The following is a 72089-nucleotide window of genomic DNA, read 5'->3' on the forward strand; positions in this document are numbered from 1 at the left end:
GATGCCATAAACAAGAGTGTCAATTTGTTAAGTCAACAACAGGAGTCACTGTGCACTTTCTCCTCATGTAGGATCTTTGTCCTTAGTGTGCTGTACATTGAGATTTAATGCTATAACTAGTACTCAAACAGTACTTTTCACTTTATGTTTCTGTGTGGGTGCAAACTGTTGAAATATTTACTTAATGTATGCTAAACTGATCTTCTGTATATAAAGAGAATCAAAAATGAATCTTGATGTGAATGGAAGGGGAGAGGGAGTGGATAAGGGGAGGGTTGCAGGGTGGAGGGACATTATGGGGGGGGGGAAGCCATTGTAATCCATGTTCTGTACTTTGGAAATTTATATTCATTAAATAAAAGTTAAAAAAAATGTGAATATGGTTTACTGCCCTTGTTTATACTCTTGAAGAACAGTGGTTTTCTTACTTGATACCTATTGAATTCTTTATTTAGTGGAGTTTTAAAAGTATGTCATAGTAAAAATTGAAAGAAAGATTAAGAAAAGGAAGAGGGAAGAAGGGAGCAAGAGCGAGAGAGAGGGTTGGTGGGAAGTATTACTATGCTCCTAAATCAGTACATATGAAATGCATGGAATTTGTTGACCTTATGTAAATAAAAAGTTAAAAAAGAATTCTATTTAGAACTTCAATTGCTTTATAGTTCATGGTTATATGTGATTCTTTATTAAATGGCTCAGAAATAGAATTACTTTTTTTTTAATTTGGAAGGCATAGAGACAAAGAGATAGGAATGTAATGAAAGAGTTAAACTCTTCATGTCCACTCCATGAGTGCCTATACACTTGGGGTTAGGTCAGCAGAAAAGGCACTCAATCAAGGTCTCCTAGGTGGGTAGCAAGAGTAGTTATCTGTCTCCCAGGGTCTGGATTATCAGGAAGCTTGAGTCAGGTTCTAGAGCCAGAAATGAAACCCAGGTACTCTAGCATGGGATGCAGGCATCTTAATTGCTAGGTTACATACCTGCTCCACAAATGAAATATTCTATAACTGAACACTGAAATGCTGAACTGAAAGTTGACCTATCATAAATTTATTTGATAATAAACAGAAACACTAAGGACATGCTGAATATAATTTAGCCAGTTCTTTCCCTCCCTAGGACTCCTGGAGAAGGATGACATGAGGCAGCTGTGGGAATCTCTTAGGAGTAGACAGTTGAGAATTAACTTTTTTTATTTTTTATTTTTTTGAAAAGACAATACTGGGTTATGCTGCAAATTTGGACTTTAGGTTTTGTAATTCACTTTCATGAAATTAATTTTATTTTCCATTTAGAGTTCTGATGGTTTCTTGTAGTAATAATCATTACTTTTTATGCAGAAGTGTACATTTGCCTACTTAGAGCTTTGAATGTAGTAAATTATTCAAAGGAAATAGCTGCTGTTGAGAGCAGTGCATTTCCAGTAATAATGTCTATTACTGTATGAGTGTCTTCAGAACAGTTGCCACAGACTTAGTGTTCTCATCCTTTTGAGAATTACCCTAACAGTTGCCTTGGAAACCCCAGGAGGCCAATGAAGTGATCCTAACCACCCCCAAACTTAGAGAAAGCAAATGATGACATTGATTTCATCCTGGAAGGTCTTTACTTGTGGTGAAGAAATGAGCAGAACTCATCATACACTTTGGTTATTAACATCTGTTTTGTTTAGATAATTCTGATCTCACAAACTGGGAGTTTGTACAACTGTTATGTGTGCATGTATATTTTGCTGCATCAAAGTAGCTGCTATATGTTATTCAGATTTGATTTTTTTATATTCTTATACTGTAGGATTTGTGTCAAGTAAAATCTAATTCTTGCCTCATGTACATTTGGGATTGTCTTTTAATAAAGAAATAAGAATTTTAATTACTGTTTTCTGAAGGCCAACTTCATATGTATTTAAATTTCATAGTAGTTCTCAAAGTCGGTGTTTTATCTCTGCAGATGAGGAGACAGATGCTGAGGAGCAAGATAATTGGCTCAAAGTCTTGTTACAGACTAACATGTTGCAGGACCTGTATTGGAACCAGGACTGGTTAGTTAAGCACATGTTGTCTCTACTACTCAAACCTGAATTACACACTTCTCCATATTTCTTTTTATTGTGCCTTGTCTTCACTCGAGTTTGGCTTACCAGTCTCTCTAGTCCATCCAGCTACTGAAGCTGGGGATGTTGAAGTAGGGCTTGGGGATAGGCTTCAATGCTGCTGAACAGGGTAGAGGCCAGCCGATGAATGATGATGGCTACAGTTCAGCTAAGGGGGAAGTATGCCATCTGTTTGATGGCTGACATTACCAAGAGGGCACCAGACCCTGGACAGATGCTTCATGAGGTGCAGAACATACTTCAAGCATCATGCTGAAAAATATGTTTCTCTTCTTGTCTCATTGGAGTCAGCCTAACTGGATTCTCTAGCTGTCTTTTCTTCCTGGGCATCTCAGTTTCTGGGAAGCTTGTTTCTGAAATTTGGAAAGCAAGAACTTTTGGTGTGGACCATCACTCTTCAGGTAGGATTGGCTTTTGCTGGTTCAGAGCTTGCACTCTTGTCCAAACTCTTTTCTTCCTCAAACTGCCAGCTGCCTCCATGAAAAAAGGAAAAAATAGCAGCACCCTAGGTTCATTTTCTTATTCGTTCCATGATGCTATGTTATCTCTTTGTCCTAATGTAGTAAGTAGCTGATCTAATAATCTAATAAATTTTAATTGGCTAACACAAATGTGTTAGAGGAAGACCTTTTTTTTTTTTTAAATAGGGAACTCTATGCTGTCTGTCTTGATTTAACTCCTTGGTGACCATGAGAATTTTAATCTACAGGCTCTGGGAAGACACAAAACCCATGAAGTGTGGGATTGCTCTTGTCTTTTTTTTTTTTTTTTAATGCCTGTTTGTTGAAGGAGGTAACAGTAACCTTTGAATGACAGAGTGGCGGTTTTTGGAGGTAGAAGCACACAAGTGTCCAAGAAGCAGCATCTAAACAGGAGATGAAGTGATTTGCTCTTCACATTAGTTGGCAGGTGCATTCTTTTTCAGAAAGTGAAGATGATACAGAATCCAAGTTAGAGAGGGCTGTTTGTAGGGAGGGAGGTGTGGACAAAAAAATGAACTAAGGGTGAAGCCTTTCTAATAGTGTTCTCACAAGCATGCATCCAATAAAAGCAATTTGAAAGATGAAATTTAGCCATTCCTTAGCATTATATGTATGACAGTGTCATTAACCCTGTTATCATAAATGGCTATGATTTTTCAGGGTGCTGTATAATAGTTGTTTATACTCTAGGGAAAATGAGAAGACTTGGTATATGTACTTTAGAAAATAAAATATTGGCAATCTATTACAGATGATCATTTTTATTATAAAATTTTAAAATTTAAAAGCCAGGTTTCTGTCCACTGTGACTATTATGGACATGCATTGGTTGTTCAATAAGTATTTATTGAACTCAATAATAAACAATTGGACAGATGAGTAAAAGCCTATTGATGAATTTCTTGAGAAAGAATAAACCAAGGATTAGATTAAGATGGAGGAATAGAGGGAGCTTACTGTTGTAGAAGATAGTATGAAAAAAGTGGAGAGAGTACAGTCTCAAGGAAGAGTTAAGGAAAAAATGGCAGAGGAAACTCCACACGAATGAGGGACACTGTGGACCATGTGCAGAATGTGGACATGCACAACTCAGAAACCCAGCAGCCAAGAACCTCAGCAGCAGCTCAGGAAGTGAGACCAGACTGGAGCAACCCAAGCCACTGGTGATAAAGTTGCAGAAAGATCCTGGTGGGAATCCAGCTAGGAGCCCTAGGTAGGACAGTGTACCTGCTGTGTTTCTCTCTCCCTGACCACCCTGAAACTGGCATTTTGTAACAAGCTGATAGAGAGCAGGCATCATTTTGGACATATGTAATAGACGCACCAGTGTCTGTACACCCAGCAAACAGCAGAGCAGAGAAACTTGAATTTGGTGGGAAGAACTAATGGGGGGCTGGGTGCTCATCACTGTGGGAGGCTTGTGTGCTGGGACTGTGAGAACACTGATGCTGCATGGAGGGCTCAGGGTATGGCTGGGACTTTGGGCAGTCACTGTGGGAAGTTACATGTACTCAGGGCTCGCTGATTACCTGGTGAGGATCACTGCATATTGGTCTCCTACATAAGTGCCAGGGGTTAGAATATGTGTGGAATCCACTGCTGCTTTCCCAGGAGCATTAGCATAACTGGTTTGGAAGTAGAGCAGCCAGAATTCAAATCAGCACTCATATAGAATCCCAGTATTATAGGAGATGGCTCAACCCATTATTAAACAACAGCTCCCTCTCCTGTCTTCTGTGGTGAACTATTTCTAACATGCTCACTATTTTAGAGTTAAGGGTTGTTTTGGTGGCATCTTATGTATTGCATTATAAAATTTAATTTATCAGGTATATTTTTCCTTTTTCTTTTTTTTTTTTTGTTTTTGTTTTTGACAGGCAGAGTGGACAGTGAGAGAGAGAGACAGAGAGAAAGGTCTTCCTTTGCCGTTGGTTCACCCTCCAATGGCCGCCGCGGCCGGCGCGCTGTGGCAGGCGCACCGCGCTGATCCAATGGCAGGAGCCAAGAGCCAGGAGCCAGGTGCTTTTCCTGGTCTCCCATGGGGTGCAGGGCCCAAGCACCTGGGCCATCCTCCACTGCACTCCCTGGCCACAGCAGAGGGCTGGCCTGGAAGAGGGGCAACCGGGACAGAATCCGGCGCCCTGACCGGGACTAGAACCTGGTGTGCCGGCGCCGCTAGGCGGAGGATTAGCCTAGTGAGCCGTGGTGCCGGCCCCTTTTTCTTTTTTTAAAAAAGATTTATTTATTTACTTGAAAGTCAGAGTTACACAGAGCGAGGAGAGGCAGAGAAAGATAGGTCTTCCAACTGCTAATTCACTCCCCAGTTGGCTGCAATGGCCAGAACTGTGCCTATCCAAAGCCAGGAGCCAAGCATTTCCTCCGGATCTCCCATGAGGGTGCAGGGGCCCAAGGGTTTGGGCCATCTATTACTGTTTTCCCAGGCTATAGCAGAGAGCTGAATCAGAAGTTGAGTAACTGGTACTCAAACGGGTGCACATATGGGATGCTGGTACTCTAAGCAGTAGCTTTACCCACTATGCCACAGAGCTGGTCTCATAGTATATTTTTCAAGGATTTTTTTTTTTTTTTTGCTTTGACTTTCATTCTTTAAACAGCATTTTGAAAAGAAGTTTTTGGGGCCATGCTATGGCATAGTGGGTAAAGCTGTTGCCTGCAGTGCCAGCATTCCATATGGGTATGACTTTGAGTCCTGGCTGCTCCACTTCTGATCAAGCTCACTGTTATAGCCAGGGAAAGCAGTAGAAGATGGCCCACGTGCTTGGGTTCCTGCACCCACATGGGAAATCCAGAAGAATCTGTTGGCTCCTGACTTCAGATCAGCCCAACTCTGGTCATTGTGGCCATCTGGGGAGTGAACCAGCAGATGGACAATCTCTCTCTCTCTCTGCATCTGCCACTCTGTAATTCTGCCTTTCAAATAAATAAATAAGTCTTGAAGAAAAGAAGTTTTAGACTTTGATTAAGTGTAAATTATCCCTGTACTCAATTATAGATTTTAATTTTTTCTTGTATCTAGGAAATCTTTGCCTAACTTAAAGTAAAAAAAAAAATTCTTCTATGATTTTTTTTTCTGGAAGTATTGTAGTTTTCAGTACTACAGTTAGATCTGTGGCATATTTTCTTTTCAATTTTGTAAATAGAAGCTATTTTATTGGAAATTAGTATCTCATTGTGCTAATACCATGTGTTGAAAAGGCTACACTTTCTCCCCTGCACTGTGATAGTGCCTCTGTAGAAAACCTGCTCACCGTTTGTGTTTGGATCTTCTATGGAACCTCTTTTGTGTTCCATTCATCTGTCTGGCTTTCTGTATGACAACAGCACACTTTAGATTAGTATAAATTTATAACACTTAAAAATCATCCCTTTGATTTTATTATTTTTTCAGAGTTATTTTGGCTATCCTAGATTCTTTGCATTTTCATATGCACTTATATCAGCTTGTTACTTTAAAATTAACCAGGTTGCTAAATGAAAGATCTCTGTGAGTGAGATCCAAGCGGAAAGAACGGGCCATCAAAGGAGATACCTTTCTCTGAAGGGAGGAAAGAACTTCCACTTTGATTATGGCCTTATCCGAATAAAGTTGGAATTTGTGAACTCAAGAGGCTTCCATAGCCTCGGCAGCTTGAGATAAGAGCCTTGGGTGATTACTGACATCATAAATAAGACTGTCAATTGTTAAATCAACAATGGGAATCACTGTGCACCTGCTTTCCATGTAGGATCTCTGTCCTCAATGTGTTGTACTATGTGAATTAATGGTAAAACTACTACTCAAGCTGGCGCCATGGCTCACTGGGCTGATCCTCTGCCTGTGGCACCAGCACACTGGGTTCTAGTCCCAGTTGGGGTGCCAGTTCTGTCCCGGTTGCTCCTCTTCCAGTCCAGCTCTCTGCTGTGGCCTGGGAAGGCAGTGGAGGATGGCCCAAGTTCTTGGGCCCTGCACCCGCATGGGAGACCAGGAGGAAGCACCTGGCTCCTTGCTTTGGATTGGAGCAGTGCACTGGCTGTAATGCTCATTTGGGGGATGAACCAATGGAAGGAAGTCTTTTCTGTCTCTCTCACTGTCTAACTGCCTGGAAAACACAAGAAAAACCTTTGCCCATCATTATGAGGGGATCAGACCCCTTCCATTGTTGGGTGGTTGGGTCCCTCCATCAAACCAGAGGCAATTGGGTTGCACCTGTGAGAGGCCTCCAGTGTCTCACTGCTGGTGGCTCTCCATGGGGTGAGACCTGTAAGAATTTTACAGTGAAAGGAGCAAAGTTAATACACTCATAGTGGGGGTACCGTACTCTCCCCTCTGTTTTTTAAGCATAGTCTTAAGGTCCTGCATGGGAAGTTAGTGCAAAGTAACTCTGATGGTTAATTTAAGAATTCACACTTTTTTGTGTGCTATCAGTGATCACCCAAGGCTCTTGACATGAGCTGTCTAGGCTATGGAAGCCTTCTGAATCCACAAGCTCCATCAATATTTAGAGAAGGCTGTAAGCAAAGTGAAAGTTCTCCCTTTGAAGAGAGTACATCCTTCTTTGATGACCACTTCTTTCCACAGGACTCTCACCCAGGGAGACTCTCCATGTAGGCACACCTTTTTGCATAAGTGTCCTAACTTTCCATGCCTGAAATGCTCTTGTGGGCTTTTTAGCCAGACCAGAATGCCTTTAGGGATGACTCTGAGGTCATTGAGTGTTACTTAGAGCAATTGCCATTCTATGAGTCTGCTGTATGGACTGCTTCCCATGTTGAAGCATTTACTTCTCTTTAATTCTGGTAATTCTATCGATATGATCACTTTAACAATTGGTGCCTTCTATATGACCAACTTAAAACTTAATGCAATCAAATACAGTCACTTTTAACCTTAATCATATATATATATATATATATATGTTAAAACTTAAGATGTCACTTTCACCATCTAGCCCAAGGGGATGAGAGACATTTCTGGAGAATCTGAACTTATACTGAGGACTACACAGATCCTTTGTGTGGTTCTTTGGACAGAGCAGACAAATATTATACCCACTGGGGCTAGTACTCAGGCGCTGGTCTCCATTGAGGAGAAGAGCCCAACTGAGCAGAAGATGCTTCCCTTCTGATCAAAAAAAGGAGAAATAAGACATGCCAAAATTGGGTGTGTCACCTGAGGCACACCCTTAACCCTGGAGACTGAACAGAGCTCTCTGGCCACATCCACTACTAGCCTCCAGAGATTCAGAGAAAGCAGAAAGTCCACTTATCTACAGTCATAGTACAAAGATAAAATCTGCCACAGTGGAAAAAAAAATAAAAAAGAAAAAATCTTGCTGGTCTGGACAAGTGGTGGCAAATTCTTTCAATTTCTGTTTGTTATGAAAGGTCTTTATTTCACCTTCATTCACAAATGAGAGCTTTGCAGGGTATAATAATCTGGGATGACAGCTTTATTCTCTTCAGACTTGGACTAGATTTTGCCATTTTCTCTTAGTCTGCAGGGTTTCTGATGAGAAGTCTGCTGTGAGTCTAATTGGAGATCCTCTGAGAGTAATCTGATGTTTCTCTCTTACGCGTTTTAGAATCTTGTCTTTTTGTTTCACTGTGGCAGTTTGATTACAATGTGTCATGGCAAGGATGTTTTCTGACCATGTCTATTCAAAGTTCTGTGTGCTTCCTGTACTTGGATGTCTCTTTCTTTTTCCAAACCCAGGAAGTTTTCTGCTAGTATTTCACTAAAAATGCCTTCTAATCCTTTCTCTCTCACCATGCCTGCAGGAACTCCTAGAACCAGAATGTTGGTCTTATTTTTTTTTTTATAGTATCCTGTAGATTCCCAACAGTCTTTTTTAGATTTCTAATCTCCTGGTCTTGTGTTTGGTTTGACTGTATACTTTCCTGTATAACATATGATTTCCATATAACATATGATTTATAAAGGCTTTTCCACACTCATTAGATTCATAAGGTTTCTGCCCTGTGTGAATTGTTTTGATATGAGGTATAACTTATAGAAAAAGGCTTTTCCACAGTCATTACATTTATAAGGTTATTTCCCTGTGTGAATCCTCTGATGCATTTGGAGTTGGAACTTAAAATCAAGTTTTTCCGCAGTCATTACACTCATGAAGTTTCAACACTGTGTGTATTCTCTGGTGCATTATGAGGTTTGACTTTTGTCCAAAGGCTTTTCCAGTCATTACATTCATAAGGTTTCTGCCCTGTGTGAATTCTCTGATGCATGATGAAGGTTGACTTATGGCTAAATGCTTTTCACAGTTATTACGATCATGAGTTTTCTACCCTGTGTGAATTCTCTGCTGTGATATGAGGTTTGCCTTTTGGCCAAAGGCTTTTCCAAAATCATTACATTCATGAGGCTTCTTCCCTGTGGGAATTCTCTGATGTTTCCAAAGGATTGACTTTTATCCAGAGGCTTTCCCTTGGTCATTACATTCATGGGGTTTCTCCCCTGTGTGAATTTGCTGATGTTTCCTGAGATCTGACTTTCGTCCAAAGGCTTTTCCACAGTCATTACATTTATGAGGTTTCTCCCCTGTGTGAATTCTCTGGTGCATTATGAGGCTTGACTTTTGTCCAAAGGCTTTTCCACAGTAATTACATTCATGAGGTTTCTCCCCTGTGTGAATTCGCTGGTGTATTTTGAGGTCTGACTTTTGTCCAAAGGCTTTTCCACAGTCATTACATTTATGAGGTTTCTCCCCTGTGTGAATCCGTTGGTGCACGATGAGGTGTGACTTTTGTCCAAAGGCTTTTCCACAGTCATTACATTCATGAGGTTTCTGCCCTGTGTGAATTCGCTGGTGTATTTTGAGGCATAACTTTCGTCCAAAGGCTTTTCCACAGTCATTACATTTATGAGGTTTCTCCCCTGTGTGATTTTGCTGGTGCACGATGAGGTCTGACTTTTGTCCAAAGGCTTTTCCACAGTCATTACATTTATAAGGTTTCTCCCCTGTGTGAATTCGCTGGTGTAGGATGAGGACTGACTTTTGTCCAAAGGCTTTTCCACAGTCATTACATTTATAAGGTTTCTCCCCTGTGTGAATTCGCTGGTGTATGATGAGGTCTGCCTTTCGTCCAAAGGCTTTTCCACAGTCATTACATTCATGAGGTTTCTCCCCTGTGTGAATTCGCTGGTGTATTTTGAGGCATGACTTTCGTCCAAAGGCTTTTCCACAGTCATTACATTTATGAGGTTTCTCCCCTGTGTGAATCTGTTGGTGCACAATGAGGTGTGACTTTCGTCCAAAGGCTTTTCCACAGTCATTACATTCATGAGGTTTCTCCCCTGTGTGAATTCTCTGGTGTTTGATGAGGTCTGATTTCCATAGAAAGCCTTTTCCACAATGAAGGCATTTATAAAGTTTCTCTCCTGTGTGAATTCGCTGATGGTTTATGAGGTGTGACTTTCGTCCAAAGGCTTTTCCACAGTCACTACATTCATGAGGTTTCTCCCCGGTGTGAATTTGTTGGCATTTCCTGAGGACTGACTTTTGTCCAAAGGCTTTTTCACAGTCATTACATTCAGAAGGTGAATTAAAACTGAGTGATTTTCCACAAGGTTTACATGTGTAAAGTTTTTCCCTTGTATTTAGTCTCTGGTTTATTGTAAGATGTGACTGGTGAATGACAGGTTCAACATACATAATGTACTTATAAAATTTCTTTCTTGTGTGAGTTTGTTGATGCATATTGAGGCTAGAATTTCCATAGATAGCCTTTTCTATTTGAGTTGCTTTTCCAAAAGTGACAGTTGATTTATTACAGTTTTCTGCCATATGAACCCTCTCAGATTTACAGAACATCTTTCTTGTGAAGACTTTTGCTTGTCCAGTGGGTCCAAATGGCTGCTTCGTGATGTGAATCTTGTCATGCTGACCAAGAGGCTCACAGAACTGGAGAGGTTTTCCAGGTATCTTAGTGTTATCAAATTTCTCTTCACCCTGTAGTTGATCAGGCCCACTGGGGGGATACACAGTGTGACATTTATTGCATTCCTCAGGCTTCAATCCTGAATAGATTCCCTTTTGAATAATCAGTGTTGGAATATGGCTTGAATTTAAACTAAGTGTTTTTCTTAATTCAACTCTCTTGAGAGCTGATGTCTTCTTATTTTTCATAAAATCCTGATTCAGATTGTTGTCCTGACTTTCCTGGTTGATCCTAATCAGGTCATCCGTTTTCATGCCCACTGAAATGAGAAAAAAGCAATCATGTCACTGAATCACATGTAACTGTTTCTCCTGGCATACTCATGTAAAGGCAATGAAGTTACTTGTTATCCAAGTGGCATAAGATTTTCACAAAATCAGTATGAAGTACTTATTTGTGACCATTATATGGTTTTTCTCCTTAATACATTAATATACCATGAGGTTTCCCAATGTTCAAACATGATCCTTTTTACTATGGGAATTTGTCAAGGATGGTAGAATGACATTTGTGCTATGATGTGTGGGATGCCTGCATCTCAAAACAGTGTCAGTTTGAGCCCTGGCTACTCTGCTTTCAGTACAGCTCTCTGCCTATGTAAACTGGAAGGAAGCAGATAATGGTTCATGTGCCTGGGAACCTGTGAGAAACCAGGGAAGACTAGAGGGATTCTAGAGTTTTGGCTTCAGACTAGTTAGACCTAAGTGTTGCAGGCATCTGGGAAGTGAGCTAATAGAGGACCTCTTTCTCTCTCTTCTCTCACTATCACTCTGCCTTTCACAAAGATGAAATATCTATAAAATATTTTAAAGAATGGAAAAGTATTTAATAAAAATATTCACCCACTGCCTAGCAACCATTTTTTCCCTGTCCTTTTTCTCCAGTTTATTTTTATAAAAATTGTGTGCTTTTTGCTTCTCTGATATCTCCACCATAAACATGAAAAAGTTTTACTGATCATTTACTTGCAGGTGGAGAAGAGTGAAATGTGCCTGTACTTTAAGCAGGACAACATTTAAGGAGTAGGATTTGAATCTATGAGTGTCTCATGCTCAGTCTTCCTAGGTAAACATCATTTGTGGGATTTTTCAAATGAAAAACTACTTTGTCTCTACTCTATGACAGCTTCCCTAAATTCCTAAGGACACCCAACACCTTCAGCTTCTCAGAAGTACAACAGGTACAGAAAATTCCCAATATACCACTTTAGTTAAACACTCCCAATCAGTTTGAAGAATTTGTTTCTGAGCCGGCGCCGTGGCTCAATAGGCTAATCCTCCACCTTGCGGCGCCGGCACACCGGGTTCTAGTCCCGGTTGGGGCGCCGGATTCTGTCCCGGTTGCCCCTCTTCCAGGCCAGCTCTCTGCTATGGCCAGGGAGTGCAGTGGAGGATGGCCCAGGTGCTTGGGTCCTGCACCCCATGGGAGACCAGGAAAAGCACCTGGCTCCTGGCTCCTGCCAGGATCAGCGCGGTGCGCCGGCTGCAGCGGCGGCCATTGGAGGGTGAACCAGCGGCAAAGGAAGACCTTTCTCTCTGTCTCTCTCTCACTGTCCACTCTGCCTGTCAAAAAAAAAAAAAAAAAAAAAAAAGAATTTGTTTCTGCAAACTGGGATGTGCTCATCTTCTTTGAAAAGTGTTTTCTAGCTCATTCTGAAATCATCAGTGCTGGTTACCTCCTCTCAATTCTTTCTAGAAGCATTCCTGTGTGATAATTTGAATTTCTGGAGGCTTTTGATCAGTTGCCTCCTATTTTCACTGAAAGCTCCATTTCCTATGCTTTTCTTATCTTTTTATTTGCTTATTTTTCAATGATACTGAAAAATAAGAGAGAAATCATACTTCAAACTCCACCCTTAAAGAAATCTGAGCCACCCAACATAAACCCACAAGGCTACTTGACCTTGGGTCTCAAAATCTCATTACTTTCTTGGTGAGTCTAGGATCACTTCTTTTCATGTTTTTTATAAGTTCATGCTTAGTTTAGGATTTCTTTTTTTCAAAGAATTATTTTATTTATTTGAAAGCTAAAATTATATAGAGAGATAGAAACAGAGAGAAGTCTTCCATCTGCTGGTTCACTCCCCATATGGGCACAACCAGTGCTGGGCCAAGATGAAGTTAGGAGCCAGGAGTGTCTTTCTTGTCTCCCACATGGGTACAGGGGGCCAAAGACTTGGGCCAACCTCTGCTCTTTTCTCAGGTGCATTAGCAGAGAGCTGGATTAGAAGAGGACTAGCTGGGACTTGAACTGGCACCCATATGCAATGCTAGTGTTGCAGGCTGGAGCTTTAACACACTGCATCATAGTATCATTCCTAGCTTCATAATTTCTGATGTCACAGCACAGAGGCTTACTCATGACCATCTTTTATTTTTAAAGATTTATTTGAAATTCAGAGTTACACAGAGAGGAGAGGCAAAGAGAGAGTAAGGTCTTGATCCAATGGTTCACTCCCCAATTGGCCACAACGGCCAGAACTGTGCTGATCTGAAGCCAGGAGCCAAGAACTTCTTCTGGGTCTCCCTCGGGTGCAGGGGTCCAAGGACTTGGAACATCTTCTACTGCTTTCCCAGGCCATAGCTGAGAGCTGGATCAGAAGTGGAACAACTGGTGCCCATATGGGATGCTGGTGCTTCAGGCTAGGGTGTTAATTCACTATGCCACAGCACCAGAAACATGATCATCTTTTAGCATTTACTTATTTACTTACTTGAGAGTCAGAGAGACAGAATGAGAGATAAAGACAGACTGAAACAGAGGTTTGCCAACTGTAGGCTCACTTCTCAAATGTTTCCAACAGACTATAATTTTCTTATTTATTTGAGAGGCACAGAGTTAAAAAAAGAAAAAGACTAAGAGAGAGCTCACATTTATTGATGCAGTCCTGAGCAAGTTCTATGCCTGGGCAAAATCATGAGTGGGAACTCAATCTGAGCAATGAGTTACAAATAAGTTTCCAGGGGCCGGCATTGTGGTATAGCAGGTAAAGCCACCACCTGCAGTGCCAACACCACTTATGGGCACCAGTTTAAGTCCTAGCTGCTCCACTTCTGATCCAGCACTCTGCTATGGCCTGAGAAAGCAGTAGAAGATGGCCCAAGTCCTTGGACCCCTGTATCCATGTGGGAGACCTGGAAGAAGCTCCTGGCTCCTAGCTTCAGATCAGTACAGCTCCAGCCATGGCAGCCAATTGGGAAGTGAACCAGTGGATGGAAGATGGGAAGACCTCTCTCTCTTTCTCTCTCTGCCTCTCCTCCTTCTCACGCTCTGACTTTCAAATAAATAAATCTTAAAAAAAAAAAAATAACAGAAACAGGCCAGCGTGGCAGCTCAATAGGCTAATCCTCTGTCTGTGGCACCAGCACACCAGGTTCTAGTCCTGGTCGTGGTGCCGGATTTTGTCCAGGTTGCCCCTCTTCCAGGCCAGCTCTCTGCTGTGGCCCAGGAGTGCAGTGGAGGATGGCCCAGGTCCTTGGGCCCTACACCTGCATGGCAGACCAGGAGAAGCACCTGGCTCCTGGCTTTGGATCAGCGTGGTGTGCCAGCCACAGCACACCGGCCATGGTGGCCATTGAAGGGTGAACAAATGGCAAAAGGAAGACCTTTCTCTTTGTCTCTCTCTCTCACTGTCCACTCTGCCTGTCAAAAAAAAAAAAAAAAAACCAGAAAAATTAATCTTAAAAAAATAAGTTTCTTTATGTTGCCTAATTAACATGCATAGAAGGAACTAATAAGTGCATGAAGGAAAAGGTATGAAAGTATAGAGAAGGACAAGTTAGAATTTGGGGAATGTATCAAACCTAAATAAAAGCCTTAGTAACATCAGAAAATGACTGGATTTTTATTTTTAATCAAAGAACATCTTCACTAAGAACAAAAGTTAGAAAGATATTGGTATCTCTAAATGCCTGTGTCTGATGCACAAAACCAGCTGTCATCAGGAGTAAGGCTTGAGAAAAATTCATGGAAAGAACACCAGTCAACATCTGCACACTTTCTGCCTTGGCCTCCCTGTCTCTTATGTGCAGACTGACCTGGAAGGCTCTCATTCAAGCATTCATCCACCATCCATGGCTCTGCTCCTTGCTCCAACTTGAAGATTAAGTCAGGTTTGGTAATGCAGTGCCCTATTAATGGAAACAAAGTAAGACTTTGTGAAATCACTATCTTGGGTTATTTAAAGGACTACAGCTTGGTTCAGGAGCTATGCAACAAATGTTCCAATTTGAATCTTTTGTTAGGTGGTAGATGTTCAGATTATTCATGGACTCAAATTCTAATCCTGCCCAATATTAAACATTATAAACTGTTCCCTTATTTATCAAATAGCAAGAAAATGTTATCACTGGGCATGTGAAGGGTGTCACTCACCCAAGGAGAACAGACTGCTGTAGGTCTCCAGCATCACATCTCTGTACAGAATTTTCTGAGCATTGTTCATTTTCTGCCATTCCTCCCATGTAAAGTACACAGCCACATCTTCAAATGCTGTCATCACCTATAATAATACACTTCCAGTCAACATATTAACTCCATCACAAAATAAACACTGACAGTTGTGTATGGTTATGAAGGAAAAAAGGAAGGATATGGTGTCACATTAGACTTGTTGAGTGTTTAGAAAGCCACACAGAACATTCAACAGAGTCAAACCCATGATCTACTGGCTGTGAGAAATGCCCAAGCTAGAGGGAAACAGGAGGTTCAAATCACAAAGGCCACATCTGTCAAGGGGAATTGCACAGCAGGCTAGAAGAGGGGCAATACTGACTCTTGAATGAGCAATGTTAAGGAGAAGTATGTAGAAGCATCGAGAAAAAAAGACAAGAAACCATCAGTGAAATTACGATGGGAATGAACAGAAAACAATTTCCAGGAAAACACCATGCATATCATTTCCAATATGTCAGAGAAAAAATATATTAAAAGACAGGGCAGACATTTAGCTTAGTGTTGTTTATGATGCCACCTCAGAGTGTCTATGATTTCCAATGCCAGCTCTAGTTTCTAGCTCCCAGATAATGCAAACCTGGGGAAGCAATGGTGATGTCACCAATGAAGGAGGCATAGATTCCATTCCTCAATCCTGGCTTCAGTCCTACCCCACCTATTTGGTATGGTTATCTAGGAAGTGAATTAATGTGTCAAAGCTCTCTCTCAGTCCATCAACTTTTTTCTCTATCAAGCTAATAAATAATTTTAAGTAAGAAAATACAGGTAAGACAAAGAATACAAATTAGCTTTTGCCCTTGTCTATGATTATTCTACTGATAAACAATTGAAATAACATTATACCGGCTGGCGCCGCAGCTCAATAGGCTAATCCTCCACCTAGTGGTGTGGCACACTGGGTTCTAGTCCCGGTTGGGGCACCGGATTCTGTCCTGGTTGCCCCTCTTCCAGTCCAGCTCTCTGCTATGGCCCGGGAGTGCAGTGGAGGATGGCCCAAGTGCTTGGGCCCTGCACCCCCTGGGAGACCAAGAGAAGCACCTGGCTCCTGGCTTCAGATCAGCACAGTGCACCAGTCGCAGCGCGCCAGCCGTGGCGGCCATTGGAGGGTGAACCAATGGCAAAAAAAAAAAAAAAAAAAAGGAAAACCTTTCTCTCTGTCTCTCTCACTGTCCACTCTGCCTGTAAAAAAAAAAAAAAAATAAAGAAATAAAGAAATAACATTATATCTAATTAAAGTGAAAGCAATGGAAATACTTGCCCAAAACATTCAAATGATAAACATTTGAAATAACATTATACATAATTAAAGTGAAAGCAATAGAATTATTTGCCCAAAAAGAGAACCTGGGAATGTCTGCAGTACAATCTGCATTTGTGACTCACTGAGAAAAATGCTTAGAGATTTATTTCAGAACCTGCAATAGTCACCAGAATTGTGATCCAGCAGGCTAAGCCTCCACCATCAATGCTGGCATCCCATGTAAACAGAGGACTTGAGTCCTTGCTGCTCCACTTCCAATCTAGTTCCCTGCTAATCTGATTGAAAGAGCAGTGAAAATGGCTTGAGTATTTGGATCCTTCCACCAGTGTGGGAGACCCATGGAGTCCCAGGCTCCTGGCTTTGGCCTGGCCCAGTCCCAGCCATTGTGGGCATTTGGGGAATGAAACAGTAGATAGAAGATATCTCCTTTTGTCTCCCTGTCTCTCCCAATCTCTGCAAGTCCACTTTTCAAATAAATAAAGATTTATTTATTTATTTGAAAGTCAGAGTTACACAGAGAGAGGAGAGGCAGAGAGAGAGAGGTCTTCCATCTGCTGGTTCAGTCCCCAATTGGCTGCAATGGCTGGAACTGCACCAATCTGAAGCCAGGAACCAGGAGCTTCTTCTGGGTCTCCCACATGGGTTCAGGGGCCCAAGGACCTGGGCCATCTTCCACTGCTTTCCCAGGCCATAGTAGAGAGCTGGAGCAGAAGTGGAGCAGCTGGGTCTCAAACTGGTGCCCATATGGAATGTCAATGCTTTAGACCAGGGCATTAACACACTGAGCCACAGAGCTGACCCCATATTTTCCATTTTAATTAACTAGTATACTGGGACCGGCACTGTGGCATAGCAGGTAAAGCCACTGCCTTCAGTGCTGGCATCCCATATTGGTGCCAGTTCAAGTCCCAGTGGCTTCACTTCCAATCCAGCTCTCTGCTATGGCCTGGGAATTCAGTAGAAGAGGGCCTAAGTCCTTGGGCCCCTGAACCCATGTGGGAGACCCAGAAGAAGCTCTTCACTTCTAGCTTTGGATCAGTGTAACTCCGGCCATTGTGGCCAACTGGGGAGTGAACCAGCAGATGGAAGACTCTCTCTCTCCCTCTGCCTCTCTGAAACTCTGACTTTCAAGTAAATAAAAAAAAATCTAAAAAAATAAATAAATAAACTAGCATTAAACACCTAAAATGAGTACTGACAAGCTGGGGAATAATTTAAAAAAAAAAAAAAACACTTACAGGTGATATATTAATTTTCTTTCCTCTTAGAAACATGTGGAGGACCCAGAATCATACCTGGGAGAGAAGGTGAATGGCAGGAGTTCAAAGAAAACTCTGGAGGCCAACGCTGTGGCATAATGGGTAAAGCTGCTGCCTGCAGTGCCAACATTCCATATGGGTTCTGGTTCGAGTCCTGCCTGCTCAACTTACAATCTAGCTTTCTGCTATGTCCTGAGAAAGCAGTGAAACATGGTCCAAGTCCTTGGGCCACTGCACCTGCATGGGAGACCCTGAAGCTCTTGGGTCTTGGCTTTGGATCGGCTGAGCTCCAGCCTTTGCAGTAATTTGGAGGGTGAGCCAGCAGATAGAAGACTTTCTCTCTCTGCAACTCTTTCAATAAATAAATGAAATCTTAAAAAAAAAAAAAAAACCCTCTGGTTTCCTTCTGCACTGAACAGTGGGAAAAAAAGGATATAATAGAATGAATAAAGAATAATAAATACATTAACCAAGAAAACATCAGCTTCACTGTAGAGGAATAAACCTGTAAAAATAGAAATACATAGGAAAATGCACCCACCTATATTAAGTGGCAGAGATTAAACAGAAGTTATCATTGGTTTAACGAAAGCATTATCTACGAATTTTGTAAAATAATAATGTAAAAGTAAAAAGAAATGTTGAGTGTTCAAATGAATGAGGTTATCAGAGGAAAACATTATGTTGTTATTAAAGTTTATACTAAAGAAAGTTAACAAATGCACATAATGTATATTTAATGCAGTGCACTTTACCAGTAATGATTCCAAGTAGCACCTTTCCCTGTATTCATCCCTTCACAAAACCCTGGATTGGGGCTGGCACTGTGGCCTAGCGGGTAAAACTGCCACCTGCAGACTGGCATCCCATATAGGCACTGGTTTGATTCCCAGCTGCTCCACTCTGATCCAGCTGTCTGCTATGGCCTGGGAAAGCAGTAGAAGATGGCCTAAGTCCTTGGGCCCCTGTACCCATGTGGGAAACCCAGAAGAAGCTCCTGCATCCTGGCTTTGGACTGGCACAGCTCTGGCCATTGCAGCCAACTGGGGAGTGAACCAGCAGATGGAAGAGCTCTCTCTCTCTCTCTGCCTCTCCCTCTCTCTGTGTGTAACTCTTTCAAATAAATAAATAAATCTTTTTAAAAAAAAGACCCTGAATTTCACCATTTCACTTGATTTACCCAATGAGATACCAGTAAATGTGATAGAAATAGACAATTTGTTAAAATATTTATTTGTATGAAAGAGTTACATAAAGAGAGGAGAGGCAGAGAAGAGAGAGAGAGGGAGGGAGGGAGGGAGAGAAGGAGAGAAGGAGGAGAAAGAGAGGTCTTTGAACTGCAGGTTCACTCTCCAGATGGCTGCAATGGCTGGAGCTGTGTAGATCCAAAGATATGAACCAGGAGCTTCTTTCAGGTCTCCCACAAGGGAGCAGGGGCCAAAGGACTTGGGCCATCTTCTACTGTTTTCCCAGGCTGTAGCAAAGAGCTGGATCAGAGGTGGAGCAGCCGAGTCACAAACTGACACCCATATGGGATGCTGGCACGACAGGTGGTGTCACAGAACCAGCCCCAGAAATAGACAATTTGTAAAGTATTTGCCTTCTCAGATTTCTTTTTCTGACAGTTATCTTCTGAAAAACCCTGGGGCCTGCCTGTTGAAGAGATAGTATGTAGGCTGGCGCTGTGGCTCACTAGGCTAATCCTCTGCCCACAGCACTGGTACTCCAGGTGCTAGTCCCAGTTTGGGTGCCGGTTCTGACCCAGTTGCTCCTATTCCAGTCTATCTCTCGGCTGTGGCCTGGGAAGGCAGTGGAGGATTGCCCAAGTTCTGGGGCCCTGCACCCACATGGGAGATCAGGAGGAAGTGCCTGTCTCCTAGCTTTGGATCAGCACAACATGCTGGCCATAGTGGCCATTTGGGGGGTGAACCAATGGAAGGAAAACATTTGTCTCTGTCTCTCTCTCTCACTAACTCTGCCTGTCAAAAAAAGAAAAAAAGAGATAATATGTAGCCAAGATTCACCACAAACCCCAGACACTTAAGTGAAGCCTCAATCAGTTCCCCAAATGGCTAAACTCTCATTTCTGCTCCTGGACTGATCATAGGAACTGCCCAGCTGACTACAGCCCATAACACAGAGTCAGAACTGCAAATCAAATGGCTATTTGTTAAGCCATTGTGTTTTCTGATTTGTCCTACATCAAATGCTGATATATATCAGTAAGTATGGAAGAAAGTTGAATTACATGCAAACTATAATGCATACAACTTCAAAATTTCATTTAGCAGTTCCTATAAAGCAGGGCCAGCATTGTAAACAAGTAAACCTGCTGTCTGCAATACAAGCATCCCATATGAGCACTGGTTCATGTTCTGGCTGTTCTGCTTTTGACCCAGCTTCCTGCTGATGGCCTGAGAAAAGCAATGGAAGATGATCCAAATACTTGGGCAAATGCTACCAATGTGGGAGACCCAGATGAAGATCTTGGTTCCTGGCCTCATTCTTTCCTGGCCCTGCTCAAGGCAGCCATCTGTGATGTGAACAAGCAGAAGGAAGATCTCTCTGGGTCTCTCCTCTATATACAATATTTTCAAATAATTTTTTTAAAAAACTTAGAAAAAAGCTCCTATAAACAAAATCTTTGCCTATCAATTAGACCTTAGAAAAGCTGCTGATACTAAAAAAAAATAAAAAAAAAAAAAAAAAAAGAGTCCTGGGATTCATAAAAATAAATTATCTGGAGACCATAAGGTTGTTCTTCACATTTTGGCTTATATATATGCTCATTGTGTTCTTTTGGTTTATATTTTAAGAAGCTTATTATCATATGAAATCTAATTTAATATAATTTTACTATCTCAGAAGGCAGGATAAAGGTTCACAGTAATTTTCTGTAGCTGCATGTATACTGCATATTGTTCAAGAAGAAATTACTGAAATGGGAAAATTTTTATGATATGCTTTTTGTTTTTTTTAAAGATGTATTTATTTATGTGAAAGTCAAATTTATGCAGAGAGAGAGAGAGAGAGAGAGAGAGATCGATCTTCCATCTGATGGCTCACTCTGCAAATGGCTGCAATGGCCGGAGCAGCACCAACCAAAGCCAGGACGCAGGAGCTTCTTCCAGATCTCCCACAGGGGTGCAGGGACCCAAGGACTTGAGCCATCTTCTACTGCTTTCCCAGGCCATAGCAGAGAGCTGGATCAGAAGTGGAGCAGCCAAGTCTTGAACCCATGCCAATATGAGATGTGGGCACTTCAGGCCAGGGCATTAACCCACTGTGCCACAGCACCAGCCTCATGATATGTTTTTTGAAGTCATACACTCAAAACACAGCATTAGTAGCAAAAGGGAAGACATGCTCATGAAAGTTTTCTAAAGCAGTATTATTTGAACTGGTGACAATTTCTGAAATGGATCTAAAAATAAATGTTTTTTAATTAAGTGTGGCAAGATAGAGAACATTAGACAGAAGTTAAGGTGCTGGGTATTTACAAATCATGTGAAACTACACAAAGCACTTTTCTCCTGAAATACAATTTGTTTCATCTTTTTTACAGAGATCCTGGCAAAACTTCCTTGAGCTACCAGGAAGGACTATTAGAATACAGGGGGCAGGAGTCCTCCAAGATGGTGGAATAGGGAGGGAGCACACTGATAGTCCAGGAAAAAATAGTTTAATAAAAGTGGAGATACTATAGTTTCAGGGAAGTTAGGGGGAAAAACTGCAGAAGAAACTCTTCCAGAACTAGTGGGACATGGTGGACCTATGTGGAGGGCATGGGTGCCCATGGCTCGGGATCCCAGCTGCTGAGTCTACACACCAGCACTGGAAAGGGAGGTGAGGCAAAACCTCAGTAGCCCAAGACATTTGCAGGGAAGTCACAGGAAGAGCCTAGAGGGAATGAGACTTGAAACCCTGTGGGGGAAAGTCTACCAGGCTAACTAAAAGAGAGAAATAAAATAAATAAAATAAAATAGAATAAAATAAAAGGGACCAGTATGGACATGATTCTCTGTCTCCACTCACCTTACATAGGTGAGCAAGACAAAGAGCAGGCACCATTTTGGACATATGTAAAAGCTGTGCTTACTCTGGTGGGGAGAAATAAAAGGAGGTTAGGACCTAGTGAATGTGTGGGAGCTTATGAACTGTGACTGTAAAAAAAAAAAAAACTGAGGGTGTGTGAGAGAACTCATGGAGTTTCTGAGATGTGAGTACTCTTGGGAGACGCCGAAAACTTGGTAACCTTGGCAACCCGGTGGAAGACTGCAGGGGAATCTGAGCTTACACTGAGGACTGAACAGATCCTTTGTGTGGTCCTTGGGACAGAGCAGATGAATATTACACCCACAGGGGCCAGAGCTCAGACATTGACTGCGTTCAGTTCCACTCAGCTGTGTGGAATTACTTCCCTTCTTAATAAAAAAAAAAAAAAGAGAGAGAGAGAGAGAGAAAGAGAAAAAATTTAATACACCTAACCTGGGTATGTCACCCTTAACCCTGAAGAATCAAACAGAGCTCTCTGGCCACACCCATCACAAGCCTCTAAGGATCCGTCAAAAGCAGACAGTCCACTTAATCGAGTCATAGTATAACAAGAAAAACCACGACAGCAAAAAAAAAAAAAAAAAAAGAAGCAACCAAAGTGTGGGGAGCAACTCAGACTATACTGTTACTGGAATTAAGACTTATTCTATACATCTGCTCTCCCACAATATGGCACTGGGAGAGGAGCAAACAGCTTCTACCCAGCTGCCTCTCACCAACTTGACAAGCTGCAGGAGCTGCTCCTGATTGGAGGAGAGCAGCGTACTCGGCATGTGGGTAGCAGAGTTGGGATTGGTGGAAGAGGACTATAAAGGAGGAGAGAGACAACATGCACCAGGAACATCTATCTGAAGGAACACCTGTGCAGACCCCGAGAGAGCCGGCCGACGGTGTGCCACTCCCCTGCGGAAGTGGGGAAAGTGGCAGGGGGAGCCGCCCTTCCACGGAGGTGGAAGGTACGGTAGCCAACCCGGGAAGAACCAGCAGCAAACCCGGGGAGGGCCGAGCAGACGAAACCCTGCAAGATATAGCACAGGCAAGGACTTCTTGGAACATACCCCGGAGGCACAGACAGTCAAAGCCAAAATTAACAATTGGGATTGCATCAAATTAAGAAGTTTCTGTACTGCAAAAGAAACAGTCAGGAAAGTGAAGAGGCAACGGACAGAATGGGAAAAAATATTAGCAAACTATGCAACAGATAATGGGTTAATAACCAGAATCTACAAAGAAATCAAGAAACTCCACAACATCAAAACAAATATCCCACTTAAGAGATGGGCCAAGGACCTCAATAGACATTTTTCAAAAGAGGAAATCCAAATGGCCAACAGGCACATGAAAAAATGTTCAAGATCACTAGCAATCAGGGAAATGCACATCAAAACCACAATGAGGTTTCACCTCACCCCGGTTAGAATGGCTCACATTCAGAAATCTACCAACAACAGATGCTGGCCAGGATGTGGGGAAAAAGGGACACTAACCCACTGTTGGTGGGAATGCAAACGGGTAAAGCCACTATGGAAGTCAGTCTGGTGATTCCTCAGAAACCTGAAGATAACCCTACCATACAACCCAGCCATCCCACTCCTTGGAATTTACCCAAAGGAAAGTAAATTGGCAAATAATAAAGATGTCCACACCATAATGTTTATTGCAGATCACTTCATAATAGCTAAGACCTGGAACCAACACAAATGCCCATCAACAGTAGACTGGATAAAGAAATTATGGGACATGTACTCTATAGAATACTATACAGCAGTCAATACCAATGAAATCTGGTCATTTGCAACAAAATGGAGGAATCTGGAACACATCATGCTGAGTGAAATAAGCCAGTCCCAAAGGGACAAATACCATAGGTTCTCCCTGATCGGTGACAACTAACCAAGCACCTAAAAGGAAGCCAGTTGAAGTGAAATGGACACTTTGAGAAACAGTGACTTGATCACCCCTTTTCCTGACTATTGATGTACAACTTAGTACTTTATCCCTTTTAGTGTTTTTTTTTTTTTTGGTTGTTCTACTTAATACTTTGGTTGAATTCTGTAATTAACACACAGTTATTCTTAAGTGTTGAACTTTAACTGAAAAGTGGTCCTTGTTAAATATGAGTGGGAATAAGAGAGGGAGGAGATGTACAATTTGGAACATGCTCAATCGGACTTGCCCCAAATGGTAGATTTAGAAATGTGCCAGGGGATTCCAATTCAATCCCATCAAGGTGGCATGTACCAATGCCATCTCACTAGTCAAACTAATCAGCTTCAGTTCAGAATTGATCATAGTGATAGGATTAAGAGTCAAAGGGATCACATAAGCAAGACTAGTATCTGCTAACATTAACTGATAGAATTAAAAAGGAGAGAATGATCCAACATGGGAAGCCGGATACACAGCAGACTCATAGAATGGCAGATGCCCTAAACAGCACTCTGGCCTCATAATCAGCCCTTAAGGCATTCGGATCTGGCTGAAGAATCCATGAGAGTATTTTAGGCATGGAAAGCTAAGACACACTGGATAAAAAAATAAAAAAATTAAAAAAATAAAAACCTAAATGAAAGATCCCTGCGAGTGATATCTCAATGGATAGAACAGGCCTTCAAAGAAGGAGGTACCTTTCTCTGAAGGCAGGAGAGAACTTCTACTTTGACTATGACCTTGTCTAAATAAGATCAGAGTCAGTGAACTCAAAAGGCTTCCACAGCCTTGGCAACACATGACAAGAGCCTAGGGTGATTACTGACACCATAAACAAGACTGTCAATAGTTAAATCAACAACAGGAGTCACTGTGCACTTACTCCCCATGTAGGATTTCTGTACTTAATATGTTATTCAATGTGAATTAATGCTATAACTAGTACTCAAACAGTACTTTACACTTTGTGTTTCTGTGTGGGTGCAAACTGTTGAACTCTTTACTTAATATATGCTAAACTGATCTTCTGTATATAAAGATAATTGAAAATGAATCTTGATGTGAATGGAATGGGAGAGGGAGCCGGAGGTGGGAGGGTTGCAGGTGGGAGGGAAAAAGCCATTGTAATCCAGAAGCTGTACTTTGGAAATTTATATTTATTAAATAAAAGTTAAAGAGAAAAAAAAATACAGGGGGCAGAAGCATAGCCCAGGTACCAAGTATATAACAGACTAGATTTTACAGACCTCCATTTCTAGAGATGCTGATAGTGGAATGAGGTAATGGGCATGTGGTAGGAAGCAATGCAAATAGTGACTCTCAGATTGGAGAGGTCATCCCTCCACCCCAGGCTGCACCCTTAAGACCACTGTCTTTCTAATCCACTCACAACTCTCTTTTGAATGCTGGTCCAGAACTTCTGTTACCACCAAGTTTTGAAAACTAATGGATGAGGTAAGGTAATATCAAGTATATCTTGTTCACTCTGGTCAGTATGATCCATAACTGCTTGGACCATGCAACTAGGTTCTTTACTTTTTAATGACTCTTGTCTCTGCTCTGAGCCTGAAGGTGTTATCTCAGAGAGCATTAAGTTGTATTCTGTTAGAAAAGATTCCTATTTATTGAGCTCCCTTCTTCAAATGCCATAAAAACTTCTCACTTCCAAAGGATATGGGACTGTCCCCCAGTACCCAAACTTCCATGTTCCCAGAAACTATGTATTCTATAAGTTCTGTAACCTTGAATGAGTAGCACTGGGCAGGCTATACAGTGCAGGAATTGAGAAACTTCATTTAAAGAAGATACACCAGAAATCCCATAAATGCAATTGCAACACAGTGTAAGTCAGCATGCACACATCTCACAGTAAAGACATTTCACTAGTATTGTTGCTATACTCATCTTAAAGATGAGTAAACAGTGACAGAGGTGCAACCTACATTCAGCTCATATACAATTCGGCTCCAGTGGTCTGAATACCCATCTCCATGCCATGGCCATCTTGTATGAGACTAGTTGTCTACAGAAATTTTAGAACCCCTTTCTGTATTGCTGGAGACCCACTGGTCTTCTGTCAGACACATCCTCTTCTTTTAAAAAAAAAAAAGATTTATTTTTATTTATTTGACAGGCAGAGTTACAGAAAGGGGTAGAGACAGAGAGAGAGGTCTTCGATATGCTGGTTCACTCCCCAGATGGCCACAACTGAGCTGTGCCAATCCAAAGCCAGGAGCCAGGAGCCAGGAGCTTTTTCTGGGTCTCCCACATGGGTGCAGGAGTCCAAGGACTTGGGCTATCTTCTACTGCTTTCCCAGGCCACAGCAGAGAGCTGGATCAGAAGAGGAGCAGCCGGGATTAGAACCAGCACCCATATGGGATGCTGGCACTTCAGCCCAGGGCGCTAACCCACTGAGCCACAGCGCTAGCCCCTCATCTTCTGACCAAAAAAAAAAAAAAAATCCTTGAAAATCCAACATTATTTATTCCTTCCATGGCTTTGGAACTAAGGATCTACCACTGGTATCCCTTCCTGAACCAGCCAAGGTCTATAGGGTGTACCTGAAAGAGATTATAATGCCTCCAATCTACAACTGCACCTATGCCATCAAGAGACAGGAACCTGCCCTGCTCTCCAAAGTTCCTTTTACCCCCACACTAACATTCACAGACATAGAAACCAATCACACAGTCCTTGAGCAATATGAGGACAGCTTCAGGACCAGAAATTCTCTAAAGATGGTGGGAGTGGTCGCAATGGCATATGCTGAGAAGGAAAACAAAGGAGACTTTCCATCATCTTTCCCTGTTGACATCACGGGCTGATGAAGCTACTTTCCCTCTAAAACAGTGCACACCTCCGTTAGGAAGAAATTTGCTGGAAAATCAACCTCTTAGGATACAGCGAGGATACATAAAACTTGTCTAACCACATGAAGTGCTCACATAATATTCCAATTCCTCATTAATTCCTGGCTTGGCAAATACATTTGAAAGAAAAATACTATAAGTTGGCTGGCACCACGGCTCACACAGCTAATCCCCCACCTGCGGCACCAGCACCCTGGGTTCTAGTCCCAGTCGGGGTGCTGGTGTCCCAGTTGCTCCTCTTCCAGGCCAGCTCCCTGCTGTGGCCCAGGAGTGCAGTGGAGGATGGCCCAGGTCCTTGGGCCCTGCACCCGCATGGGAAACCAGGAGAAGCACCTGGCTCCTGGCTTCAGATCAGTGCGATGCACTGCCCGCAGCGGCCATTGGGGGGGTGAACCAACAGCAAAAGAAAGACCTTTCTCTCTGTCTCTCTCACTCTCCACTCTGCCTGTCCAAAAAAAAGAAAAAAAAAGTGGCAAATGTGTTTTTGCTGAAAGCTTTTCCAACAGCTCCTCAGTCTAGTTTGCCTTCACTTTGAAAAGACTCTTTTTCTAGGGTATACATGAGCATTTCATTGACTTGGCCATCAAACATAATTTTTGCAAAGAATTTAACTGTACCCAGCTTTTATCAGGAGCACAAGAATATATCACATTGATGACTTCTTCCCTTTATGAGACTATTTGACACACTTGTGAAGAACATACAATGCTAATACCTTTTAGTCCTTCCTGGGTTTTGGTGCAATGCATGCCTCATTTAAAAAATTAATTGTCATGGATGCTACAAATCAGCCCAGCTTATATGGCCCCCCCTTCCAATGAAAAGTCAAATTGAATTCTGTAGGCACTATCCTTAGTGCTCTCAGTGACTTCTTCACTCGTGGAGCTCATATGCCTTCTAAATTCTCTGGATCATTTGTGATATCCATTACTTCTCAAGGGCTGTGATGCAAGGAATAACCTCGCTTGGAACCTTGCTATGTGCCAGTAAAATTAAATTAGATTTCTATTAATTGTGCTATATTGGAAAAATAGTCACCTACATACCTTGAGCCTGTGATTCTCCAAACCTTGTTATGTAGTAGGACTTTGGCCATGGATATAGAACAGTAAAACATGAGAATGGCTACTAAGACCTCCTTAATAGATGATGGACCCAAACTTGGCATACTCCATTTGGCAAAGGGGATGGCTTCCAATGTCTGCTGTCTATGTCCAGATGCCAGGGTACAGCAGGAGGTCACTATTCTAATGATAAAAAAAAACCATTTAAGTTCAGCTGGACACCATTTTGCTGACTGTTGATCTCGTTACTGTTAATCCAGATGCCTTCACTGATGACAATCCAGAGACCCAAAGTAGTCACAGCCATTATCTGCTAACAAAAGCTTAAACCAAGAGTGAAGAATTAGTATCCATTATATCACAATTCCTCAGAACCCATCTAGTCCAAACCTTGAGAGTTGGAAGCTATTATACTTGGCCCACCCATAAATAGGACGTTAATTGTCCCAGATGGGCTCTATATCCTTGTACTGCAAGGAGGATGTCACAGATATTGATGCTCCAAACTTATCCAGCTCCCTGCTAATGTGTCTGGGAAAGCAGCAAAGGCTTGCCCAAATGCTTGGGCCCCTGAACCCATGTGATATCTGGAAGAAGCTCCTATCTTACGAGATCAGCCTGGTCTAGCCCCAGTCATTGCAGCCATTTTGGAGGAGAACAAACCAGAAGGAAGATCAGTCTCTCCCTTTCTCACTCTAACACTGCCTTTCAAATATATAAATAAATCTTTTAAAATGTAATCATTTCAATAGATTCCTCAGTGCTCAATCATGATGACTTTTGCCTCCTTAAGAACATTTTCATTTATTTTTTAAAGATCTGTTTATTTGAAAGGTAGAGAGGGGGCTGGTGTTGTGCTGCAGTATGCCAAGCTGCCATCTGTTATACTGGCATCCCATATAGTCACCAGTTCAAGTCCCACTTGTTCCACTTCTGATTTAGCTTCATGCTAATGGTCTGATAAAGAGTGGAAGATGGCCCAAGCACTTGGGCTCCTGCCACCCCCATGGGTGACTCAGAAGAAGCTCCTGGTTTCAACAAGGCCCAACACTGGCCATTGGAGCCACCAGGGGAGTGAACGAGATGATGGAAGATCTCTCTATGTCTCTCTCTCTCTCTCTCTCTGTGACTTTCAAATAAAGAATTAAATAACTTAAAATTATTTTAAAAAGGACAGAGAAACACACACAAAGTGGTTGAGGAGAGAGAGGCAGAGAGGTCTTCCATATGTTAGTTCACTTTCTAAATGTCTGCAAAAGCTGTGGCTGAACCAGGCTCTCAAGTCCCCTAATAAGTAGTAGATCTTGCACTTAGGTGAGAGGAACTGAAGAATTTGAACCACTACCCCATGATTCCCAGAGATATTAAGCAGGAAACTGGTTTGGAAGTGGAACACTGAAAACTTAGATTAGCACTGCAATATAGAATGTGGGCATCACATGCAATGGGCAACAAATTAGAAAACCTAGAAGAAATCAAAACACATGCTACATAACAAAATTGAGTCGTGAAGACATATGGAAAACCTAAACAAACAAAAACCAAGACAGATACTGAATCAGTAACAAAAACTCTCCAAAGAAAAGCCCAAGACCAGATAGCTTCAGTGCTAAATTCTACCAGCCTTTCAAAACAGAACCAATTCCAATTCTTCTTAAGCTATTCAAAACAATTGAAAGAGAAGAGTATTCCCAAACTCCTTCTATTTGGCCAGTATCACCTTATTTTCTAAACCAGAAAATGATACAATAGAGAAAGAGAATTAAAGAACAATATCTCTGAAGCACAGATGCAAAAAATTCTTAACAAAATACTAGCTAATAAAAATCCAACAACAGATCATAAAGATAATTTACCTGGACCAAGTGGAATGTACCCCTGGTATGCAGGGATCATTCAACATATGCAAATCAATAAATGTGATATGTGACACTAGAAAACTAAAGAATAAAAACCACATGATGATCTCAATAGATGAAGAGAAAGTATTAGTAAAAAACAAGCTTTCATTATAAAAACCTTAAGCAAGTTGGGTATAGAAGGAACATTCCTTAACACATTCAAGGCAATATATGACAAATCTTCAACAACATCATATTGAATGGGAAATCTTGGAAGCATTTCCATTAAGATCTGAAACCACAGTTGCTCTCCATCACTACTAACAGTTTTAGTCATGGCAATAATTCAAGTAAAAGAAATTAAAAAAAAAATTAGAAAGGAGAAAGTCCAGTAATCTGTTTGCAGATGACATGATCCTATATATTGGGAAACCAAAAGACTCCACCAAGTGATTATTGAAACTCATAAGAGAGTTTGGTAAAGTTGTAAGATATAAAATCAACACACAAAAATCAATAACCATTACATACACAAATATGCCATTGCTGAAAAATAACTTATCAGATCAGTGCCATTCACAATAACCATAAACATTTTTTATTACCTTGTAATAAATTTAGCCAAGGGTGTGAAAGATCTTTACAAGAAAAATCACAAAACATTAAAGAAATACATGTTCATAAATTGGAAGAACTAATATCAAAATTCCCATACTACCAAAATAAATTGTTTTTAGTTTTATTTTTACAATCATTTATTTATTTGAGTGGCAGTTATAGACAAAGAGAGGGAGAGACAGAAAGCGATGTCTTCTAACTGCTGGTTAATTCTCCAAATGGCTGTAATGGCTGGTGCTGGGCTAATCTGAACCCAGGAGCTAGAAGCTTCCTCCTCATCTTCTATGTGGATACAGGAGCCCAAGCACTTGGGCCATCTTACTCTGCCTTGAGCAGAGAGCTGGATCAGAGGAGCAGCTGGGACCCAAACTGGCATCCATGAGATGCCAATGCCACAGAGGCTCAACTCACTATTCCACAGTGCCAGTCCCCCAAAAGCAATTTACAGATTCAATGTGATCTCAATCAAAATATCAACAACATTCTTCTCAGAGTTAGGAAAAAAATGATGTTAAAATTGGGATGAAATACCAAGGCAATCTTAAAAAAAGCAAAGAGGGAGGCATCACACTTCCAGAATTCAAGATCTACTACAGGGCAGTTATAATAAAAATAGCTTGTTATTGGCATGCCAAAAGACATGTAGACCTATGAAACAGAATAGAACCTCTGAAAATTAATCTGCACATCTAAAACCAGTTAGTTTGTGACAAACAAATTTAAAGCAATCTCTGGAGAAAGGAAAATCTTCAAAAATAGTGCTGGGAAAATTTGTTCTTCACACTGTAGTAGGAAACAAGATCCCCACATTGCAACTTGTACAAAAATTAACTGTAATTGGATCAATCATCTAAATCTAGGGGAAAATATCAGGGAAACTCTGCAAGACATTGTCATAGTCAAAGACTTTTGGAAAAAGACCCCATGAAGCACAGACAATAAAAGGAAAAATAGCCAAAGGAGATTATATCAAGCTAAGAAGCTTCTGAACTGCAACTAAGGAAGCAACTGACAGAATGCAAGAAAATCTTCACAAACTATTAGTAAAAATCTCCAAAATCTCTATGAGCTCAACAACAAAACAAAGAATCCAATTCAAGAAATGGGCAACAGGCATTTTTCCTGTTATATTAACAGGCAGTTTTAACAAGCATTTTTCCAAGGAAGAAATTCAAATGGCCAACAGACACATGAAAAAATGTTCAGGATCACTAGCCATCAGGGAAATGCTAATAGAACCACAGTGAGATTTCTCCTCACCCCAGTTAGTATGGCTATCATACAGAAACCAAAAATCATTTTGGGACAGGCACTGTGGCTTAGTGGGTTAAGCCACTGCCTGCAATACTGGCATCCCATATGAGTGCTGGTTTGAGTCCTGGCTGCTCCACTTTTGATCCAGCTTTCTGCTAATGAGCCTGAGAAAGCAGTGGATGATGGCTCATGTGCTTGGATCCCTGTACCCATGTGGCAGACCTGGATGAAGTTCCTGGCTCCTGGCTTCAATCTAGCCCTGCCTTGGCCATTGTGGTCATTTGGGGAGTGAACCAGCAGAGATCTCTCTCTCTCTTTCTCTGCAAATCTGCAATTCAAATAAATAAATAAATCATTTTTTAAAAATCACCAAGTATTTTACTGAACAATTTTAAATGTTGTATGAGCAGACATCTACAACCATTGAATTATTTTTACAATAGTCAGTCTGGTTTAAACTGCTTTTCTGTGAATGTAAGAATATGTACTTGAAAAAAGTATAGGCTTGAGGAAGTGGTGATATGCTCGAGTGCTAGAGTGGAGATGGCCAAGCTTGCTCCACTGCCCCCACTCTCCCCACACATTAAGAACATTCAGCACCACCTGATGGTCAGGAGCATGACAAACAGGACTCTGTGGTGGCCAGTTACTGAATAGTTGCTCAAGAACTGATCTGAGAGGTGGTTGGCAGCCATTGTTCGATCATTATGTATCTCACCAAGGAGGTCATTTTATATGCCATGCAAACTAGAATGAAGATTCATAATAAAACTGAGTGTTGTAAATTTTTATCAAAATTAATGGGTCAGTTAGAAGCTCTTAAGAAACAATTGGGGGGCTGGTACTGTGGTGCAGCACATTAAAGCCCTGGCCTGCAGTGCTGGCATCCCATATGTGCTCCAGTTCAAGTCCCAGCTGCTCCACTTCTGACCCAGCTCTCTGCTCTGCCCTAGAAAAGCAGTAGAAAGATGGCCCAGCTGGTGCTGCAGCTCACTAGGCTAATCCTTTGCCTGCAGTGCCAGCACCCAGCATTCTAGTCCCAGTTGGGGCACTGGATTCTGTCTTGGTTGCTCCTCTTCCAGTCCAGCTCTCTGCTGTGGCCCAGGAGTGCAGTGGGGGACAGCACAAGTGCTTGGGCCCTGCACCCACATGGGAGACCAGGAGAAGCACCTGGCTTTGGATCAGCACAGTGTGCCGGCTGTAGTGTGCCGGCCACAGTGGCCATTGCGGGGTGAACCAATGGAAAAGGAAGACCTTTCTCTCTCTCTCTCTCTCACTGTCTACTCTGCCTGTCAAAAAAGAAAAAAATAATAATGAAGATGGCCCAAGTCCTTGGGCCCCTGCACCCATGTGGGAGACCTGGAAGAATCTCCTGGCTCCTGGCTTCAGATCAGCACAGCTCCAGCCATTGCAGCCATTTGAGGAGTGAACTAGCAGATGGCAGAGGCTGACTCTCTCTCTGTCTTTCTGCCTTTCTGTGACTCTGCCTTTCAAGTAAATAAATAAATCTTAAGAACTGTTAGACTGGACTCAGATGGGACTCAATTATCCCAATGAGAGACTTCAATAATACAAAAGCAAAGAGGTTTATTGTTCTAGCTCGAGCTAGGGTCCACTCCTCCAATCATCACAGCAGTCTTCTGATGAGAATCCATCCCATTTCTTTTGTGGGGTTTATATAGGGTTTTCAGAGACATTCTATACATTATAGCACCATTCAGCAAATCATCTCGTTCTGCGGGAAATTTAAAGAACATCTCTTAAAATTGCTTAGTAAATCCAGTGGTGGGAATAGACTAGTAAAGGTGGTTGGATGGCTCTGGGTTGATGCTTTTTAAAATGATTGGCTAAAGTATAGGGTATGAGCTGCTAGGGTGTATGTTCCAAACTGCAGGGTTTGGGGATGTTATCAATCACCTTAACCACCTGAAAAGATACCTGGAACTTTAGATATTTCCCTGCTATCTGCTGATTGGCTGTTGCTAGGAGAGTTTATCACAAGGGGAGTTTATTTTTCTTCTTCCAGAGCTTTTGGCTTAGGGTTCAGGGCCCGGTCATGCCCGAGTTACAAGATGGAGGCCTAGTCTAAAATAGCTGCACATTGATCCAGGCTCAGGTTCTTCACAACAACAAAAAGAAACAGTTGAGTGATAATGAAGCTATTACCTAAGGAGCAGTTGGTTCTGCCCATTTGGGGATTTATTCTTGGAAAATGTTTATATATGCAGACAAGGAACATATACTGCAAGTCTTTTAACAGATGTCATAACCGTGTTTGACATAACACTGATGAAAATGTGAAACACAGAAAGTATGCAAGATGGAAGGCAACATATATCCATAATTGCTTAAAGAATGAGGAGACTCCTCAAGCAGGCCCTATTGCAATTGAGGAAGATACTGATGGTGAAGAAAATGAAGATGCTGTAGTAGCATCTCTGCCCATTCCACACACCTCAGCCATCATCATCTTCAGCAGTTGACCCAGGCAGCATGCCATCAGACAGCTATAGTTGAATACAGATTCCTCTGGGTGCACATGCCACAGCCAACACACCAGCGAAAGTGCCTCATAGCATGGGTGTAACAAGGAATACCATCCAACCTACTCTATAGACTATGCCAGCCATTGATCCTGCACTTTCCAGTACGGTTTCCCAAGGCGATACCCACCTCACCCCTGAGGAGTTTGTGAGAGCTCAGAGATACTGCAAATATGCTGGCAGTGCTTTGCAATATGAAGATGTAAGCACTGCCATTCAGAATCTACAGAAAGACCTCAAGTTACTGATGACTGACAGAGAATGAAGACTTTGTACAACAGATCCACGAATCTTTGGCATAAAGAACTCACTCCATTACCCTATCTTCAGCCTATCAAGAGGACAGTTTTAAGAAAGACTTCAGTTGAATTGAATATGATGATAAAATCTGTGAATATCAGATTCCTTTTGAAGCATTCATCAGTAGCCTCAACCAGTTTTTATTGTCCATTTAATGGCTCCAATAATTTATGGGCACATAGGGCTGATGTTGGCAAGATCCTAAAAACACCCTTTGAACCCTGTTTCAGCAAGTGAAAACACAGCAAATATATATTGGAAATAAGCTTTATTAATTTAAATACATGAAGAGAATTTTTTAAAAGCCATAATATTTGGACAAACAGATCATATTACTTTGCAGTAAAATTGTAAATCTAATAAAAGATTTCAGAATTGTCTAGATTAGAGATTACCTTTTTGTTTTCCTTAAGATTTATAAAATACAAATGTCCTAAAGTGTTAGATTAACCTGAAAAAATTATGTTCAAAACACAATTTTTATTCATTAGAGTTTATAGTTGACAGAAGGAAAAGTCATTCAGTAAAGAGGTAGAAGTGCTTTCAGACTTAATATTAATAATGTTGGTTTCCCAAATGCTTTCTCTTATCCATCAAGCTTAAGGTGAATTGGTATTTGCTGCATCAGCAGTCTGACTGCATGTCTTAGAGAATGAAAAATAGAGGTCTGTAGAGATGCCTGAAGAGTTGGTGCTTTTAAGTTAAGATTCTTCTCAGCTGCTGAGGAGTATGTTCCATCGAGTGCATAACTTTGAATGATTCAGAAGATTTATAAGACTTAAGATACTCAGTTGTTAAATTTATGAATTTTGTGGGAAATTATGGACTTACGGTGTCACCTGAATTTGCTGTGTTAAAACAATAAATACAAAGATTCTTTTTAAATAAAACTTAAAAAAAGTATAGGCTTGTATGGAACAAGATGTTTCTAAACTTCATAAAATGCTGTTATTTTAATACAAAACATACATAAGCAAATGTTTTAAACAAATAATTGATTATAAAAGCTTGTGTTTCTAATCAAATACACTTGTGAAAAGAAATTACAATTTACCCACAAAATAATCTAGAATTTCCTAATAGTATCTAACTTAATAATAGTATCTAACTTAATAATGAAGTAAAAACATCCTAAAACATCTTTTGTTTGTGTGAATTTAAGTACAGTACTTTAAATTAGCATTTTCCATCCCAAAGGTTATTAAAAGTTTTGAAAGGGAGATAAACTCCATGAGGTTGGTAGATTTTCTGTTCTAAATTCTTCATGTAGTTGGGGCTGGTGCTGCTGCGCAGCAGGTAAATCCTCTGCCTGTGGTGCCAGCATCCAGTATGAGTACCAGTTCTAGTCCTGGCTGCCCCTCTTCCAGTCCAGCTCTCTGCTATGGCCTGGGAAAGCAGTGGAAGATGGCCCAAGTGCTTGGGCCCCTGCTCCCGCATGGGAGACCAGGAAGAAGCAGCTGGCTCCTGGCTTTAGATCCGTGCAGCTCTGGCCATTGCAGCCATCTGGGGAGTTAATCAACAGAAGGAAGACCTTTCTCTCTGTCTAATTCTACCTCTCAACTAAATAAAATCTTAAAAAATATATTCTTTATATACTCATATTAATTACAACCTCCTATTTTAGAAAAATGAGGGTTAATGGTTTATGACTTCTGCTAGTCTGTGATTGTTACAAAGTAAAACTTCTAGTTTTATCTAGAAGATAATTCCTTATCTGCAATCACCGTATTGTAACAAAAATTGTGGTACTAAGTTAATAGTCTTTAAGTAAATTAGGAGAATATTTAGCAACTTAAAAACACCTGGCTAGAAAATTTCTTCACAAGATTCCTTGTGGGGTAACCACATGCTGAATTTCTGGTTTTTCCTTTACGTGTCTCATTGTCACAGGCTGAACAGCAACAGAACACAGTATGAGAATGATGAGCACTCCTCTAATGCTAGAGACATATGTGCCCTGTCAGGACTTCATTGGCCTGACTCATCAAAAGACTCAGGAATAAATGTTTCTGTTTTCAAGAGAATTGTGGGGCTGGTGCCATGGTGCAGTAGGTTAATCCTCCACCTGCAGCACCGGCATCCCATATAGGCCCCAGTTCCAGTCCCAGCCACACCTCTTTCAATCCAGCTCTCTGCTATGGCCTGGAAAAGCAGTATAAGATGGCCCAAGTGCTTGGGCCCCTGCACCCATGGGAGACTGGAAAAAAGCACCTGGCTCCTGGCTTTGGATTGAGCAGCTCTGGCTGTTGCAGCCATTTGGGGAGTGAACCAATGGACGGAAAACCTTTCTCTCTGTCCTACCTCTCACTGTCTATAACTCTACCTCTCAAATCAATAAATAAAGTCTTTCAAAAAATCTTTTAAAGTGAATTGCAACCACTATTGCATGTTTTCTTTCACAACTTCAAGTGGACATAGCTCATAAAATAAAATGAATCATGGTTTCATAAACATTAAAGCTTATCATAGACAATTGGTACCAATGAATAGCTTCTTTTACAGTCTCTCTATATAAATAATTAATAAGCCAATTGTTTTCTTCCTACTCTGCAAAGCCAGTCAATGCAATTGATTTCAAATTTAGAATTTTCAAATCACCCAGAAATGCACAATGTTAATGCTTTTGGAGCTTTATAAGAGCCCAAAATATCAATTTTTAATTCTTGTACTTTTTAACATTAGAGAGTTCTAAGACATTAAATAGTACTTTTTCTTTCTAATCCATGTAAGACTAACAATGTGCAGAAAAAAATATGAGGATTTTTGTTATGCAGATAAATAATTGTGCTTTGCCTAGAATCATGCTTCAACTTTGGTTATTTTTCCTCTTCACTGAATCCAGGAAGACAAGAATCCTGTGAAACTAATAAAATGCCCCTGGTGTTCTTAAATGATTACTTTTTGGACAGGAACTTCCAAGAAACAACACCACAGTCATAGTGAACATTTTCTGTGGTTGAATCTTCTCTTTGCTTTCAGGAGACCAACAGAAGCCACCTGGAGATCTCAGAGAAGGCCACGTGGGAATGGAGGGGCATGCACCTCCTCTGGAAGCAGTTGTGTCTGTGAAATTTTTTGCTCATTGCAAATTTGACAGGTCTCTATCCATTGATAATGAAGAGACTCATCATAAAAATTAGTAATACAGAAAAAAATCATTGAAATTTCATTTTTTTCTGCCACAGGCAAGTGGAACAATATCTCTCACAGTAAAACAAACAGACTGTAAAGAGTCTATCCAATGTCTCTGGCTCTCCTCACATTCTGAGGACAGATCTCAGAGAACTTCTAGCTGCCTCTTCCAGAAAGGTAAATCAGTAAATAAATTATTAATAAAAAGAAAAGGAGGTAACTTTTTTTCTGTATTTCTGGATAGGATTCCTGTCTTCGAATCAATATGTCATGATTTTTATTCATTTTTCCTTCTTTGGAATTGGGGTAGGAGTAGGCAAAAACATGCATGAAAGAAGGGGGAAAAAGCTTAAAGTACTAGATTGTAAAGTAGGAACAAATAGGAAGGCTGGAGATGAAGGGGTAAAGACTAGGTTAGGGAAAAAAAGCCAGCTTATTAACTCCTTAAAAAGAGAAAGGAAGAAAGGAGGAGGAAATAGAGAAGTATGGTTATGTTCTTATGGAATTACATTCTTATGCAATCTGATCTCTTTGTATTAATAAAAATAGAAATGTTTAACAATTGAAAATTTATTCCTTTATTGAATCACTACTGCCTCATTCCAACACTCTATAAAAACAGAATCCAAAGGCAGGCATAGGTTGCAGGGTGGGGCACAGTGCAAGTGGCAGTGACAGACTTACTTCTCTAATATCAAATTCTACACCACAACTTCTAATCCAGCAAAGTTCTACACATCACCCAGAATCAATTGCATAAAATAAACCACTTAGGGCAAAAGCTCAGGGAAAATCAATGTCCCCATTATTCTTTGCCTGTGAAGCACTCATATAAATTAGCATGCTGCTAAAGAAAATGAGATTATGGCCAAGCTATGTATAAAGAACATAGGGATGCAAAGTCAGGAGGCAGTTTGGTGTTTTATGAGCACCCAAAGTGAACTGCAGATGAAGAAGGGGATGCATTACAGAATGGGAGCTGAGTAGGCAGCACAGCCAGCAGTGATCACCAAGCCATTAACCTGAGATTGGTGAGTATTTGTGAAGTGTACAAGTGAGTTCTACCTATAACAACAGTAATTACTTTTTCTTTAGGACACAAGGCAAAACACATTTTTTTCCCAATTTTTATCTGTTTTTCATTTTATTTGAAAGGCAGGGGGAGAGGGAGAGGGAGAGGGAGAGAGATTTCCACTTTCTGGTACATCCCCAAATGCTCACAACAGCAGGCAATGTTCAGCCTGAAGCCAGGAACCTGGAACTCCATGCAGGCCTGGGAGAGTTCAGTTAATTCTGAGGATACACAGTCTTCAGTGACACCTGTCTTTATAAAGACACATCTCAATACAAAATAAAACTCTCTACTCAGGACTTTAGAGATCCAAGAGAAAACTTTCAAATATTTTGCAGGTGAATGCAAAACAGAAATCTGGAGACTTCTGTGAGCCAACAAGTTCCCTGCCTACCTGAGAATCAGCCTGGTCACCAGGGAGATCAAGGGAAGAGGACCAAGCAAAGCCATTTGGGACCTGTGCCCAGAGTCTTATCTCTTGAGTGAGCCTAAAGGCAGCCCAGTCATTGGGCACTGGCAGTTTTGGACCACCTTAATCCTGAAGTGGCTACACAAACTAGTCAACTCCAATTTGGGCTGAGTTATCAGACTGGAAGTCTGGTCAAAGACTGCCACCCATTAAGGAATCTGGACACAGGAATGGCCAAAAAAGTACCATTAGGAGGTGCTCACAATAGGAGGCAGAGAACTAAGTGGGTAATAAATGCACAGATCCTAGACCAAGGCAACAGGCAATGAAAACCTTCTCTTTTGTTGCAAAATTTTCTTATTTTATCTTAAAGGCCTTGAGAAACAGATCTGTAGACATCTCATGTGTAAGACAAACATGGATCATTCATAGTTGGCCTATAAATATTAGCATTCTTGCCCTGATCAATCAGCCTCAGGAGCTAGCTCAGGGAGGGGCAAGTAAAGGGAATTACTTCAATCTCATTTCTAGGGAAATATACATCCTCCATGAACTGCTTCTTACAAAACATTTCTCCAATTTTCCAGGAGAAATACATCAACTCTGAAGAGGCTACTTTTTTTTTTTTTCCATAGAGCCCAACACCTGTCTTGGGAATCACCTGTGATCCAGGTAGATGGATAAGAAAGCCAACTGGAATCATCTACTGTAAGACAAGATACTTTACCCAAGTCACTATATTTCACTCTACAGAAAAATGCAAACTGAATCACAAAGAACTCCAGTGGATTGATCCACTGGTTTCAGCAAAGGGCATATTTGCATTACTCCAGATATGCAGGCCTCTCTTTCTGTGTACCTTCATGTGGACTATCTGCAGATACAGAGTGAGGGGGAGGCTGCAGCAGTAAAAATGGTCAATGTTTCAACTATGAAACTTATTTTTAATTATCTCAAATACAGTCATAAAAATTCTGCTCTAAGCAAGACACACATAAAGCCAAGCTCATCCCTTTCTCAACAAAAATTTAAAGCAATGAGAATTACAAAATCTTAAAGAAAGAAATAAAAGAGGATACTAAGAAATGGAAAAATCTTCCATGCTCATGGATTGGAAGAATCAACATCATCAAAATGTCCATTCTCCCAAAAGCAATTTACAGATTCAATGCAATACCAATCAAAATACCAAAGACATTCTTCTCAGATCTAGAAAAAATGATGCTGAAATTCATATGGAGACACAGGAGACCTCGAATCGCTAAAGCAATCTTGTACAACAAAAACAAAGCCATAGGCATCACAATATCAGATTTCAGGACATACTACAGGGCAGTTGTAATCAAAACAGCATGGTACTGGTACAGAAACAGATGGATAGACCAATGGAACAGAATTGAAACATCTGAAATCAACCCAAACATCTACAGCCAACTTATATTTGGTCAAGGATCTAAAACCAATTCCTGGAGCAAGGACAGTCTATTCAATAAATGGTGCTGGGAAAACTGGATTTCCACGTGCAGAATCATGAAGCAAGACCCCTACCTTTCACCTTACACAAAAATCCACTCAACATGGATTAAAGACCTAAATCTATGACCTGACACCATCAAATTATTAGAGAACATTGGAGAAACCCTGTAAGATACTGACACTGGCAAAGACTTCTTGGAAAATGCCCTGGAGACACAGGCAGTCGAAGCCAAAATTAACAATTGGGATTACATCAAATTGAGAAGTTTCTGTACTGCAAAATTAACAGTAAGGAAAGTGAAGAGGCAACCGACAGAATGGGAAAAGATATTTGTAAATTATGCAACAGATAAAGGGTTAATAACCAGAATCTACAAAGAAATCAAGAAACTCCACAACAACAAAACAAACAACACACTTAGGAGATGGGCCAAGGACCTCAATAGACATTTTTCAAAAGAGGAAATCCAAATGGCCAACAGGCACATGAAAAAATGTTCAAGATCACTAGCAATCAGGGAAATGCACATCAAAACCACAATGAGGTTTCACCTCACCCCAGTTAGAATGGCTCACATTCAGAAATCTACCAAAAATAGATGCTGGCCAGGATGTGGGGAAAAAGGGACACTAACCCACTGTTGGTGGGAATGCAAACTGGTCAAGCCACTATGGAAGTCAGTCTGGAGATTCCTCAGAAACCTGACTATAACCCTACCATTCAACCCAGCCATCCCACTCCTTGGAATTTACCCAAAGGAAATTAAATTGGCAAATAATAAAGATGTCTACACCATAATGTTTATTGCAGCTCAATTCACAATAGCTAAGACCTGGAACCAACTCAAATGCCCATCAACAGTAGACTGGATAAAGAAATTATGGGATATGTACTCTATAGAATACTATACAGCAGTCAATACCAATGAAATCTGATCATTTGCAACAAAATGGAGGAATCTGGAACACATCATGCTGAGTGAAATAAGCCAGTCCCAAAGGGACAAATACCATAGGTTCTCCCTGATCGGTGACAACTAACCAAGCACCAAAAAGGAAACCTGTTGAAGTGAAATGGACACTATGAGAAACTGGGACTTGATCAGCCTTTGCCCTGACTGTTGATGTACAATTTAATACTTTATCCCTTTTAGTATTTTTGGTTGTTCTACTTAATACTTTGGTTGAATTCTGTAATTAATACACAGTTATTCTTAAGTGTTGAAACTTAACTGAAAAGTGATCCCTGTTAAATATAAGAGTGGGAATAAGAGAGGGAAGAGATGTACAATTTGGGACATGCTCAATTGGACTTGCCCCAAATGGTAGAGTTAGAAATGTGCCAGGGAATTCTAATTCAATCCAATCAAGGTGGCCTATACCAATGCCATATCACTAGTCCAAGTGATCAATTGCTGTTCAAAATTGATCACACTGATAGGACTACGAGTCAAAGGGATAGCATAAACAAGACTAGTGTCTGAAAATACTAACCAATAGAATAAAAAAAAAGGGAAAGAATGATTCAACATGAGAAGCAGGATACACAGCTGACTCATAGAATGGCAGATGTCCTAAACAGCACTCTGGCCTCAGAATCAGCCCTTAAGGCATTTGGATCTGGCTAAAAAGCCCATGAGAGTATTTCAGGCATGGAAAGCCAAGACACTCTGGCAAAAAAAATAAATAAATAAAAAAGAGGACCTAAACAAAAGATCTCTGAGAGTGAGATCCCAATGGAAAGAACAGGTCATCAAAGAAGTAGCTACCTTTCTGTGAAGGGAGGAGAGAACTTCCACTTTGACTACTACCTTGTCTAAATATGATCAGAGTTGGCCAACTCAAAATGCTTCCATAGCCTTGACAACTCATGAATAGATCCTAGGGTGATTACTGATGCCATAAACAAGAGTGTCAATTTGTTAAGGCAATAACAGGAGTCACTGTGCACTTACTCCTCATGTAGGATCTCTGTCTTTAATGTGCTGTACATTGTGATTTAATGCTATAACTAGTACTCAAACAGTATTTTTTACTTTGTGTTTCTGTGTGGGTGCAAACTGTTGAAATCTTTACTTCAAATATACTAAATTGATCTTCTGTATATAAAGATAATTGACAATGAATCTTGATGTGAATGGAAGGGGAGAGGGAGCGGGAGAGGGGAGGGTTGCAGTTGGGAGGGAAGTTATGGGGGAGAAGCCATGCAATCCAGAAGCTGTACTTTGGAAATTTATATTCATTAAATAAATGTAAAAAGAAAATTAATGTTAACTGCATATTTAGGAGTGTACTATTGCATTTAATTACAGTGCTTCTCTATATTTTATTTTTTAAGATTTTATTTATTTATTTGAGAGGTCAAATTATAGACAGTGAGAGGAAGAGACAGAAATAAAGGTCTTCTATCTGCTGGTTCACTCCCCAAATGGCTATAACAGATGGAGCTGCACTGATCTGAAGCCAAGAGCTTCTTTTCTGTCCCCCCTTGGGTACAAGGGCCTAAGCACTTGAGCCATCTTCTACTGTTTTCCCAGGCCATAGCTGAGAGCCAGATCAGAAGAGGAGCAGCTGAGGCTAGAACTGCGGCCCATATAGGTACCAGCCCCTCTACATCTTATAAGCACATCTTATCTGTAAGAAAAAAACTGAAAAGTTAGTCAAGTATATCACAAACTATGTTAGAAATTATCTCTAATTTAAATAAAAAAGGAAAACCTTAAAATAGAAGTGGTTAATTTTGGCAATCTGCACAAATGACCTGTATCCTATTATTTTATCCTTTGGAATACTTTTCAAGATTTCTTCTGACCTTCCCATCTTCTTTTGTTCCTCATACCCTTTCAATATCACTGCCTGTCTGTCCCTGCAGCTCTCTCCCTTTGGAAACAGTCTTGCAGGCTATCAATCATTATTTCAAAATGTTTTGTAGGGAGTGCCTGAATGGCCTTCTAATATCCCATAAATATATATTTCCATAAAACAGACAATAGAGGGGCTGGTACTGTGCCCTAGCAGGAAAAGCTGCTGCCTGCATTGCTGACATCCCTTATGGGTGCTGCTTTGAGTCTCTGCTGCTCCATTTCTGATCCAGCTCTCTTCTACTGGGGAAGCAGTAGAAGATGAACCAAGTCCTTGGGCCCGTGCACACATGTGGGATAACTGGAAGAGGCTCCCAGCTCTTGGCTTCAGTTCAGGGTAGCTCCAGCCATTGCAGCCATCTGGGAAGTAAACCAGAAGATGGAAGACCTTTCTTCCTCTCTCTCTGCTTCTGCATCTCTGTAACTCAAATAAAATAAAATAAATAAAAATTTTAAAAAAGGTGGTATAGCATAGTGGGAAAGCTGTTGCCTGTGATGCTGGTATTCTATATTGTGCATGAATTCATGTCCCACCTGCTCTACTTCTTTTCTTTTTTTTTTTTTTTAAACAGGCAGAGTAGACAGAGAGAGACAGAGAGAAAGGTCTTCCTTTTCAGTTGGTTCACCCCCCAATAGTCACTGCAGCCAGTGCACCATGCTGATCTGAAGCCAGGAGCCAAGTGCTTCTCCTGGTCTCCCATGCGGGTGCAGGGCCTAAGGACTTGGGCCATCCTCCACTGTATTCCCGGGCCACAGCAGCTCTACTTCTGATCCAGCTCCTTCATCTGCCTAGGAAAGCTGCAAAGAATGGTGCTTGTGCTCCTACTCCCACATGGGAAATGTGGAAGAAGATACTGGCTCCTGGGTGGGAGGGATGTTATGGGGGGGAAGCCATTGTAATCCATAAGCTGTACTTTGGAAATTTATATTCATTAAATAAAAGTTAAAAAAAAAAAAAAAGAAGAAGATACTGGCTCCTGACTTTAATCCAGTTCCAACCCCAGCTGCTGTGGCCATTAGGGGTGTGAAACAGTGGATAAATGATTTATATCTCTCTCTCTCTCTCTTTGTAACTCTGCCTTTCAAATAAATATTGGCTGGCGCCGTGGCTCAACAGGCTAATCCTCTGCCTGCGGTGCTGGCACCCCAGGTTCTAGCCCTGGTCGGGGCACCAGATTCTGTCCTGGTTGCTCCTCTTCCAGTCCAGCTCTCTGCTGTGGCCCAGGAGTGCAGTGGAGGATGGCCCAAGTGCTTGGGCCCTGCACTCGTATGGGAGACCAGGAGAAGCACCTGGCTCCTGGCTTTGGATTAGCACGGTGCTCTGGCTACAGGAGCCATTGTGGTGTGAACCAATGGAAAAAGGAAGACCTTTTTCTCTGTCTCTCTTTCTCACTGTCCACTCTGCCTGTCAAAAAATAAATAAATATTTTTATTTTTTTTTTAAATTTAACAAATGGCCCTAAATATTCTGACTCATCTTGACATGTAACAGGAGACATGAAAGTTGCTGCTGACTTTATGTAGTGCCTCCTCAATCTTTTCTATAAGCAAAATACATTTATTTCTTTTGCTGTCCAAGCACTCAAATCTAAAAGAAATAATACTACCCAGTGCAACTCTGTTCAAGGCTGCTCCTGCACTGAAGAAAAGTAAAGGAGCAAGGGGCCCAAACCCTGTGTGGCCAGCTGGCAGTCCCCTCCTCACTCTGCATCTGAGTTTCTGATTAGAGAGGGAGACAAAGGCAACTCCAGATACTGCAGCAGTACACAAACAGCCTCACAGACACACCTTATGTGTGTGCAACAGAAGGAGAGCACAGAGCACTATGCAAGGGAGGAATACATTGAACAAAAAGGAAAGGATGTGAATGGACATAGCTAAGAATTTCCCCACTCTGCTGATCATGATCTCAAGGATGTCCAGGCCAGAATTCCATTTCACTTTGGAAAACCCACTCCATAAAGTTTTCTCCACCTAGGTGTATTCTTATGTGAGGAATCTGTCTTCCTGTGAGAGAGGGCACCACCACAGACTGAAAACCAGTCAAAAAGCAGAGTGATGGCTTTAATTCTCAGAGGTGAATGGACAACCACATCTATGAATTCTGCCTTGAAAAATAAGCTTCCTTCTGCTCTAGGAATCTGGTATAGTTTAGGGCTAAAATGAGAAACACAGAGACCAGTTGGGTCAGTTACTTGAGAAGAAAGGAAGCTTGATGGCAGCACTGTAGGTGGCAGCCTCACCTGCCATGCCACAATGCCAGTCCTCAAAATAAGCCTATTTTAAAAAGCATTTTAAATGAGGGATGGGAGAGAGGGACACTGGATTTCATTTTCCACTTCTATTTGAAGAAATGGAATAGTAGAATCCATGCCAGCCTAACACATGGCAGCTTTAGCCACTGATGACATCACAGCTTGCTACCCAAAAGTGGCAGCCAAAATAAACTCAACAAATGAGAACCAAAATAAAACAGAAGAGTTTAACCTAATACCAACAGTTGTTCAGCAGATATCACCAAGATCTTGACACACAGTCATCAGAAGGATAAAGGGTGGGGCTGGCTTTGTGGCACAGTGGATTAAGCCACCACAAAATAAAATGCTGGGATCCAATATGTGTGTCCACCCTTTAAAAAAGATTGATTTATTTGAAAGTCAGAGTTTTGGGGACCAGTGCTGTGGCACAGCTGATTGAGGCCCTGGGCTGCATTCCATATGGTCCCTGGTTCAGGTCTTGGCTGCTCCACTTCCAATCCAGCTGCCTGCTAATGTGCTTGGGAAAGTGGCACAGTATGGCCCAAGTCCTTGGCCATATATCCACATGGAGATCTGGAAGGAGCTACTGGCTCCTGGCTTCAGATCAGCTCAGATCTGGCCACTGCGGCCATTTGGGGAGTGATCCAGCAGACTGAAGACCTCTCTATCGGTCTCTATCTCTATCAGTAACTCTGTCAAATAAATAAAATAAATCTTAAAAAAATGTCAGAGTTATAGAGAGGAGGGAGAGTCAGATGGGATGGCATTGTGGATTAGCAGGTAAAGCTGCTGCCTACAGTGCTGGCATCTGGTATAGGCACCAGTTCATGTCCTGGTTGCTCCACTTCTGATCCAGCTCTCTTCCAATGGCCCTGGAAAAGTAGAAGATGGCCCAATACCTGGGTCCTTGCCACCCAAGTGGGAGACCTGAATGAAGCTCTTGGTGCCTGGCTTGGGCCTGGCCCAGTTCTGGTCATTGTAGCCATCTAGGGAGTAGACGAGCAGATGGAAAATCTCTTTCTCATTCTCTTCCTTTCTCTATCTCTGCCTTGCAAATAAATAAATGCTAAAAAAGAGAGAGATCTGCCATCTGACATGGCTGCAATGGCCAGGGCTGAACCACACAGAAACCAGGAGCCAGGCACTTCATCTGGGTCTCACACATGGGTTACAATGGCCCAAACGCTTGAGTCATCCTCTGCTGCTTTTCTCAGGCCATCAGCAGGGAGCTAGTTTAGAAGTGGAGCAACTGAGACATGAACTACTGCTCATCTGGGAAGCTGGCATTGCAGGTGGTGGCTTTCCCCATTGTGCCACAATGCCAGCCCCATGAGTGCCAGTTTGAATCACAGCTGTTCCACTTCTGATCCAGCTCCCTGCTAACACAACTGGGGAAGCAGAAAAAGATGGCACAAGTACTTGGGTCCTTGCACCAACATGGGACACTGGGTTGGACCTCCAGCCTGGGCCAGCATTATTCATTGCAGTCTCTTGAGTGAACCAGCAGATGCAAGATCCCCATCTTTCTGTCTCTGCCTCTTTCTCTGTAACTCTGCCTTTAAAATGAAAATCTTAAATCTTAATAAAATAAAGAGAAAGGGTGAGAGAGTGTCCACAGTAAAGTAACAGAGCAAAGCTACAGTTGTGCTGTCCCTCAGCAGCCTTCTGCCTTAAGTGGGAAATCTCTGGCTTACAGACACTGACATAAAAGACACATTCAAAACACATTTCAAAACAAGAGATGAGAGGTTTACAAGGCATATTGACTTTATGATGACTTTCATTCATTAGGTACACTGGGTTTAGGTATATGCCTTTTGTGCAGCCAAGTTAACCCAGGGTCTAACTCAAAGAGATGTACTGAGGGAGATGTGCTGCCAGGGGAGAGAGCTACAATGTCCCATTGCTCTTGTAGCATCATAAAGGGAAGGAAAAGGTCTACTCATGTCCATGGTTACAAAGAGGACAGAAGCACAAACATTTCAGAAGGCAGGAGCAAATTTCAAATACAGTTATTTTAAGAAAATAAAAGGAAGTAATTTCAGAATATAACGTGGGGTAGAAACACACCATCAGTTCATCAATTCTCACAGGGATCCAGGAAAACTGCCCTGCCTACCCATAAACCAAACGTTTCAAAACATATTTTTTGATTAAATTCAGAAGATTACAGGAATCAGCACTCTGGGTGTTCAAATGCCAAATTAAGTTTTAGTTTCCACTACAGGCATATGTAGCCCAATCACTCAGAACATGAGAAAAACTTTTCCATAAGAAGGAACATGAAATATTCAGTCACACAGAATAACTGTGCTTAGTGCTCAAAGTGAACCAACCCCAGGATAAGCACCCAGAAAACCTGTTAGGTCTTAGGGCCAGCTCCATGGTGAAGCATGTAAAAATTTATTTATTTATTTAAAAGGCAGAGTTACAGAGAGTCAGGGCACAGAGAAAAGTCTTCCATGCACTGATTCACTCTGAAAATGGCTGCAATGGCCAGAGCTGGATTTACTCGAAGCCAGGAGCCAGAAGCTTCTGTCAGGTCTCCCATGCGGGTGCAGAACCCAAGAACTTGGGCCATCTTTCACTGCTTTCCCAGGCCATGGCAGAAAGCTGGATCTCAAACAAGCACCCATATGAGATGGCAGCACTGTAGGTGGCAGCCTCACCTGCCATGCCACAATGCCAGCCCTCAAAATAAACCTATTTTAAAAAGCATTTTAACTGAGGGATGGGAGAGAGTTTGTTTATCCAAAGCAAGGATAACATAACATAACTACTACACAGAAGAAGCTCCTGGCTCCTGGCTTTGGATCGGCACAGCTCCGACCACTGAAGCCAACTGGGGAGTGAACCAGCAGATGAAGACTTCTCTCTCTCTGCCTCTCCTCTCTGTAACTCTGACTTTCAAGTAAAATAAATAAATCTTTTTAAAAAAATAACTACTAGTACTCATTAACTTCAAAAATATAGAAATTTAAGGAAACTCAAAATATAACCAAAATCATCATCTACTACACATTATAATCTTTATTTTGAGAGTCCTATTAGAAAAAAATTAACCCCTCCCCCATTGAAAAAATGCACATGGGACTGGTATAGTAAGTTAAGCAGACCCTGGCAGTGCCAGCACCCCACATGGGCACTGGTTCAAGACGTGGCTGCTCCATTTCCAATATAGCTCCCTACTAATTCACCTGGGAAAGCAGAGGATGATGGCCCAAGTGTTTGGGCCCCTGAAATCAAGTGTGAGAACCAGAAGAAGCTCCAAGCTCCTGGGTTCACCTGGCTCAGCCCAAGTCATTGTGGCCATTTGAGGAGTGAACCAACAGATGGAAGACCTCTCTCTCAATCTCTCTGTAAATCTGCCTTTCAAGTAAATAAAATTAATCTAAAAGAAAATACACTGTATACAATGTAGTATTTTGGTTATTTCCTCATACAAAGAAAGCTCAGATAAACTGTAGATGAATCCTCCTGGCTTGATGGAATTCAGAAGGATGATTGCCTTCTGCCACCTTGTGGTAGACATCAATGAAAGTTATTAATGGGGAGATGAATGGGCTGGAGCCATGGCTCACTAGGCTAATCCTCTGCCTGTGGTGCCGGTACTCCAGGTTCTAGTCCCATTTGGGGCGCCACTCCTGTCCCAGTTGCTCCTCTTCCAGTCCAGCTTTCTGCTGTGGCCCAGGAAGGCAGTGGAGGATGCCCAAGTGCTTGGGCCCTGCACCCGTATGGGAGACCAGGAGAAGCACCTGGCTCCCGGCTTTGGATCAGTGCAGCGTGCCAGCCGTAGAAGCCATTTGGGGGGTGAACCAATGGAAGGAAGACCTTTCTGTCTGTCTCTCTCTCTCACTGTCTAACTCTGCCTGTCAGAAAAAAAAATGGGAAAATGAATGGACACCATCAGACTGCTTCCTCATATGCCACCTTTCCTTAAAGACATCACTGCTACATTACCAGATTATGTCTCTTGTGTGAAACATATCTCTCCTAAAAATTTTAAAGAACTTGCCAGAAACTTATAACAGAGCAGGGAATGATGTGCCAAGGACAGTGAGTTAGCCTGAATAGTCCAGGAATCCTGTTCTTGGCTGTTTTCAAGTTCATTTTTTTTTTTTTTTTGACAGGCAGAGTGGACAGTGAGAGAGAGAGACAGAGAGAAAGGTCTTCCTTTGCCGTTGGTTCACCCTCCAATGGCTGCTGTGGCTGGCGCACTGTGGCCAGTGCACCACACTGATCCGATGGCAGGAGCCAGGAGCCAGGTGCTTTTCCTGGTCTCCCATGGGGTGCAGGGCCCAAGCACCTGGGTCATCCTCCACTGCACTCCCTGGCCACAGCAGAGGGCTGGCCTGGAAGAGGGGCAACCGGGACAGAATCCGGCACCCCGACCGAGCTAGAACCCGGTGTGCCGGCGCCGCTAGGCGGAGGATTAGCCTAGTGAGCTGCGGCGCCAGCCCTTTCAAGTTCATATTAATGTACACACAACATAGTTGCTGAGAAAGTGTCTTACAGTTGTTTCCTGGGTGTGAAGCAGCTCTTTTCAGCAGAAACACGTAACTGCCTGTCCACTCGCAAGCACTGTGTTAGGGAGTACATGGGAGAAAAGTTCAAAAACACACTGGGTTTCAGAGGAAGATGTTGTTACCCTAACAACCTCTATCCAGGATTCACTTTCTATTTTTACTTCCTAGGTAACCTTACTATGCTAAATGAGTTTCACAGATTAATAATCTGGTGACAACAGGACTCTAACAGAATCTATGAACCACTCAGTTAATCAAGTGATAGCTTCATTATACTGAAAGTTAGTCTATAGCAATAGTTTTTAGGGCCACATGTCTCTTTTTTTTTTAAAGATGTTTTATTTATTTATTTGAGAGGTAGAAATACAGATATTGAGACAGACAGAAAGGTCTTCCTTCTGCTGGTTCACTCCCCAGTTGGCCAAAATGGCCAGAAGAACTGCATTAATCTAAAGCCAGGAGCCAGGAGCTTCTTCTGGGTCTCCCACATGGAGACCTCCCACATGCCTTCCCAGGCCATAGCAGAGAGATGGATCAGAGGAGGAGCAGCTGGGACTCAAACGGGTGCCCATATGGGATGCTGGCACCACAGGCAGAGGATTAACATACTGAGTCACAGTGCCAGCCCAAAGCCACATCTTTTACTATACTGTGTATAGTAAAAGTATAGTATACTATCTCTGTGGGGGGAGGGGAGCATATTTTCTCTTTTCTTCCTTACCCCTCCTCACATTAACACCTTGTATAAAGGCTTCCATAGACCACAGTCATTATGAAAATCTGTCATTAATATCCTCCCATGTTGAAAATGGCATGGGGTTAAACACAGAACTCAGAATAAGAAAAGTAATTTGAAGCTGGTGTTGTGGCTGAGCAGGTAAAACCATAAGGGTGCTGGTTCGAGACCTGGCTGCTCCACTTTCTGATCCAGCTCTCTGCTATGGCCTGGGGAAACAGTGGAAGATGGCCCAAATGCTTGGTCCCCTGCATCTGTGTGGGAGACTTGGAAGAATTTCCTGGCTCCTGACTTCCATGCACTTCTGGCCATTGTGACCATCTAGGGAGTGAACCAGCAGATGGGAGACCTCTCTATCTCTCTGTGCCTTTGCCTCTCTGTAACTCTGCCTTTCAAATAAATAAATAAATAAATTAAAAAGTAACTGACCCTCTTAATTAAAACCATATGGACTGTAAGATAATCAGCTTGGTGGAGCATTGAGTCACTTTAAAGAACTAGAAGAGAAAAATTGCTACTTTTCTGTATTTATGTCTTCATAGCTCTCCATTTTATGAAAATCCATATTAAAGTAGCTCATTATTAACTCACACGGTAGACTTGCATTAATTTCAGTTCACTTCTCACTTTGCAAAGGGATTAGCAGCAGGTAATAATAGTTGACATCCCTAATAACATAAGAAAAAAGGGTTGAAGACAGAAATCGAAAAGCAGGAAAATAAATCAGCTACATTTCCATGGCCTCAAGCTCCAGATTGAAAAAGAGTCTGTTAATTAAACACGGAGGAGAGATCAATCTACTAAGCTACTGCGCAAGCTTCACATTGCCGCTGGGAAATACAGCCAAACACATAGCGCCCTGGCTGTCAGATGTGTCCACAGGGTCCAGCCTGGGGGCCAGGAGCCAGATCCTACTCTGATCTTCCATCTCCACCTCTCTGCTGCCTCAGGCTCCCAGCTGAGGGCCACTGGGCCCCACCCAGCTGGAACAACCATGGGGTATTGCTGGAAGCCCAGCCAGAAGGCATTCTCTGACCCACCCTAAATGAGAACTGGGCTAATTTAAATCTAGGGAATGGGACTCCTTCCTTTGCCATGCTCTCAACTGCCCTGCTTGTGCCGTTCCTCGTCCAGTGTACTGTAAGGAGAATTTGAGTGAGGCAGCCCGTGGGACTGGCCGTGCATCGGGAGACTGGGAAGCAGCGGTGGGAGACACAACACCTGGGTTCCAGCCTTGACTCTGCCAGAGACGCTCCCAGGATCACTGAGAACCAAGTGATCAATGTCTGGGAGCCGCTACCCGCCATCGCACCCACCCTCTCCCACACACGCATAGATGCCCCTTCCTGTTCTCCATACTTGCCGTGGAAACTCTCGGGAGCACGTCCCCTTTCTTCAGGACACCTGGAGAGCAAAGCGGAAAGTGTGGGACAGGAGAAGTCGCTGGAACTTGGGGCCCACGGTGGGATGCAGAGGCACAGAAGCAGCGGGCGGCAGGTCTGGGGTGTGTGCTCCCGAACCGCCTGCAATTGCACTTGCAGAGCAAGACTCCCCAGGGAATGTGGGAGAAGGAGCGGTGCGGCCTCTCAGGGCACACTCTGATCAGTAAATGAACTTCCTCTGTTCTCAACCCCCGGGCCACAGGGAAAGGCACGCGCATGCGTACGTTCTCCCACATGCACACGCACAGGCGCTCAGAGCACGGAAAACGTTAGAGCACCAGGTGACTCTGGGAAATGGAGTCCAGGCCAGGGCATTCCTAGATAGACTTACTGGCCCTCTCCTAGGACTTCAGTACGGGGTGGGTGGAGACAGGCTGGGAACCAGAGGGCGTTTGCTTTTGTTTCCATCCCTCCTTCCCTTCCTTCCCACCCCAGATCTCGAGGGTCAGCTGCTGTTCTTCCTTTCTTGTACAAAATTTCAAGAAGTGACAGCCACTGCTGCTGAGTCCCAAATCCCAGTTCCCTCACACACGCTGTTTCCCTCAGGAAAATCCCCTGCTGCTTTATTCCTGGACAGCTTCTCTCAAGTAACCCATGACAAGGATTTCAATGTAACTCTCAGCACAGGTGTACACGGCACAGTTTAACATCTAGATTTGAGAATACAATTTTTACTTGTGTCTTTTATTTGTGGTTCTTTTCAAAGTATTTTACACCACCCTCTAATTCACCAAGCACAAAAAAAAAAAAAAGAAAGAAAAAAAAAAAGAAAAAAAGAGAACTGGATACAGGACTAACATTGCCAAGTATCTTCTAGGGGCCAGATTAACAGAGTAAATGCCTTACTTTGTATCAATTATACCTCAGGTTAATTCTGGAGACCGTATTCTCAATTTACAAAGAGAAAGCTGAGGTGGAAAGAGATAAGAATTAAATTTGCCCATGGAAGTATGGTAAAAAAGTCTAGGTTAAAGGCCAAAGTGAAATTTTGGTTTAAGAAATCTTTCAGGACCAGCACTGTGGCATAGTGGGCTAAGCCTCTACCTTCAGCACCGACATTCTTCATAGGGGCTGGTTCAAGTCCCTGCTGCTCCACTTCCAATCCAGCTTTCTGCTCTAGCCTGGGAAAGCAGTAGAAGATGGCCTGAATGCCTGGGACCCTGCATCCACATCAGAGACCCAGAATTTCCTGGCTCCTGGCTTTGGATCAGCTTAACTATGGCTATTGCAGCCATTTGGGGAGTGAACAAGTGGATGGAAGACTTCTCTCTCTCTGCCTCTGCCTCTCTGTAACTCAGCCTTTCAAATAAAAAAAATCTTCTTTAAAAAAAGAAATATTTCTTTTATCTTGGGGCTCAGTTTCTAAAACCCAAGATTTCTCATCTCTAAAATAAAAAGTGAGGGAGAGGAGGAGTATCTACAATCCTAATCTTCACTGTAGAGAAACACATAGGATTATAACTTATCTAAAAAAGAAAGGAGGTTCAAAGTTGCTAATTGCTGTATGGTTATTTTTCTCAAGTTTAATATCAAGATAGTGTAAATATTATGCATTCTTAGGTATATGTGTGGTGTTTGATTTTTAAGATTTTAAGTAGAAATGTAAATGGAAGCAGGATGACATGGAGTTCTATTTGTGATTACTTCTGTCAATTATAATTCATGGGATTAGAATTGCTGGATTAGGAATGCTTAAATGGATCCATTCATTTCACACTAATGTTTATTATGTCAGGCAATATTCTTTGTGTAGACTGCTTTTTCTTGCCAGATTGAAAATTCAGGAGGGCAAGAAACATGTTTGCTTTGACATTAAAACTCAGCATCTTGATAGTCATTCTGTTAGCTGAATGAATAAATGAGGCTATAAAAATTAAACAAATACAATTTTTGATCCCCAATAACTACCTAGTTGAAGAGACAGTGAAATAGATATCTATTTGATAACAGACACAATTAGATGAATGTATAATTTGTTGCTCAGAGACAACTTTGATAATAAAAGAGACATATTAATAATGACACAGGGCTGAAATGTATAAACAGAAACCATCCAGGGCCAAGCAGGTTAAATGTTCACCCTAGCTTTGTAAGGCATTCCATTCACTATTTAGTAAGCATTTACTGAGCATTCTTTTGTGTGGTGTGTTGAAAGAACTACCAGCAACATGATTTTCCTAGATATTGGAGCAAGAGAACCTGAGCAATCAGAAAAAGTTGGGATGAACTAAGAGGTTTTTGACACAAAGGTAAGAAAAACAAAAAGCAGAGAGGTCAATTAAAAAGTATATCAATGGTAATTTAGTAGGACCTGAACCAAGGTATGGTGGTAGTGGGAATGAAGAAGAGGCAACAGATTACAGGGAGATCCAAACGGCAGAAACAACAGGATTTCAGTGGTAGATGAAGGCAGGAGGGAACTCATGTGTAAATCTTCATTTGGATTTTATTATTTAATGGACAAGGAGTTCTCAGTACATTCATGTTCATCAGTAATAAAAGGCTACCTGCAACTGACATAAACTTCCCCTAAATCCAAGACACAATCTCATGGGTAGCTACTATCTATAAGCCTTATGTTGATCATCAAGCCAAATATTTTTAACTGCTACAATCTACAGTGGTCCTCATTATGATGCAGTTACTTAGAGACTAGAAGACATAATCCGTGTCTATAAGAAAGGTCTAAAGAAAAAAGTAAAATTCAGGGGCTTGCGCTGTGGCGCAGCAAGTTTGGCGCAGCAAGTTAACATCCCATATGGGCCCCTATTCGAAACCCGGCTGCTCCACTTTCAATCCAGCTCTCTGCTATGGCCTGGGAAAGCAGTAGAGGATACTTGCTCCCCTGCACCCACATGGGAGACCTGGAGGAGGCTCCTGGCTGCTGGTTTCGAATCAGAACACCTCTGGCCATGGTGGCCAATTGGAGAGTGAACCATCAGATAGAAGAGCTCTCTCTCTCTCTGCCTCCCCTCTCTCTGTGTAACTCTGATTTTCAAATAAATAAATAAATAAATGAATAAATATTTTTTAAAAAGAGTAGTAATGGTCGATATTTATAAAAAAGTTAAGTTAAAAAACCCACAAAATCATATAATTCAAAGCTAAATTTGGAATACCTCGCTAATTCACAACTTATATATTTACCAACCTTAGGTAACTAAAGCACAATTAAGCAGGAAAGAAGTAAAAAAAATTTCCCTAGAGAGGGGCCGGCACTATGGCATAGTGGGTAAAGCTGCCACCTGCAGTGTGGCATCCCATATGGGCATCAGTTCAAGTCCTGGCTGCTCCACTTCTGATCCAGCTCTCTGCTATGGCCTGGGAAAGCAGTAGAAGATGGCCCAAGGCCTTGGGCTCCCGCACCCATGTGGGAGACCTGGAAGTGGCTCCTGACTCCTGGCTTCAGATTGACACAGCTCTGGCCATTGCAACCAATTGGGAATGAACCAACGGATGGAGGACCTTTCCCTCTCTTTCTTCCTCTCCTTCTATCTCTGTGTAACTATTTCAAATCAATAAATAAATCTTTTCAAAAAAAATTTCCTGGAATAGCCAAAATGCACATTATAAAGTCCAAGTAAGGTGTCTAACCACTGGCTCACCATCCTGACTCATAAAAACTCACTCTGTCCTGGCTACTCTGATATGAGTGGATGGACACAAAGCAGAAAAGAAAACAATAGGTTTGAGCAGTGGATAAATGGAAAGGGCTCCAACAACAATGCTGCAGAGCTCTGTGGCTCCTAAATGAATGTAATATGCAGGCAGACATCTCCTTAATTTCTGCCATACTCTCAGTTGTTCTAGGACCATAGAACTGAGCACAAGAATCAGAGCTTTCAAGTCCAACATCCACAATTCACTTAGTGATAGGGGAGCACTGTAGCTTTGCTTCATGAGTACAACTAATCCTCCACACTTGATATGTCATCCTGTTTGGATCCACTGGAACTGGAGAGCGTATGGGGTCAGAGGAAGTATAGGAGCAAGGTGTGTGAGGGACTCATGGTGGTGGTAGCTGTGCAGAGGAAAGGGTGGAGGAGGAGGAGAAGAGCAAGAGCCCCTAGCACTGTGGGAATGAGGAGCCGAGGATGAATGGAGACAGGGGTGACTTGTCTGCATTATGCCTGGTACTCTCCTGGGGTATAATTGATGCAACATGAATAATGTAAATATCATTATTACCCTAAAGGCAATTTCAGTCCTGGTAGATGGATGACAAGGACATAGATAATTAAAAACAATGTGACAAAAGTTGTAGGTGCACAATACAATCACCTACATCATTTGTGGATGCCATGCCCATAAGGCAGGAACCACCAGGTTAAGGTCAGATCTCAGGGCTGGCATTGTGGTGTAGAGGGTAAAGCCACCCCCAGCAGTGCCAGCATCCCATATGGGCACTGGTTCAATTCCCAGCTGCTCCACTTCTGATCCAGCTCTCTGCTGTGGACTGGGAAAGCAGATGGCACAAGCCCTTGGGCCCCTGCACCCTCATGGGAAGACCTGGAGGGATCTCCTGGCTCCTGGGTTCTAAGCGGTGCAGCTCTGCCTATTGCAGCCACCAACTGTGAAGTGAACCAGTGTATGGAAGACCTCTTCTCTCTCTGCCTCTCCTTCTATCTCTGTGTAACTCTGACTTTCAAATAAATAAATAAATCTTTTTTTAAAAAAAGAGTCAGATCTCAGAGGTAGCAGAGCCCAGAAATGACAACATTGTATGAAATGAAAATAGGCAGATGGTAGGTAGAAGCTTGGTAACTAAAGCTGGGATCAGCACATGGATCTTGACTGGCAGGCTGTCAATTAACCTGGACTAGGCTGGGATCTCCCAACTTCTATCCTAGTGCCCATGTCTTTGCAGAGAGGCATAACCAAGGAAGAGAAAATCATCTCTGGCTTTGGCTGAGGGGACTGTGGGAGCTCCCCACATTTGAAGCCAGAATATTTTTAACCCTGAGATTCCCTCTTTCATAGGAAGGCTCTTTTCTGGCCTTGTCTTCTTAGCATAAACCTCTCAAGCCACCAGACCTCCCATAGCCCCACATCACAGGGCACATGTGAATGTGAATGGCTGAATGAACAGAATCTTGAGGTATCATGTAAATGGAAGACTCATGAATCTGTTCTCGCGTCATGGGTGTACTTGAAGGTGAGAAAACTGAGACAGGGACTTTGGTCATGCTCAACCATAGAGTCCTCCTTACAAAGCAGAAAAAAAGAGAAAAAAAAGAAAAAAAAATCCTGTTCACACTTCAGAAGTGCCCAGCCACCCACCTCTTGAGTGCATGCTCTAACAATGACAAATCCTCTAAGACCAGAGTTGGGCAGGCACTGTCTTGACAGTGTAGAAAACATTTGGGGAGGGAAAGCCCTGCCCCTCTAGAGCCCATTGGTCAAAGGATCCAGCAGAAGACTCAGAGGCTTGCCACATCACACATCTGCCCACAGAGAAGGATGGTCACAGATGTGCTGTGAGCTGTGGCCTCATGGTACTGGCTGCAGCTGTTGACACATCAGAGATGACTGGTGGCAGTGGTTTGAGCTAATCCTGCCTCTGCCTGGCCAGCATTGCAGTGTGCATAGAGCGTGTCTGCTCCTGGAGTGCCTGATGAGGCCAAGGGATGTGTATAGACCTACAGTCAGAGGAAGTATGAAGCACTGGCCTCAAGGTTGGAAAGTTGCCATAGCAACAATATTTTCAGAAGGTGATGTGGCAGGGGTAGTCCTGCAAGGCAGGGTGGCCTCCTGACTACATGTCCTTCCTGTTATGCTCCTCTGAACATAGATGAGCCCGAGTTGAGTGCAACAGCCTGGGTGGGTGATGCTGAGAGACCACCAGATGAGATTCTGGCTAATGTATGCAGGTTGTGGGTCATAATGACAACCATATGTGCAATGTTGGGTGCTGTCCCATGTGTTCACTCACATGTCTGATATGAACGAGGGTCTGACAGAGGGAGAGTGGGCCATGGGATTTTCAAGAATGACCTATGAGCAAGTGAAGCAGGCTGATTTCTTACCTGGGGCTACTAGAGAAGAAGAAAGGTTTGCAGGCTAGAAAATGAGCAAAGAGACAGGAAACACAGCATCTCCTTTGCCCCTTCCCCAAGATGCACACCCAAGGTTAGCAATTGACCTCTTCTTAAATCTGAATTGGTGGTAGTAATGATGTTGGAACCTGTGAATAAAGGGCCTAATGTGGCTAATATTCTGCTTGTCTTTCCTACAAATGGCCAACAAATGATATTTGCTTAAAACAAATATAGGCATGCACATAGCTTGAGACTTGACTGAGAGTTCTTGCAAAATGTAAGTACTCCTTGCTGACTTGAAAGATGCTAAATGTGTGGCCCCACATTGGGGATTGGGAGTTCTGTCATTAGAGCTGGATTTTGCCTTTGGTGGTGCACATCATTTTCTCTACTAGGTCTCTGACAACTCCTATGGCATTTACCCTTGCTAGACATTTCCTCAGGTTCCCAGCTGAAAGGCAGCCAAACATGAATCCCATTATTTAAAGGCTGACATCTGTGGTCTCTTTGTGTGAGACCCTCAGCTGTTGGGCTGGAAGAGCAACAGCATCTCTCCACAAGAAACACTGGAGACAGGCCTGATGAGCCTGTCTGTTTTTTAGCAATCAGGCTCAGAATTTAGAGGGGAAGAGGGGAAGAAAAAACCTTGGGTGGCAACAGCAAGTCTATAGAGCAGAAGGGCAGCATGCCAAAAGGCCTCTAACTAATTGACTTATAGGTCACATAGCACACATAGGCCCCTGGGCTCCTTTGTGCAACCAGCCCACGTCTGGGAGTTGCTTATCAGCTCTCTGTTTATGAACCACAAAAGCACAGCCACAAGGCTTCCAACATGAAGAGGGGATGGAGGAAATGGGCCTGGAGCTCCTGCCACCTGCCAGCAGCCAGGCTGTGGGGTCCCTCTTGGGAGGCATAGCGCACCATGCCCTCTCAACCTCTTGCATGGGCAGAGCAGGCAGTCCCATGGGATCACCCACAGAAATCTATCCAAACTGCTTTTAAAAGATTGTGATTGGCTAAATTTTATTATAGAATTTATATCAGAAATTTCCCACCAAAGTCTGCTTTATTCTGACTTTGTCATACACAGTGATGGAGAAAGGACAAAAATCCTTATGTCCATGTTGACCTCTCACCTACACAACAAGCAGTCCCCTGTTTCTCTGTCTTGCTAATGCAGCCTCTCCCCCCCTCCACCTTGACCAGCCTTGCCCTGCCTCAACTTTTGGACACAAGACCATGTGAAAACTCTGCTATCAGCCTGAGATCTCCCCCACTCCTCCCAAGCTGTCTCCCGCTATCTCAGCACTCAGCCTCAGAGTTCAGCCTCAGCCCAAACCCCTCCCAGCTCACACTGTGACCTCAAAGAACCTTTAAGTCTAGCCCAAGCTCTTCTCTATCTCAGCAGCCCTGCTTTAGCTCAGACCTCCAAGCTCCTTCCCACCACTTTGTGCTATATAAAGCACGAGTCTGTAAGACAGGGGGTTCTCTCTTTGCTGTGTTTGCTGGGAACTCTCTGCCATGCATTCACCTTGGAGTGAATCAACCTTCTGAATAAACCTGGCCCGCCTGTGGCTCCATGCTCTGTCTCCTCTTTCTTGGCACACAGCTTGTCTTGTTTTGTGGACTTGTGCATGGAGATTTAAGATTACTACCCCAATCCCCGACCATTTAAAAGCTAATTTATAAACATGGACTTGGAATGTGGCTCCATTAATGTGTGTCTGTGATCTTAGAAGTTCTTTTGGCTGCTTTTATTGGGAGGTGACTGTCAGGGAATAAACTGCTAGGAAGAGATTGATGAGATTTCCTTTGAATTCTGTGGTGCTTCACTGAAACTTGGAACACTTTGGTGATCTAAGATTAAAAGCTCATTAACGGCCAGTGCTGCGGCTCACTAGGCTAATCCTCCACCTAGCGGCGCCGGCACACTGGGTTCTAGTCCTGGCCGGGGTGCAGGATTCTTTCCCAGTTGCCCCTCTTCCAGGCCAGCTCTCTGCTGTGGCCTGGGATGGCAGTGGAGGATGGCCCAAGTGCTTGGGCCCTGCACCCCATGGGAGACCAGGAGAAGCACCTGGCTCCTGCCTTTGGATCAGTGCGGTGCATCGGCCGCAGTGCGCCAGCCGTGGTGGCCATTGGAGTGTGAACCAATGGCAAAAGGAAGACCTTTCTCTCTGTCTCTCTCTATCCACTCTGCCTGTCAAAAAAAAAAAAAAAAAAAAACCTCATTAACAATTCTTGCTTAAAGATGCTAAAAATAATCAGCTATCTGGATCATGGACCTTGGATAAATGTTCTTTCCAACTTGAAATTTCTTTTCTTTTTTTTATTTGACAGGTAGAGTTATAGATAGTGAGAGAGAGATAGACAGAGAGAAAGGTCTTCCTTCTGTTGGTTCACTCCACAAATGGCCCCAATGGCCGGAGCCGCAGCAATCTGAAGCCAGGAGCCAGGTGCTTCTTCCTAGCCTCCCATGCGGGTTCAGGGGCCCAAGCACTTGGGCCATCCTCCACTGCCCTCCTGGGCCACAGCAGAACTGGACTGGAACCTGGTGCCCATAGGGGATGCCAGCACTGCAGACAGAGGATTAACCAAGTGAGCCACAGCGCTGGCCCATCCAACTTGAAATTTCTAAAGAAGACTTCACTTAAATGTTTTTAGCATTGATGTTTTCAGAAAGGAAATACAAAAAGCTACCCTTTTTCTTTGACTTTGCTGAACTTAGTTGTGGGAAGGAAGGGGAATGTGGAACCCAGTGACTGGTGATGTCTGGAGACCTAAGCTCCTAATGGCTACTCCCATGATTTCCTACAGCTTTTAAATCTGAGTGAAATCAGGTGAGAAACTCTAGTGTGCAAGCAAAGCACTCTGCCAATCAATATGCTATCCACAGTAGAGACTAGGGTACCTGAGGAGTCAATATAGTCATTTTTCAGCATGGTGATTGCCTTAGAGCCATGAGCTTCAGCCCCCTGGGTGTAAGAAATTCCCAATTTTTGGTCCCCCAAATCCAGAGAGGATTCCATACAGTTCATGACAAGAGAAGTTTTGACCAAACATTTGAAAGCCCTTTTTGCATTCTTGATAGGATTTCTCAGGATCAAGGTTCTGAGCATTTTGACCTTGAGATTTCTAGCTGGACCCTTGGATATGTCAAAGGATATGCATCTCATCTTATAGAGGTAATAGCTACTTAGTCTCTTTGGAGTTTATATAAAGTTCTGTTATACAAAATCATGCTAAATGTTGTTATATTAACATGGATATGTTATTGATTTAAATGTCATAGAAATTATGTAAAAGTGGGCTGGCAATGTGGCATAGCAGGTGAAGCCACTGCCTGCAGTGCCAGCATCCCATATGGGCACAGGTTTGAGTCCCAGCTGCTCCACTTCTGATCCAGCTCTCTGCTATTGCCTGGGAAAGCAGTAGAAGATGCTCCACTCATCTTGCCATGAGACCTCTCTGGGACACATATATGTGAATTATCATGACATTCAACAAGTGTGTACTAGCAGGCTAGATCTAACAAATGTCCCTTTAGCAGGAGTAGGGAACATCCATAGCGTAGGCCATAAAAAGCCCATGAAATTACTTGGTCTGACAGTGCTAAGGCAACTGCAAATGGGATTTGAAATTCAATAAACCTATAGCAGGCTAAATTTTTTTAAAGATTTATTTATTTATTTGAAAGGCAGAGGGAGGGAGAGAAAGCAAGAGAGAGAGAGAGATAGAGAGAGAGAGAGAGGTCTTCCATCCACTGTTTTACTCCCCACATGGCCACAATGGTAGGAGCTGGGCCAATCCAATGTCAGAAGCCAGGAGCTTCTTTTGGGTCTCCTGAGCAGGTGTAGGGGCCCAGGGATTTGGATCATCTTTTAACTGCTTTCCCAGACCATAGCAGAGAGCTGAGTCAGAAGTGGAGCAGCCAAGACTTGAACCAGTGACCATATGGGATGTTAGCACTTCAGGCAGTGGCTTTACCCACTACACCACAGTGTTGGCCCCCAGGCTAAATCTTACATTGATAATTTGGTATGGCCTGTGAATAATGGTATAGATATACAGATGGCCCTTGGAAGAAACGTCCTTTGCTTTAGAAACTACAGACCAGAAACAATCATGGGTGGAAACAGTTTCACAGACAAGAATCACATGCTGAATATGCAGCAGTAACTCCCCAGGAAACTTTGGAAGGAGTAGCATTGCTACAGTGTATCTTAGCACAGAATGCTAAACTCAAAGGCCTCACCCATGCCTATGTCTAAGAGAAAGTTAAGAGTCACAATTCACACTGACTTGAGTTAGGAAAGAGGGATGTTGATCATCTGAATATTGATTAAAGACATATTTTGGGCCTTCCCTGGGTTCAAGAAAGGTGGAAAAGGTATACAGAAATCTGTGTTACCCAAACTTTCTTTGCAGCTAGTCCATATCTCTGTTCCATTCATATGAAAACTAGCTATTCATCTTTGTTCTATAGATAAGAATGGAGAGTGTGATTTTGCACATTAAACACTGGCCAAGTGTTTTCAACATGTCTTAAAATGCTATGTCTAGACCAACTCTAAGGTTTTTTTTAATATAAAGATTTATTCATTTACATGCAAAACTGAGTTACAGAGAGAGAGAGAGAGAAAGAGAGAGGCAAAAATATCTTCCACCTGCTGGTTTATTCCCCAAATGACTGCAACAGCCAGAGCTGGGCTGACCTGAAGTCAGGAGCCTGGAGTTTCTTCCAAGTCTCCCAAGTGGGTGCAGGGGCCCAAGCACTTAGGCCAACCTCTGCTGTTTTCCCAGGTATCTCAGCATGGAGATGGATCAGATGTGGAGCAGCTGAAACTTGAACCTGTGCCCATCTAGGACACAGGCTGGTGAAGCAGGTGGTGGCTTTACCCTCCACACGATAGTGCCAGCCCCATCCACACTAAGCCTGAATTCATAACTCTACTCCTGGTTTGGACTGGAAGTTTTCTGGCAGAAAGATTATTAATGTCTCTGGCTTTCATTATAGGTATAGAAATAGTAGTGTGTTCTTGGTTTCATTGATATAGAATGGTGATGCAACTGCAAGATAAAGCTGTGCAGAGGGGCTGGCACTGTGGCATAGTGGGTAAAGCTGCCACCTGCAGTGCCAGCATCCCATATGGGCACTGGTTTGAGTCTCAGCTGCTCCACTTCCAATCCAGGTCTCTGCTATGGCCTGGGAGAGCAGAGGAAGATGGCCCATGTACATGGGCCCCTGTACCTGTATGGGAGACCTGGAAGAAGCTCCAAGGCTCTTGGCTTTGAATCAGCTCAGCTTTGGCCATTGTAGCCATCTGGGGTGTGAACCAGCAGATGGAAGACCTCTCGCTGCTTCTGCCTCTCTATAACTCTGCCTTTCACATAAATAAATAAATCTTTAAAAAAAATCTGTGCAGAAACTGGCAGTGCAACACTTTGGGGTGCTCTGCTATGAGCTGCTGGTGGGAAATCCACCCTTCGAGAGCGTCTCTCACACTGAGACATACAGACGCATCCTGAAGATGGATGTGAAGTTTCCTGTAACAATGTCTTTGGGAGCCCGAGACTTCATATCCAGGCTTCTGAGATACCAGCCATCAGAGTGGCTGCCCCTGGCCCAGATCCTGAGGCACCCCTGGGCCCAGGCCCACTCCTGGAGGGTGCTGCCTCCTTGTGCTCATCCAGCTTCCTGAATCCTGTCTGCCTCTGTCTGCATTTGTGCAGGGAGCTCTCCTGGCTCTGTTAACTCATCTATTTTTTGTTTGTTTCCTTTTAAAGATGCAAGATATAAATTAATAAAAGCTGAATTGTTTAGTACCAGATGAAAAAAAAATGCAGAGGATCTCAACAGCTAAACCCAAGACTAGGAACTTTATCTAAAGAAATGTCTACAGGGATGGTGTTGTGGTGTACGAGGTACAACTGCCATCTGTGACTCAGCATCCCCTATGGAGCTGATTTGAGTCACAACTGTTCCACTTCTGATCCAGCTCCCTGCTAATGGCCTTGGAAAGCAATGGAAGATGGCCCAAGTTTTTAGGCCTCTGCATCCAAGTGGGAGGAAGCTTTTGGCTCCTAGATTCAGATCAGCACAGCTCTGGTCATTGTGGCCAACTGGGGAGTGAACCAGCAGGTGGAAGACTTCTCTCTGCCTTTTCTTCTCTCTCTGTGTAACTCTTTCAAATAAATATATCTTAAAAAAAAAGAGTTGTATGTATACTTATTTCAGAATATCTGACTGATCACCTAATGAAGATGTATCAAATTTATAAAATAAAAATCATCAGATTTATAATTTATACAAATTTATAAAATCCTCAGATAGAATAAATCTGGTTTATAACTGGTTGGATCACTCTAAGTGGATGGATGTTATTTCAAAATTAATAGGGAGTTTATTTTGACCAAATATTTTAAGCCCCTTTGGCATCCTTAACAGATTTCTCAGAATCAAGGTTCTAAATTTTTTCACTTTGAGATTTCCAACAGGAACCCTTGATGTGTCATAGGATATATCCTATCTTGTAGAGGTAATAGCTGATTATGCAATTTAGATTGTATGTAAAGTACTGTCATGAAATTATGCTCAATTTTAAATTATATCAATATAGATATACCATTGATATATAAATTTCCTAAAAGTTATAAAGTCTTAAAATCTGATAGTTCTGTTTTGTTGTTATCAGTCATGATGGTTATCTTGATAAAAAGGAGACCCAGAGGACTAAGGGAGACAACAGGTTTGTCAAATCACTCCATTTCTTTCTTTCCTTTTAAAAAGATTTATCTATTTATTTGAGAGGCAGAATTCCAGAGAAGGAAAGACAGAGGGAGAGAGATCTTCTGTTGGTTCACACCCCAAAGAGACACAATAGCCAAGGATGGGCCAGGCTTCGGTGATCATGTCTGCTTTATTAACAACCATGTATACTTTTGAAAGGGCAGGCAGCAGGAGCATAACTAATTCAGGGCAATACTAATTCTATAGGATGAAGCTGACATTGGCACTGCTATGCTTCTCCATTCAGCTTGAAGAGTAGATTTCCAGGTGGGCCTGGGCCACACCCAGGAGCAGTTTAGCTGATTGGTGGTGGTTGGGGGAAATGCACCCAGAGATCCCATTGCCTGCCAGGAGGGAGGCCGTGGGGTCCCTCCCGGGAGGCCTGGTGCACCATGCCCTTTCAACCTCCTGCATGGGCAAGGCAGGCAGTCTGACAGGATCACCCATATCTCCCAAAAGGGTGTAGGAGCCCAAACACTTGGCCATCCTCTGCTGCTTTCCCAGGTGCATTAGCAGGGAGCTGGATCAGAGTGGAGCAACCAGGACTCGAAGTATAACCCATATGGGATGCCAGCATCATAGGTGGCAGCTTAACATGCTATGCCACAATGCTGACCCCCTCTTTAGTTGCTTTGTAACATGCTCTATGGGATGAATGTAAATGGCTCATGTCAATTAATCAATTTCATTTTAACCATGTATATTTAAAGACTTGTGCCATCCATAATTTTGTATTTTCTAAAAACACTTGAAATCAGTTTAACAGAAAATATTCTTAAATACAGATCTTAGGCTACTTTAGACACTAATTTCCAGAATGCTGAGGGAAAGAAAAAAACTAAAAATCCATTAAACTGCTAGTAGGGGGCCAGTGCTGTGGCACAGTGGGTTAAAGCCCTGGCTTGATGCTCCAGCATTTCATATGGGCACCAGTTTGAGTCCTGGGAGCTCCACTGTTGATCCAGCTCCCCATTAATGTTCCTGAGAAAGCAACAGAGGATGGCTCAGGTCCTTGGGCCTCTACATCCACATGGGAGACCCAGAAGAAGCTCCTGGATCCTAGCTTCAGATCAGCTCAGCTCCAACTGTTTCAGCCACTTGGGGAGTGAACCAGCAAATGGAAGTGCTCTCTCTCTCTGTGTGTGTCTCTGTCTCTCTCTGTAACTGTCTTTCAAATACATAGAATTAGTTACATGAGATTGAATTAATCATATTTATGGATTTCTATGCTTTTATTTAAATATTTTGGTTCTGCATTTCAGTGTTTCATCTAGATTCAGGAAGATCTCTACAATTTCTATCGGTTACTATACTTTAGTATAGTTTTGTAAATAGATGAAAATGTTTACCTTTCCACCTACTTAATTCCTCTAAAATGAAAAACTTTTTTGATTTATTGTGGCAACGTTATTGTATGAGCTCAGTAAGAATCCGTTATCAGGGCCGGCACTGTGGCATAGCAAGCAAAGTCACTACCTGCAGTGCTGGCATCCCATATGGGCAATGATTCAGGTCCCGATTGCTCCACTTCTGATCTGGCTATCTGCTATGGCCTGGGAAAGCAATGGAAGGTGGCTCAAAAGCCCTTGGGCCCCTGCACCAGTGTGGGAGAACCAGAAGAAGCTCCTGGCTTCAGATCAGCCCAGCTCTGACCTTTGCGGCCATTTGGAAGAGAGAACAAGCAGATGGAAAACATCTTTATCTCTCTCTTACCTCTGCCTCTTTGTAATTCTGGCTTTCAAGCAAAAATGAATAAATTTAAAAAAAGAAGAATCTATTATCATCGTACCACAATATCCTTGAAAACATTAGCAGACACAAAAATTATGCACAGAATATCTGGCATCATGAACTCCTAGCCTTGCAATTAGTGAATAGAGTTGTCACTTCTTAGTGAACCCCAAAACTTGAAAATACCAGATATTGCAGTTAAAAAAGAAAACATAATCCTGTCTTGGATTCAGTTTTTAACTTTCAGAATTTTTTGATCAGATATTATACATATTTAATGTAAGCAGTTAGCACACTGTAATACTCCTTCTTTCAGATCACAACTCTGTTCATTGTTTTTGTTTTATTTCAAAGATTTAGTTTTTCATTTATTTGAAAGGCAGAATTACAGACAAAGAGGGAGAGACAGAGAAAGAGAGGTCTTCCATCCATGGTATACTCCACAAATGGCTGCAATATATGGAATGGGGCAAGGCTGAAGCCAGGAATCAGGAACTTCATCTGAGTCTTCCCCATGGGTGACAGGGGTCCAAGCACTTATGTCATCTTCTACTGCTTTCCCAGGTCCATTAGCATGGAGTCATATCAGAAGTGACTCAAATTGGCACTCATATGGGATGTAGGCATCAAAGATGGCAGCTGAACCACTGGGCCACAATACCAGCCCATGTTCATGGGCCTGAAAACTTTCACTGAGGTTAATAAGCATTTCCTGTGTACTTATACGATGTTAATTATGGTATTCTGCTATTCGCTTGTAACCTTGTTCGTTGTTTTAACATATAACTTCTGCATAGCTTATATGCATAGATGTAACTCAATTTGCTATCATCTTGTTGGTTTTGTTAAACACTTTTATTTTGAACTTTGGGCCTATTGAATGGCATACTTCTACAGAAGTACAATTCCCAGCAAAATAATCCTGGCTAGGTACTTCGGGGCAACGACCTCTGTATACAGAACAGATATATCTAAGTTTAGCAATGGACTACAGATAAAGTTAGTCTGAAGACCACTCCTAAATCTTCATTGTTAATCAAATGTGACTAAAAACATATTTACACTGACATCTTCTCATCAAATGTTTCTATCTTGACATAGGTCTGCATGAAAAACCAGGTCAAATACAACTTTGCAACAAGAGACAGATGGAACATGATTGATCAGCTGTGATTTCAGAAATAGATCTTGATCACATGGAAGAAACAAAAGTCAAGATGTAGTGAGTCACTGGTGTGAACTCTAAAGCAAATTAGATAAAGCAAAGAAGTTATAAAGATTTTTAATGAATGATGGATAGTAACTGGCACAAAAAGACTCTGCTAGAACTACAATCTTTAGAGTGCCCTCCCATTTTGAAAAAGAGATGAGAACTAGATATGATACTTTATATTCTCACACCTAATGCTACATCTATATGCTATTTAAAATGATTGTCATTCTATGAGTCTGCTGTGTGGACTGCTTCCAAACTCAACATGTCTTAAAATGCAATGTCTGGCCTCATTCTAAGTCTTGTTTATTTTTGCTAAATATTTATTTATTTATTTATTTATTTATTTGAAAGATAGCCTTACAAAGAGAGAGAGGGAGAGACAGAGAGATCTTCCATCTGCTGGTTCACTCCCCAAATTGCTGCAACAGCCAGAGATGGGCCCACCAAAGTCAAGAGCCAAGAGCTTCTTCCAGGTCTCCCAAGTGGTTGCAGGAGCCCTGGACTTGGGCCATCCTCTGCTCATTTCCCAGGTGCATTATCAAAGATGGATCAGAAGTGGAGTATCTGGGACTCAAACCCATGTCCATATGATGCTGCCAAGGCAGGCGGTGGCTTTATCCTCTGCACTAAAGTGGAAGCCCCATGCACACAAAGTCTTAATCAGTGACTCTTCCTGGTTTTAAACTGAAAGTTTTCAGGCAGAAAAATCACTAATTTCTCTGGTTTCATTTGAGGTACAGAAATACTAGCATGTTGCTTTTATTACTGCTGTAGAATGGTGATGCACCTGCAAGATAAAGCTATGCAGAAACTGGCTGTGTAAACCTTCTATTTATGTAGAAGATCACTAGAGCTAAACCCAGAACTAGGGAGTTGTTTCTTAAAGAAACACCTACAGCAGCTGCTGTTGTGGTGTAACAGGTAAAACTGCCAACTATGACTCCAGCATCCCATATGAGTACTGGTTTTAGTCTTGGCTGCTGCACTTCCAATCCAGCACTTTGCTAATGGCCTTGCAAAAGCAGTGGAAGATGACCCAAGTACTTGTGCCCCAGCCATCCAGGCAGGAGACCATGAAGAAGCTCCTGGCTCCTGGATTTGGCATGATCAAGCCCTGGCTGATGCCACCATCTGGGGAAGTGAAACAGCAGGTGGAAGATCCCTCCCGCTCTCTCTCTCTGTTAATTAATAAGTAAGCAAATAAATAAATTAAAGAAATGCCTACAACCTCCTCTCCTTTCATCTTTAAAATACCCTCACATTACCCCATAAATTTCATGAAGCACTCTAGGCTCTCGGTGTTATCTGGATAATTTCTCTTCAAATGCAAAAAGAATTGGTTGACTTTTCCAAGCACCTTGTATTGAAGAGACTACTCATTTTTCTTTTTTTTTTATTTAGAGAATACTTTATTAGTTCTGTAATCAAACACATGTAGATAAGACCTTACATATTTAATACAGTGCGTTACCCCTGTACAAATGGAAAAAAAATTAAGTTTAACATTTCTAGACCAATAGACACCTTAAAAATCAGTTGACTATAGGTTAATGACTTGTTCTCTATTCTGCCCCATTGCTTAATGTATCTGCTTTAATGCCAGTGATATGCTATTTTGATTACTATAGCTTTGTAAAATATATTAAGTATTCTTCTTTTACTTCAATATTGACTTGACTATTCATTATCCTTCACAGTTCTGTACAATTCTGGGGACTTTAAAATATTTTGTTAAAGAGGGGCTGGTTGGCACTGTGGTTTAGTGGGTAAAACCATCACCTGCAGTACCATACCAGCATCCCATAAGCGTGCCAGTTCAAGTACCGACTACTCCACTTATGATTCAGTCCTCTGCTATGGTCTAGGACAGCAGTGGAAGATGGCCCAAGTCCTTGGAGACCTGGAAGGAATCTTGTTTCTTGGCTTTGGATCAGCACCCTGCCACAGCCTTTGTGGCCCTCTGTGGAGTGAACCAATGGATGGAACACTTCATTCTCTGTCTCTGTCTATGCAACTCTTTTCTTTTCTTTCCTTTCCTTTCCTTTCCTTTCCTTTCCTTTCCTTTCCTTTCCTTTCCTTTCCTTTTCTTTTCTTTTCTTTTTGGACAGGCAGAGTGGACAGTGAGAGAGAGAGACAGAGAGACAGAGAGAAAGATCTTCCTTTTGCCATTGGTTCACCCTCCAATGGTCGCCGTGGCCGGCGCGCTGCAGCTGGCACATCACGCTGATCCAATGGCAGGAGCCAGGTGCTTATCCTGGTCTCCCATGGGGTGCAGGGCCCAAGCACTTGGACCATCCTCCACTGCACTCCCTGGCCACAGCAGAGAGCTGGCCTGGAAGAGGGGCAACCGGGACAGAATCCGGTGCCCCAACCGGGACTAGAACCCGGTGTGCCAGTGCCACAAGGCGGAGGATTAGCCTAGTGAGCTGCAGCGCTGGCCTCTGCAATTCTTTCAAATAAATAAATCTTTAAAAAAGTTTTGTTAAAGAATAACACTGAAACTTTGCAATTGCGTTGAGTCTGTATATTGCTTTAGATAGTAAGAATACCCTAATACTATTCTAATTATGAACTTGAGTAATGTTTCAATTATTTCTGTTGTATTCAATTTCTTTTATCAATATTATAAAATTTTCAGCATTCAGGTAATTATCTTCCTAGATTAAATTCACTCCTATATATTTATTTTTTTCTGCTAGAATTTGTTTTTCAAACAATTGGTTCTTAGGTTATATAAATTCTCTTAATTTTGTATTCTATAACAGTTGCAAAGAAAAAAGCATCTGGCAAAACCAACCCAGATTCATTATTTAAAAAATTCAAGAGACAGGGCCAGGGGCTGATGCTGTGGTGCAGCAGATTAACGCCCTGGCCTGAAGTGCCAGCATCCCATATGGGTGCTGGTTCTAGACCCAGCTGCTCCACTTCTGATCCAGCTCTCTGCTATGGCCTGGGAAAGCAGTAGGAGATGGCCCAAGTCCTTGGGCCCCTGCACCCAAGTGAGGACCTGGAAGAAGCTCCTGGCTCCTGGCTTTAGATCGTGGAAGCTCCAACTGTTGCGGCCATCTGGGGAGTGAACCATTGGATGGAAGACCTCGTTCTCTCTTTCTCTCTCTTTCTCTCTCTTTCTCTCTCTCTCTCTCTCTGCCTCTCTTCTCTCTGTGTAACTCTGACTATCAAATAAATAAATCTTTAAAAAAGAGAGAGAGACAGGGTCAGTGTTGCAGTACAGATGGTTAGGCAACTGTCTACAGCATCAGCATCCCATATGGTCACTGATTCGAGTCCCAGCTGCTCCACTTCTGATCCAGATCTCTGCTACTGTGCCAGGGAAAGCAGCAGTGGATGGCCCAACTGCTTGCACCTATGTTGGAGACTTGGATGAAGCTCCCGGCTCCTGGCTTTGACCTGGCCCAGCCCTGCCATCAGTTGGGCATTCATTTGGGGAGTTGAACTAGTGAATGGAAGATCTCTGTCTCTCCCTCTCTCTGTAATTCTGCCTTATAAATGAAGTATAGAAACTTAAAAAAAAAAACTATAAAAACTGCAAGAGGGGTCAGTGTTGTACAAAGCAGTTAAAACTGCTGCCTGTGATGCCAGAATCCCACATGGTGCTGATTCACATCCCAACTGCAACACTTCAGCTACCACCTTCATGGGACACAACAAAGAACCTCCTGGCTTCAGCCTTTAGCCTGGCCTAGCGCCAACCATTGTGGCCACTGGGGAGTGAACCAGTGGATGGAAGGTTTCTTTTTCTCTCTGTCTCTCTCTGCTTCTCTCTCTGTAACCTTGCCTTTTAAATAATTAAATAAATCATTAAGAAAGGAAAGAAATTAGGGATAGAAAAAAATATACCTTATTATAATAGAAGCCAGAAATGACAAGGCTAAAGATGACACTGTACTTGGTGAAAAGTATCCCTCAAAGTTCAAGAACAAGATAAAGATATGCACTCTCACATCTGCTGAATCTAACACTTAAATTCACATCAAAGCAACTGTATAAGAAAGTAAAACTTGCAAATAAAAGGGCTAATTTTCTGCTTACTGATAATATGATCTTAAACATATGAAAAATAAAAGGATCACTTACCACAACTTTTATTCATAAAACACAAGCACATTTCAAGATATACAGATCAATAAGTGTGACATGGGACCGGTGCTGTGGCACAGCAGGTTACAGCCCTGGCCTGAAGTGTCGGCATCCTATATGGGCATGGGTTCTAGTCCCAGCGGCTCCTCTTCTGATCTAGCTCTCTGCTATGGCCTGAGATAGCAGTGGAAGATGGCCCAAGTCTGTGGGGAATCCCACAGGAGTCTCAAAACAAGTCACAGATCACCACTTACCTGGAAAGGAAGTGAACTGTGGAAACTCCACAGTAAAAAGTAAGTTACC

At 42.3% G+C, this 72089-nt stretch overlaps 1 protein-coding gene and 1 pseudogene across 2 annotated transcripts; one reads left to right on the forward strand and one right to left on the reverse strand.

Moving 5' to 3' along the window:
• Positions 1-7393: 7393 nt before the first annotated feature.
• On the reverse strand, positions 7394-52276 carry LOC138844775 (zinc finger protein 717-like). 2 transcript variants are annotated; one of them, XM_070054803.1, is made up of 4 exons: positions 51838-52276; positions 14928-15054; positions 14591-14683; positions 7394-10812 (listed from the first exon to the last, which is right to left on the reverse strand). In XM_070054803.1, the coding sequence occupies exons 1-4, from the start codon at positions 52150-52152 to the stop codon at positions 9023-9025; spliced, it is 2325 nt and encodes a 774-aa protein (XP_069910904.1). In that variant the 5' UTR covers positions 52153-52276; the 3' UTR covers positions 7394-9022. The 2 variants fall into 2 exon arrangements, with proteins under 2 accessions (XP_069910904.1, XP_069910905.1); XM_070054804.1 differs by having other exon boundaries at positions 51834-52126.
• LOC100358064 (vacuolar protein sorting-associated protein VTA1 homolog) lies at positions 31589-34057 on the forward strand (annotated as a pseudogene).
• Positions 52277-72089: the final 19813 nt, after the last annotated feature.

Source organism: Oryctolagus cuniculus, chromosome 12 (assembly GCF_964237555.1).
Source record: "Oryctolagus cuniculus chromosome 12, mOryCun1.1, whole genome shotgun sequence".
Lineage (NCBI taxonomy): Eukaryota > Metazoa > Chordata > Mammalia > Lagomorpha > Leporidae > Oryctolagus > Oryctolagus cuniculus.

Bases quoted from the DNA above. Each gene is read 5' to 3' on its own strand.
- LOC138844775 (XM_070054803.1), bottom strand. From the start codon at position 52,152: ATGTGGGAGAACGTACGCATGCGCGTGCCTTTCCCTGTGGCCCGGGGG. The intron at 14,684-14,927 runs GTGAGTGACACC...TTCCATTAATAG, and splicing joins CAGCAGTCTGTTCTCCTTGG to GGCACTGCATTACCAAACCT. The intron at 10,813-14,590 runs GTCAGTCTGCAC...TTCTCATTTCAG, and splicing joins CTTGAATGAGAGCCTTCCAG to TGGGCATGAAAACGGATGAC.